Source organism: Eleginops maclovinus, chromosome 15 (genome assembly GCF_036324505.1).
Source record: "Eleginops maclovinus isolate JMC-PN-2008 ecotype Puerto Natales chromosome 15, JC_Emac_rtc_rv5, whole genome shotgun sequence".
Classification (NCBI taxonomy): domain Eukaryota; kingdom Metazoa; phylum Chordata; class Actinopteri; order Perciformes; family Eleginopidae; genus Eleginops; species Eleginops maclovinus.
Window position 1 is genome coordinate 2,148,708 of NC_086363.1, and position 71,028 is coordinate 2,219,735.

Genomic DNA, 71,028 nt, shown 5'->3' on the forward strand with positions numbered 1-71,028 from the left:
TCCTCCTCCACATGCTCGAGGCCAGCAGGCTGCACATGTTTTGTAAGAATCTTTTCTTTTTTATATATGAAAACATTTCTGTCGTGACGGATGGATCGTCTTTGCAAACCTGTGTGAGAAAAACCTGAAATAAAAAACACAGAGACTACATGTTTGACTCTTCTCTTATGTGTTGCAATGGTTCAATCATCAGTAGAAAATGATAAACCTCAGCTAAAATAAATTGTGTTAAACCCTCTGACACTGAAACACTCAACCTCTGAGGTTTTAGAGGCGGGGAACTACAGAAAACGTCTCTGAATGAGGCCATAAACTCTCAATTTACAGAATAAATCAACATTATTTCCCTTTAGCTTCAAAACCGGTGACTTAATTTCACTATTTTCTGGAAAAAGGTTGGAGGAATTGCATTCATTTGCTAAATAAACCCCTCAGTTGATCTAATATTTGATTTAAAGGCCATAAACTACCCTTAAACCTTGACTACGGAGGTGAAATTTGACAGCTTACATTCAAGTAATGCATGGATTAATTAAATGATAACATATCTGATCAATCACCTCTAGTGGTATCAAGCTTTTAGTTAAACCTGGAGGACTCCATGTCATCTTTTAATATATTTAAACAACTTTCTACCAAAATAATAGATGCTCAAAGGTATCTTTTTTAAAGCTGTGAGCACTAATTATATTATATTCCTCTTCGCTGTACAGGCGTCGAGACAGAGACAGATATCTAATTATCTGAGACTCAATTAACTGCATGGCTAAACACCCCCTCTAAAGGTCATTGTGGGAGAAGTGACCCGTTAAATCCCAAGATACATTTGAGGGGTCACATGATAATTACATGGACAGGAAACAAAACAAAAAAATGTATGTTGTTACAGAACATTTTATTTGTCGCGCTTATGGGATTTTTTTTCCTGTACGAATACCAGAACATTTTACATCTCTGTTCTCATTTAAAAGAGTATTTTAAATTAAAAGTGTATAACTCACGTCCACCACACTGAGCTGCATCCTGTGGTGAGGGGTCACACATGTACACCCAGGGGTCAGAGATCACCCATTAGGTAATATTCAGATTGTTAACTTGTGCAAAAGTTGTGATGACACACTCCATAAAGTAAAAGCCATGCATTGGAAAACATTGCACATGAGTTAAACATCAAATACCATGAGAAAAAAACATAGGCAGTAAAAATATGCTTAAAATATAAATATAAGCATGATTTTATTGGTGTAATTTGCAAAGTGGAGCCACTTTTAGCTCTTTAACGTCTGTTTGGGAGTATAATCATGCATCCTTGTTGGAAAATGACAATGTATGTTGCATGTAAAGTCAACTTAGTTAAGAAAACCCGCAGTAGTTGAGTAAAAGTACTTCGTTACTTCCCTTCACTGATCAGCAGCAGATCTCAGTTCCTCCCCCTGAGCTCCAAAACACAGAGTCACATGACCTCTGCACTTCCTGGTTATGTCAGAGGAGAATTAACTGCAGTGGTTTCATACTTTACTTTAAATGCAGGTTATATAACATATAAACAGTGCTTGTTTTAACAGGATAAACATGGGACTACTTTCTCGTGTCGTGCTGCTGCTGCTTTGTGGAGCGGCTCCTCTGGAAGCGGCGCCCGCCAGAAGCAGCTACCTGGCGGGCACAGGTGAGAGGAATCCCCGCTGATGAACTCTGGAGGTGGAGGTCTAGAAGTGTATTTGTGTAGGGTAAGAGTAAAATGAACCGAGTAAATGGGCATTCATGGTTTCTCTGCAAGAGCATGAACAATATGACACGTTTTATGTTGCCAGTTGTTGGGATTTAGCTGTAAAAGTCGTATTTTAAATGAAAATAAGTGATTTAGTTTAATGGCATGCACGCCGAATTCACCCTAAGATACTTTTCAGTTATAGTGCTTGTTAATTCATTCCATGAGAAATGCATATTCAATGTAAATGATCATAAACCAATGTATTGACTGTTTTTTAAATGGAGTTTGGCATGAAACTCTCTACACGTGTATATTTAATTGGACTTAATTACTTTAATTGTAAAACAGGTTTGGAGTTAGCTTTATAACCTAACAAGAACAAAATAAATAACATAATTGATATAAATCATAATAATATTTCTGAAAATAGGACCTTTAAACCCTCAATTCCATGTCTTTGGTCTAAAATAAACCAAGCAAATGTCCTAAAAACTGTTCATATTTTAGCGTTTTGCCTCTCTCCCTTTCATCATTTCTTCTTAAAATAACTGAATGCCAAAATACATGCATAAATTATGATTTATTTGCGACACATTTAATCCTTACATGCACGTCTTCTGTCAAAAATACCCCATGCACATCTCGGTCACCATCCATTGCATCTGTTGTCATATTTAAATTGTAGCTTGTATTTCATACTCTCCGTCTCTTTGTTCCCTTCTTCTCATCCACTGTCCAGGCAGGTTCTGGCACATCACTGACCTCCACCTGGACCCCACCTACCACCTGGCCCCGGACCCCACCAAGGTGTGCTTCTCCTCTAAAGGAGTCCCGGCCACCAACCCCGGCATGTTCGGAGACTTCCTGTGTGACTCGCCCTACAGCCTCATCCAGTCGGCCTTCGATCACATGGCGCCGCTCACAAAGCCAGACGACTTCATCATATGGACCGGGTCAGTGTGAGGATGAAGTCTAGATAGATGTTTCTAGGACAGGAGACATGAAAACTATTTCATGTCTCCTGTCCTTCTTCTTTGTTCTTCGAGGAATATGTCTCTTTCTTGCTGTCTTGATGGAAAACTGCTGCCAAACTCTTGATAACTTTAGCAATAGTGACTAACAGTTAGTAGAAACCCATGCTGTGGTTTTGCAGAAGTTTCACATGCTTTTTCTCACCGCTGTGAGTGTGATGTGTGGAACCACTTTGAGGTTTTTAAAGAATGAGGAAGTTTCTATAAAGTGAAGTCACTGTAGATGTTCTTGACTTCCTGTTTTTCGCTTTTTTGTGTGTGTGTGTGTGTGTGTGTGTGTGTGTGTGTGTGTGTGTGTGTGTGTGTGTGTGTGTGTGTGTGTGTGTGTGTGTGTGTGTGTGTGTGTGTGTGTGTGTGTGTGTGTGTGTGTGTGTGTGTGTGTGTGTGTGTGTGTGTGTGTGTGTGTGTGTGTGTGTGTGTGTGTGTGTGTGTGTGTGTGTGTGTGTGTGTGTGTGTGTGTGTGTGTGTGTGTGTGTGTGTGTGTGTGTGTGTGTGTGTGTGTGTGTGTACTGCTTTCTCACAGAGAGTAAATGCATGGTAGAGCAGTAACACATAATACTGTCCAATGGTAGTAAAATCCTCATTTATGGGTGATTTCTTTGACATTTCAAGACTAATATTATTACTTTTACCCTCAAAGCATTGTTTAATGACAACCATCAGTTTCACACGATGTTAAGGAAGCCCTTTTTTGTATTCAGTGTCTCTCCTGGGACATGTCTCCATGCTTTAATGTTCAGAAAGCTCTTTATGTTTCTCACACTGCCTGTGCTGCAGCACCTCTTTTCAACCTCTGTCTGAAACCAACAATAATAGTTTGAATTTCTACTGCATCTTTCTAGGTACCCAAGGCCGTTTTCCATTTTGTAAGGACAGAAAACAAATCAAAACAAAAAAGTAGAGCAAATAAAAGAATAGAAAAATAGAGTAAATAAAATAGAAAACAGAAATGGCAGCTGTGGTTGAAGATCGGGGGAGTGAGATGAGTTAGTGGTCAGAGGCTACGGTGAAGAGGTGAGTTTTTAAATGAGGATATGAAGATGTCCTGGAAGAGCGTTCCAGAGGGTAGGGGCCGCAGCACTGAACGCCCTGTCACCAACGGTTCGGAGTGCGGGGAATAGAGAGAAGGCCCGTGTCCGAGGACCGCAGACTCCGTGTAGGCGTGTAGGGATGGAGGAGGTCTGATAGGTACTGTGGAGCGAGGCCATGGAGAGACCTGTAGGCGAGGAGGAGGGTTTTTGAAAGTGATCCGGGACTTGATCGGCAGCTAGTGAAGGTGGATGAGGGTGGGATTGAGGTCCTGCCATGGTTTGGTGCGGTTGAGAACCCCATTGCAGTAGTCCAATCGGGACGTGATGAAGGCGTGTATGAGCGTCTCTGTCTGAAACCAGAGCCCAGTCTGCTCTGATTGGTTAGCTGGCCGGCTCTGCTTAGAGATGTCCTGCCCCCTTAGCCTGTCACGTACAACGTGTTGGAGCGCTAGCCAATAGACGTGCATGTGTTGAAAAGTGATGTCACTATGTGCAGGAAGTAAACAAAGGACAAGCAAGGCAAGTGTTTGACCAAAAGCTTGAGGAAAATGTGCAAAAAAATAATGAAGGTAGTCATGAAACGGCAAAGATAATCGGAATAAGCTAGTTAAAAAGCAGTCTAAGATAGTTATTAGAATGACTGTTATTTATTAAACGGCAGCAGGAAACAGGGAAGTCTTTAGATTTAAAAGAAGTGAGAGTTTGGTTAAAATGTGCAGACAAACGCTTCTTGTTTATCCATGTTTAGTTTCAGCTCTTGGGACGGAAGCTTAAAGAAACGCTCTGTATTCTCTGGAGGGAAATGCAAACTAATGTTCACTAATCTGTGATTTAAAAACTGTGAGTCCCGCAGCAGAACCTCCGCACAGCTCGCTGTTAATCAGCAGCTAATCCAGGAATTCATAGAGGCTTATGAACTTGCTTAAGAAAACACTTAATCCTTCACCCCGGGAGTCTTTGCAAGTTTAAAGTGACTGTGCAGGCAGACGTGCTTAATTCCTCTGGTGTTGAGCTCTGTGGGCTAAAGGTGTTGATAAATAAATAATAGTATCTGTTTTTCCTCCTCTCCACCAGAGACAGTCCCCCTCACGTCCCTGCAGACCAGCTCTCCACAGACCTGGTGATCCAGGTGATCAGGAACATGACGGAGACCATCACACAACACTTCCCCAACCTCACCGTCTACCCCGCGCTGGGAAACCACGACTACTGGCCGCAGGTTACTTGAGTCATTTCTCAGTTTCCCTTCCTCGACTCCTCGACTCCTCGCCTCCTCGACTCCTCGCCTCACGTCTTAGTCCCGCCCACAGGAGATGAGAGCGGAGGAGTCGAGGAGGGGAACCAAGAGTTTAGAGAAATGAGAAATCCTGTCCTCTGAGCGGACGTTTTTCCTAAAAATTCAGACTTTTTTTTGGTGAAAATGTCAGACTTTTCTTCTAAACTATCACTATTTTTTGTGAATGGTTGTTCTTAGGACCAGATGCCGACCTCCCCTAACGCCATCTACAAAGCCGCTGCAGAGCTGTGGAAGCCGTGGCTGCAGACTGACGCCCTGCTCACCCTCTCACAGGGTAACATGTCTCATTTAACCCTCCCACACACAGAGCATGAATCTTTCGAATCCTTCATTCTTTCTCTTCCTGCAGGCGGGTTTTACTCCCAGCTGGTGAAGCCTGGTCTGCGGGTCGTCAGTCTGAACACCATCCTCTACTACGGTCCGGACAAAGTGACTGAAAACATGACGGACCCTGCAGGACAGTTCGAGTGGCTCGAGAAAACTCTGCAGAAAGCCGGTCAGAGTCTGGAGAAGGTCGGACACTAACTGTCTTTGCATCTTGAAAAACTAAAAATACATGCATAAAAGAGTTGTGATTAAATGTGTGTGTCTTGTTGCCGCAGGTGTACATCATCGCTCACGTGCCGGTGGGTTACCTTCCCTACGCCAGGAACACCACGGCTGTGAGAGAGCGCCACAACGAGCGGCTGGTCTCCGTCTTCAGGAAGTACAGCGACGTCATCGCCGGGCATTTCTACGGACACACACACCGGGACAGCATCATGGTGCTGTTGGACCAACAAGGTGATTAAAATATGTGATTTAACACATTTCCTCTTATTGAAATGTGATTAACTTAAAGGGTATTGTGAGCTTGGCCTTGATTTGACTCTGAAGTCCTGAAAGTAGATATGTTTGATTAGTTTTTCGATTAATAAAGCAAATTTAGTTGTGTATATTTCCCAAAAATCGGACTGAAACTGCTCAAAACCTCTGCTTTTTGCAATACAAGTCTGGTAAACGTACATGTATTTACTTAAGGAAGTAAAAAGGGGATCCAGTTCACATGCATTCAGTATTTCAGCTGAATGATGTGGTGTCTGTGTTTTTTTGCTCTGCAGGTATGCCGGTGAATTCTCTGTTTGTGTCTCCGGCCATCACTCCAATCAAAAGTCTTCTGCAGCCGTACTCCAACAACCCGGCTTTCCGCATGTACCTGTACAACACCGAGGACTACTCCATGCAGGTGAGGAGCTCCAGGCTACACAGTATAACCAGCTAACTTTAGCAGTGAGAAGTCACCTAAAATATGGCGGAACGGCCAAGAAAGTGCACAAAACCACAAGGATGCATTACAGCAACAAAAGCACAACACAAAAGGCATGGGTAACTATTTAAAACACCTGCTTATAGCTGCTTCTTTTTGGAAAAGGGTCCCACTAATACAACAATACAGTAGAACCTTGGTAAAAGGCTTCAGTGTTATCCTTCATTTGTTAAAACACAATGAAACCTTTTAATTTGACCTTTATTTTGAAAAGCAGTTCTGAGGTGAAAGCATATTGACAAGATTTAATTCCAAATGAAAATGTCTGCACTGTTCTTCACTTTTCCTAAACCTGAACTACAGACAACTCAGGCATACCGTTTACTGGTAACACATCTTCCTGTTCAAATACCTGCATATACACAATATTGCATAGTTTTATAGCACAATGAAACCTTATGTTACCTTATTTTGAAAAGCAATTCTGAGTTTGAAAGCATATTGACAAGATTTCATTCCAAATAAAAATGTCCTGCGCTGCAATACCTCCTTAACTTGTGCTTAACCTGCACTACACTAACAAAGAAACGGCTCCAAAGATAAAGGTTACTATTTTTGCTGCTTTCCCCATGTTTAAAAACCTGCTTCCAGCTGCTTTTGTGGTTGGAAAAAGGTTATCAGTAATTAAACAACACAGTAAAACCTTTGTATACACACTGAAACCTTATTTGACCTTATTCTGAAAAGCAATTCTGAGTTTGCAAACAATATTCAGGTCCAATTTGAAATGTCCTGCTTTGCAATACCTACTTAACTTCAACCAAAGACAGAATAAGAAAGTCTCTTTGATGATTCATCACGCTGTCCATCAGATCACAATAACCGTTTCTTGGTATTCAAAATGTCTCTCTCTCCCTCCCTCTCCCTTCTCTCGGTGCTTTTCTCCCGGTGAAGGACATCTGGCAGTACTATCTGAATCTGACGGAAGCCAACGCGCAACAAAGCGCAGCCTGGAGGCGGGAGTACATCCTGACGGAGGCGTTTGGACTGGCTGACCTGCGGCCGCTCAGCCTGCTGCAGCTGGGCCTGAGCCTCCGGCTGCCGCAGAGCAAGGCCTTCGACGTGTACTTCAGCCACTTCAGGGTGGGCTACGACAGCAGCCTCGCCTGCGATGGGGAGTGTAAGCTCAGCCAGGTGTGTGCCATGCTCTTCCTGGACCAGCTGTCCTACTCCAGATGTGGAGGGTGGTAGCAGGGAGAGCGATCCAAGAGGAGGGGTTTATCTCAGGGACTGATTTTAGTCCATTTTTTACTCATAGATAGGGGTCTTAAACTGGCTCTGCTGCTCCCAGTTATATCTATATGTATTTTGCTTTCGTTCATTTGGCGTAGCAGTTCCTGGTTTCCAAAGTAATCCAGATGCAATCCCGATGACAAAACGCACAGTAAACCATCATGAAAGAAGCCTCGAACTGGCTCTTTCTGATCCCAAATGTCAATGAAACCATTTTAATGTTAAGAAGTCTTCTTTATCATGTATACTTCTTTCTGGAATCAATGCAATCCAGAGTAGAAGTCGCACAATTCCAGGATAAATAAGGTATTCAATGAGAGAAAACACACTGGCATAACTATTTTAAATACATTGATTTATAACCAGAAGCATTCCTTAATGACAGAAAGGTCATCTAACTCATTTTCATTTTGAGCTTTGCAAGAGAAAAAGAGAACAGTTTGGTATTCCATTATTTTTAATGAATTACTAAATGCTGGAATCATAAAAAGGGATATGCCGTGCGCTGCTTTACTGATTAATAGATTTTACAGTCATTTTTTTATAATTCATTTGATTGCAGACATTATCTTCAGTCATGTTCACTCTAGAATACAAGGTAAACCACTCCAAAGTGGAACATATTCAGAGATAATGTAGAAACCCCCGTATAGATATCCTAACAGTGGTTGCCACATTATACAATAATGTCCTTTAACTCTTCTGGTTATTAGTAATTATTCATTATTTTAGTAAATATGTGTGTACTTAATCATTCATCAATCATAAATGGGTAATAATGCACTGTTTGCATTACATAGAAATATAATAAACACCTGCTGAAACAGGAATGAAGAACATGTTACATATCGCAGAGAGGAAATTGATTTTAAATGTCCTTTATTTTTTCTACTTAATAAAGACTTTATTCCGACCCGTTGTTTCAGAGGCTTCACTTCAGGGCTGTTGCTAGGCAGAAGTCACAGCAAACAAACAGGACAGTTTCTCTCTCTTTTCTCAGCGACTAACCTCATCCGACCCTCTCCTTTCAGCTCCCCACCATCACACCCCCCCCATCCTATTCTCCTCCTGTTCAAACGTTCCAGAAACTCCTCTCGTTTCTCAGCCACCAACTAAAGCATCCACCCCTCTCCCCTCCTCCCTCCTCCCTCCAGCTCTTTTGTCCCCCTGGTTGTTGATTAGACCTCTCTTAAAGCTCCGCTGAAAAGCTTCTTTTTATTAAACTGCATCGACTAAAGTCACCAAAAGTTGGCCTGCAAAAGAAACGAGCCAAAAGATAACCTGACTCTAGTGTAACACGTAGGGGGAAAACACTTTTACACAAAGGAAAACAACCTATTGTTTTAGACTTCACTGCATTTATATCAAATCAGTGCATAACTGTACGTCTTATATACATGACCCTCCTTTCTGAGGGTCCTCGCAATGTAATAACTCAATCCCATTTTCTTTCCACACGTGTTGATCAAATAAAATCACATTGAGACATCATTTAAAACAACGTAGCTAAATAAAGAATCGCTCTTCACTATTATCCATCTCATATCAAGATGTCAAATGATCCACATTTTACTCACTGAGGTGTTGCACAAATTAACTGATTTATGATGAAGTTTTGAAACCACTTTTGGATTCTGTTCGGTGAGTTTCTTCTCTCTCCGTCAGCCCAACGTTTAAATGTCATTGCGTTTTGTTATTCGACATCGAGTGGGTTTCTTTATCTATCTATCAGGTGTTGTATTTCAGAAAGTCCAATGGAGAACAAGAGTGGGTTTAGAAAAAGTTCCTCGAGACATCTCTCCATTCTTTCGCCAGAATAAAAAACTAAACCCACTCTGCAGCCGTCCATCTCATATCACTCTAATTCTATTTAGCATTTGTCCGTTTGTGTAGAGAGAGAAGAGGAGGGGACCCAGGACAGACCCCTGTGGGACCCCGGTTTTTGCCGTGTAAATGATCTGAACCTTTGTTTGATAAAGTTGGTTGGTTTATATTTCTGGAAGTTGTTGTATTTCAAAACTTCAGATGGAGAAAACTGTTTAGAAAAAAGCTTCTCCAGTTTTGGATCCTTCTTTCCGCTTTCCAGGAACGTGAGGTAACCCTGCCTCTCTATACGTTGTTGTTTGTCTTTGAACGTCAGAGAGAAAGAAGAGGGAGACGGAGTTTAGAAAGTTCCTGCAGCAGTGAATCTCTCCCCTCCTCTGGGTGTTTTGTGAAGTCTCTCCCCTCATGTGCCCCCATGCTGTTATTATTCCACCCTGAAAGCCTGACAGCACGTAACCGCGGAGACGGAGTCGGTGGTGGGCATGGCGATGGAGAGGACTCCCAGGTCTCCACGGGAACGACAGTTGAGCTGTTTGAACGCATCGCTGAGGTCACCGTTCCACCAAACCCCGTTTAGACGACCAACACTTATATACGTGCTGCCGCCGTCTGGAAAACATGCATATTTAGAGACCTCGCCCTTTATAATGAGCTTTAGTAATGGGATGTTTACAGGGTAACAGCAAAGAGAGAGCAGGGGAACGTGAAACTGTTACATTAAATAAAGAGGAAAGGAAACCTCAATGGTATTAAATCAAATACAAAATCTGAGGAACGTTCCTGTTTATGAGAAGTGCTTTAAAAGGGAATATGCATCAATCTGGGAATGGGTGCGTGTGTTTACCGCCTCTCATGCATCTCAAGTCCTCCAGTCTTCTCTCTGCTGTGTGTGTGTGTGTGTGTGTGTGTGTGTGTGTGTGTGTGTGTGTGTGTGTGGGTGCGTGTGTTTACCGTCTCTCATGCATCTCAAGTCCTCCAGTCTTCTCTCCGCTGTTGGAGTCTTTGTAAACTGAAGGAATGCCAGAAAAGCAACGTGTGTGTGTGTGTGTGTGTGTGTGTGTGTGTGTGTGTGTGTGTGTGTGTGTGTGTGTGTGTGTGTGTGTGTGTGTGTGTGTGTGTGTGTGTGTGTGTGTGTGTGTGTGTGTGTGTGTGTGTGTGTGTGTGTGTGTGTGTGTGTGTGTGTGTGTGTGTGTGTGTGTGTGTGTGTGTGTGTGTGTGTGTGTGTGTGTGTGTGTGTGTGTGTGTGTGTGTGTGTGTGTGTGTGTGTCACAGTAAATTAATCTGGGGATTACTGTCAGGACATTATAGCCATCCAACTGCCCCTCCTGTGGAGCTGGAATCTGTGTGTGTGTGTGTGTGTGTGTGTGTGTGTGTGTGTCCTGGTTTCTTATTTTTACCTTTAACTTTTGGACTTGCCTAATCCCTTTTAACATCTTCAAGTTCCAAGCACCGTCCCTCTCTCCAGTCTCCCATCTTTTTGTTTGAACTCCTGCAGTTTTCAAGTTTCACTTCAGCTCTAACGGCAGCAAGTGACTTCACAACAAGAGGAGGAATAATGAATAACTAGTCTTGCTGTCTTTCCATGAATGAAATCACTAAAATAAGTCGACACCACCCAGAGAGAGGAGGCTTGATAAGTAAATGTAGAGATCTAAGTGGATTTCCTTAAATTACTTAGCTAATTAGGACCTCTCAGGAACTAATGCTCACTCGTTTGTTGCAACCTCCTCCACTTTGTCGTAAATTAGACGTTTATTTTTAACTCAGTGAGAATACATTAGGAGTGTCTAGATGAGAGGTCCAGGTTGACCCCAGTTAAACGTAGTTTCAAAGTATTTTATTGAAGTGTTTTTAATGTGTGGATTGTAATGAACTGTCTTTAATGACTGTGGTTTGATGCTAATGCCAGCACTACACACTCCCTTTTAACTGCTTATGTTTCCACAAGCATGTCTTTATTTGATTTGTGTTGTTTTGAGGTCATTTCCAGCTAAATATGCATGCATTTTTACACATGAAATGCCTTCTGCTTAATTGTGATGCATGGTATTTGGGTAGTTTTCTGTGCGTTACAAATTGCAACGTGCAAAAACATTCATAGACGATCACCTGAAACCTTTGCCCGTCTCTTCTGTCCTGAGGGTCGTTGCATTGACTGTCCATACATGCAAAGTCAGCTCTCCTGTGTCCGCAGTGACCCCCTCCTTCTGGACCCTCTGGATAATCCATTTTGTGTAAAACCCATCTCGTCTGGTCTGGATTTGACTAAACGTGATTAGTGTTGTTTTTTAGCTGAGTGATGCTTTGCTCAGCGCATTACCCAGAGTATACACCTGGCACAGTAATATGTGTGACAAAAGGGAGGTTTTATGGAAATGAACCTGCTGAGAAATGACTAAAAGGAAGCTATATAACATTTAGCATCTTCACATCCAGGTAGCTATATATCAAAAATAACTTGGCATTGATTTCAAGGATAAGAGATAATTAGTTTACACTATTCTCGCATCCTTAAAATGCCCCCTGCTGCTTTTAGCGTCTTCCTTTTTGCACAAAAGTGAACAATAAATACATTTAATCCTAATATATGTCCAGTTTTCTAAAGAAGTGCATGCATGATATGAAAGATACCATGCAACAGGTTCAATTACAACTTCAATTGGACATCAGGGGAAGTCATTGAGACTCATTCTGCTAATCTTCTCTAAATGGGACATTTAACTGTTTCCATTTTGCGTTTGAAGCACCCCCCCCTACACACACACACACACACACACACACACCATCCAGTCTGCATCATGTGTGAGCATTTCCTGCTAATCACTCTGCAGCTTATCTCTTTTAAATATCTGAATAAGGCAAATAAATCTGCTTTGTATTCTAAAAACAGACGAAAAATGTCAATTTAACTGAAAAATGATAAAATTCTTGAACTATTTTTAATACTTTGACTTATTTATATCGCTTTTTTGCGGAGACACAACATAAACAAGCATCTAAACACACTTCCTGGTATTACATTTCCCTCCAATCTGTATATGTTACCAGTTCTTAAAGCCCCTCGTCCCCCCTCTACTGTAACTGTTGCTCTCTGTTGTCTCTACAGCCGCTGCATCCTCCATGCATTTTACACTCAAATAAACCTGATCTGTAAAGTCCTGCGGTTAATCTGAGCAGATAAACACAAAACTCCTTTCATAACGTCGGACGTCCCGTGTGATATTCTCTCACACCCAAGTCTCACACAGTCTATAATGGAGAGAGAGACTTGGGGGGGGGGGTTGCTTTAGTCTCATGCTTCAGTAGTAATTTGTCAGTGGGCATGAATGGACTCCTTCATCAGTCAGTGGAGACAGCTGTGTGTGTGTGTGTGTGTGTGTGTGTGTGTGTGTGTGTGTGTGTGTGTGTGTGTGTGTGTGTGTGTGTGTGTGTGTGTGTGTGTGTGTGTGTGTGTGTGTGTGTGTGTGTGTGTGTGTGTGTGTACGTACTAGTGGGGGTCTGCTCTAAGCCTGTTGCAGCTCAGCCCATCATAGGCAGATCCCCAGCAGCCAATCAGATTCCACACAGACCATTACTTCACCTTTTCATGGTGCTGGGGCAATTGGGGAACAGTATCCCCCCCCCCAAAAAAAGGCAAATGTAGGGCGAGGAAATAAAGCAGGATGAAAGAAGAGGAAGACAAATGTGATTCTGTAGATACAGAGTGCCGAAATGTGAAATTCTGTGCTGTAATTTGATGAATTGCTGTAGTTTAAGAGTTGTAATTGAACCCTAATGGCTCCACTATAAGAGGATAATGGGTAGGTGTAATTTGTACCATTTGACATTTTAATTAATGTGTTTAATTATCTCTTAACGTATTTAATTTAGAGTGCAGAATCTCACTTTCAGTCTTTTTTACATGTGTGTAAATTAATATTTAGTGTTGCTTTTTTAATTTAGTTGCTAAATATATATATTCATGACATTCCTGCCTGTTTTCCAATGGATTTAGTCACTATAGAATAAATTAAAAAACACCCCAAAAGAAAGTCTTGATCCTGAGTAAAGATTTAAGTTGATTCCCCCTTTTTTTTTTACATGGCAACACTTCTCATTAGTAAATGCTGATTGATTTGAGAAGCAGGATTCTTAGAAGAGCTACACATGTGTGATTCTGTGGTTGAAAAGATGCAACCCTTGTTTTGCTCTAGTTTTTCACTATTCCAAATTACACACAAAGAGATTTTTCTGACACTTTTTTGTCACAGTTTGTGTTTTAGGAACTTCTACTCTTTGCCAGATAGTCCCTCCCCCGGACAGGTGTGGCAGATCCAGATGCTGATCACACAGCATGATTATTAAACAGCTGTTCCTTGGGATCAGTCACTTTAAAATGTGGAGCTATATCTCTCAACACAAAGCCACAGATGTCTCCAAATTGAGGAAACGTTTTTCCAGAAAATGAGCTTGTCCCGGCACCTCTTTTCACCCTCTGTCTGAAACCAGAGCCCAGTCTGCTCTGATTGGTCAGCTGGCCGGCTCTGTTGTGATCGGTCAACCTGCTTAGAGATGTCCCGCTCCCTTTAGCCTATCATGTACAATGTGTTGGAGCGCTAGCCAATAGACGAAGTGCGAGTGTTCCGTAGTGATGTCACTAGGTTCCGGAACTTTGGGATTTTAGCCTTTGCAGACCATTGACATGCACTAAAACCTGTACAACACACTACAGGAGAGGGAACCCCCCCCCAAAAAAAAGCATAATACGGCCTCTTTAAAATCTTTGAGAATAAAACGTAACAACTGTTTTTAGAGAGCTGCTGTCTAGGAATGTAAAAAGAACACATGGTAGTATGCCCCCACGTGTGTGTGTGTGTGTTAGTGTGTGTGTCTGCGTTAGTGTGTGTGTGTGTGTGTGTGTGTGGGTTAGTGTGTGTGTGTGCGTTTTCGTATGAACGAGTTGGACGGAGGCCAGCCATTGACGTCCCAGTGGCACGGTTCGGGTCTCCACTCCCAATTAAAATTTCCCCCAGAAGCGGGGAGTTGGTACACTTCCCACTGGAGCAGAGCTGTTGGAGGAAGAACACAAAGCGCCGATTGTTTATGGCGGTGATGAATTTATGAATGGGCACAAAAGATGGCCGCCAGTGGGAAAGCTGTCTCATTGTACTACAGTATGATGGGATGTGTCTGTGCGTGAGTAACGGTGTTAGGAACAATAATGGAGAAATGAAATATCTCTAATTGTCTGATAATAAAGCAGTGTAAGGACAGTTACTGCTGATAACAGTCGTGCATTTTACACCATCAGGAGGTGAGATCTCATAAAGGATCATATTTTTGATCCTGAAAATGATTTTAATGTCTGTTTTCTAGATTTTTCTGGAGCTTTTATCCACTTTTACAATCTTCACCTTTGAATAGGACTCTTCTCTGAATGTTTCCTATCCTGTTTTGATATAATGTCCAAACTCTTTAGCATGCAGCTCCTCCCGTTTCTTTATAATATTCACATTTTTTGGGACATTCTGTGTCGGGTTAGTTTGCTTCCTGCAATCTTTGTTGGTTTTTCAGACCCAGAATTGTAAGAAAACCTCCCATGAATTGTGTTTTTACACTTAATATTTTGAGCAAACTAACCAAACCTGAGGTCTTTCAATGAGGTTTAGGGATGCTTGATGCTAAAGATGTGTCCTGAATTTCGAAACTCAGGACGTTTGCTTGTATGGAGTGTTTAAGGACAATATTTGTTCTGTATTCAAGTAAAGGATCTGAGTCCATGTTCCAACACTGACCCTAGCTTTTTGTTAGATAGACCTGAGATTACATAGCATTTAGCTGACGCTTTTCTCCAAAATGCCTTAAAATAATTGCAATAAACCATGACGATTCAAACCAAGGTATAAGCGAAACAGGTGCGTCTTCAATTGGCAAAGGAAGATATGTAGACCCTCCGCTGTCCTGTTATCAGAGGGAATCTCGTTCCACTTTTTCGGGAGCCAGGATAGCAATAAGGAGTTTGTCGGGGGGTACCTGGCTCACTGCTGGAGGGTAGGGTTTGTCTATGTCTTGGAGGATGGAGCAGATCCCTTTACAGCCTGGTGGGCCAGTACCAGTGTCTTGATGACAGCGAGTGAAGGGAGTGAAGGAGAGGTGTGGTGTGGGAGAACTGGGGGGAGGTTGAAGACAAGTCGGCTAACTCTTGTTTTATTTAGCATCATGGAATTCAAACTAACTCTGCTCCTTCCTGCACAGACCGGCCATATTGCACCGAGGGGAAGCCACAAAGCTCTGAGGGGAATCCTGAAGTTAAACTCATTTTTAATCCCTCTCCTCTATCCTCTATCCTCCCTTCCTTCCCTCCCCTCACTCAGGATAACCCAGACATCCCCCCCTTTGGTTTGCAGGGTCAGTGGGTTTGCCCTCAGAGCAGGTCTGTACAGGAAGAGGGGGGAGGAGGGGCGTGGCATGTTGACCGCTGTCTTTGATCGCTGTGGGGATGCAGCCCCTTTTATTCCACCTGATCAGCACTGTACTGACCCCGTGCCCCCCCTCCCCAGCAGAGGTGCACAGGGGGGAAAGCTCTGCAGAAACTCTTCAGAACTTTTCCTCACTCTCTAAATTCCTATCCTGTGTTTCACTCGTATTCCTGTTGCGGTTTTAATACCTATACAGAAATCCAAAAGAAGTTGGTCTTATCTTGAATCTGAACCAGATGTTGGATTTAACCCTTATTTACTTTGTTTTCCCCCCAGAACCCCACCAGTAACCGGGTGTTATGAACCCATGAATCAGCATTTAAAGGCTCCCTGTATAAACATCCAATACCTCTGTTTTCAGTCACATTTTTACATGAAAACATTACAAAAAGATTAGAAAAAATGTGTCAAATGCAACCTTGGCTCTTTGTAGTATTGAGTTGACATAGTTTGATGCATTGATTTGATTTTCCACCACGTTGGGTGAAATCAGAGGGGAGGTTTTACTGCTCTGTTGTTTATTGAGTGCATCAATGCTGCCATCTGCTGTTCCTCCGCAAGCGTCGCCTTGTTCTGTAGAGGATTTGAGTGACAGACATGCAAATGATTGAAAGCATCCAAGATAAAGACACTGTTGTTTGTTTCCAATGCATGTCGACTTTCTGCTTCTCTTCAACTCGTATTGTCTTTTCTAAACTTGTGTGCCGAGAATCTAAAGTGATCAACCCAAATCCTCCACGCTGCTGTGTCTTTATACTGTAGTACTGCAGTAACACCACGTTGACCAGCAGAGGGCGCCACAGCCTTTCAGCGCTGAAGAACTGAAGAAGGTCAGGTTCATTTTTGTTGTTGTAAAAAAGTGTCTCTATAGTAAAATCAAAAGGAGTAAGTAATATCTAAAAAACGGAAAATCTTTGGCCAATAATTATGTTCTTGCATGAGTAAAATATATGTTGATGTGAGGAACCAAACTGTTAAAAAATAATAATAAAAATACACTTCTATGAATAAAAACGTTTGTTTAAAATATCTGAAGCACTAAAGTATTATTATTATTATTATTATTATTATTATTATTATTATTATTATTATTATTATTATTATTATTATTATTGTAGTTATTATTATTATTATTATTATTGTAGTTATTATTATTATTATTATTATTATATTATATTATTATTGTAGTTATTATTATTATTATTATTATATTATATTATTATTGTAGTTATTATTATTATTATTATTATCATTATTATTATTATTATTATTGTAGTTATTATATTATATTATTATCATATTTATTATTATTATTATTATTATTATTTTTATTATTGTTATTATTATTATTATTATTATTATTATTTATTTTGATTATAATACACATATTATTGGTGTAGCAGTGCATTGTTGCTCATGCCTTGTCACTGTTTAACAATGAGCTGCTGACGACCAACTAACTAAATCAAGAATCTATGCCACGTTTTATTTTGTGGTTTTTTAATCAGTCGTTCAGCCCTCAGAGAATAAATCAGAGACGCTCTGCAGAAGGTGACAGCTGCAGGTCCACCATTTATTTATTCCCTGAACACCAACCTATCAGAGCTGAGGGCAATTAATGTGACCCCCCCACACACACACACACACACACCAAATCTCCCCTGGGACCCCCTTTTATTCAGGTTTCGCCCCTTACCCCACCCCCTCTGACAAAGCAACAGACACAAAGTGCATGGGCAGCATTATTTATTATATTGAACATGTTTTAAACATCATGACCGGATTAGATGTGTTTAGAGAGGAAGAATTATTCTTAAAACTTTGACTTTTTTCTCAAAACCTAAAATAATGTACCTTTTGCTGAAAATGCTGACAATTAAAATCTCAACATTTGAACTTTTTCTCAAATTCAGACTTTTTCCTGAAATCTGGACCTTTTTCTCAAAATCTCAAAATGTTAACTTGTTCCTCAAAATTATTGTTTTTCTTAAAATGTTTGAGGATTTCTGAGAATGGAACATCGTCTGCTCAAAATAAAAGCGGATGTATCTTTGAAAAACTGAGGGAGCTGTATGAGAGAAACAGAAAGTGAGCGTCATAGTGACATCACATGCTGCGATGTGGTCATTAGTTTGATAGGGGATTGGTTCATGTGATTCTGCGTTTTATTTCCTGCACTGAAACCAATTCTGTCATCTGAATGAGAAACTGCTTTTTAATTACTAATTTAATTTTCAACTTGATTTAGATTGTACCTTTTGCAGCTCTGGCTACCAACACACCTGTCATGCATATTTCTGGCACTTTCTTTATGCCTTTTAATTTAACTTGTTGATTTTCCTTCCTCTCTTTTAAAGCACTTTCAGCTGCAATTTATATTCTTATTATTTATATTTATTATATTATATGTAAGGTCTTATATAAATTCCTTTTCATGTTTTAAATTCGTATTCAACAATTGTTCGCCAAGCAAATTTATATGTTATTATTTATTTGTCCCTTTACTTTAATTATACTGGTGATTTTATCAAAAGATAAATACACAACATCATTTATTTTCAAATTAATAATTAAAGTACACGTAAGAAATAGTCCTGATAAAGGTAAGACACTCACTCTGCAGGTAATGCTTCTCTGTTTTGCATACTTTTATGAAATCCCTGAGTTTAGTCTGCATTGATTTATTAAACTGCAGTGAACGCATGCATCAGACCCGCTGAACTGCAGGCAGATAAGAGGAGGCGTGGACAAAGGAAATTAATTCAGCATGTTTAAGTGCAGCTGTCTGGCCTCCACTGAGCAGGTGCCACCCCCACCCACCTCCACCCATTCATCCATGTAGCTGCACTTTATCTGACTGCCTGTAATAAATCCTCACAGTAAGTGTTTCCCCATTTTACTGTAAGAATTATGATCTCACTCGGTTAATTCAGGGTGATGGCGAGGGTTCGTCCCTGCAGATATACACTCCTCTTTCACCACATCATCTCGTCTGTTACTTTACTCCCCCCCCCCCCCCACCCACCCACCCACCCATCTCCAAACAGAGCAGAAGATTTTAGCCAAGCAAAATCAAAGACATGGACACTAAGATAATGGAAGATAGAGAAGCCAAATCTGATCCTGCAAGACACAAATTAAGATGTGAATTATCTGGTAAAGAACAAAAAGGGACATAAATGATAAATACAAAGGAACCATGTTTTTCTAAAGAGGCCCTTTAATGCTTTTTTGGGGGGGGTTTCCCTCTCCTGTTGTGCATTTTATAGGTTTTAGTGCATGTAAATGTTCAGCAAATGCTAAAATCCCTCTCCCACACACCTACCTCCATGCCTGAAACGCCTCCATTGGTCTCTTTTGTTTACTTCTGGAAGATAGTGACATCACTATTAAACACTCATGCTTCTATTGGCTATCGTTGTATAAGGGGCGGGACTTCTCTAAGCGGTTGACCAATCACAACAGAGCCTGACACACATCCAAATGTCTTTTGACCTTCAAATGTGCTGAAATGTTTCCAGAGATCATAAGCTATGTTCCCAGCTTCATTGTGTCCATGTTCCCTTAACGTACAGATGAAATATCAGACGTGAGGAACACAACAATAGAAGGACTACTCCACAAGCCTCAAGAGAGCGTGACCAGGGCCCTTACCTGTCTGACTGTCAGCTGGAAAAGGTCACTTTTAGAGGGACGCGTACCAACACGGAAGAGACTCAAAACGACCTCAAATAAAGAGAAACGGAAAGGAAAAGACCACAAAGAGATTCAAGACAACAGCGACAAATAAAACCACTCACTCTGTCTTGCACTTACAGTATGTAGTATAGAGGTGAGGGGGGGGGGGGATCCAGAAATGCATGCAGTTTAAAAAGGTCCCCAAAAAAGTGTGCATGATTTAAAAGCTTAGAAACCTGCGAACATATGGTCCCTTTAAGGTTCGATGGATGAAGGAGAAGGGTGAAATTGAGGCCCCTTATTAAGCCTCAGGCATCCAGTCCTCCTCCATCTCCATCCCTCCACCCTTCTCTTCACCTCTGTCCATCTTTCGGCTTCTTTTTTTAGCTCCATCTTTCCACCACCTCACCCTTCCTTCATATCTGTTGCCTTTTCATCTCTTTACACTCCTCCCCTCCTCCCCTCCCTCCCTCCCTCCTCCCCTCCCTTGTTGTCAGTCACTTTCCCTGCGAGCAGACGGCGGAGTGGAGACGGTAATCCCCCCTCCCCTCCCTCCTCCTCCTCCTCCACCCATCTGACTCCACCCCACCTCTCTTCTTTTTTTTTTGAACAAACCCAGAAACCGGTGGATAAACCTCGCGGGACACCTGTGCTGCTGGATGCAACCCAAAAAAAGCATCAGTGATTTTAAATGTGAAATCCCACCTCCATTGTGCACGGTGCTGCGGAGGTACACGCGGAGAGAAGCGGATCATTTTTGACGGTTTTCGGAGCATCAGCATCAGTCGGCGGATGGAGATGGAGATGAAGGCGGAGGCATGGTGGTGTCGCTGATCACAGACTGCATGGTGGTGATATAGCAGGTGCTGCAGGCTGGTGCCGCATTGCCTGGCTTGCTGCGAGCGACGCCGGTGGAGACGGTGTTGCTGTCGTCGTCATTGTGCCACAGAGAGACATAGAGAGACATGATGGAGGAGGAGGGCGGTGTGAGCTCAGGCCGCCCGGATCAGCAGGTTGGATGCTCCGCCTGAAGCTGCAGGAGTCATGATATGCACGCTGGATAAAAACAATACAGATCTTGGAAACGGTGGAATAAAAACAAATACCCTGTGCGTAAAAGTGAGAATGCATCCTAGGAGTTCAGGGTGGATTACAGAGCAGCAGGCCTCCGTCTGAAGCCAGAAGGAAGAAGAAAACTGTTGCTGCTGTTTATTCTGGTGTTTCACCCAGCTGTTGCAACAAAGATGACTCACTTACAGGCTGGCCTCTCTCCGGAGACCCTGGAGAAGGCGAAGGTGGAGCTGAAGGAGAACCCGGAGACTCTACACCAGGACATCCAGGAGGTGCGGGACATGATCATCACCCGGCCGGACATCGGGTTCCTCAGGACAGACGACGCGTTCATCCTCAGGTTCCTCCGCGCGAGGAAATTCAACCACTTCGAGGCGTTTCGGCTGCTGGCTCAGTACTTCGAGTACCGCCAGCAGAACCTGGACATGTTCAAGAACCTGAAGGCGACAGACCCGGGTATCAAGCAGGCCCTCAAGGACGGGTTCCCCGGGGTGCTGTCCAACCTGGACCGATACGGGAGGAAGATCCTGGTGCTGTTCGCTGCCAACTGGGACCAGAGCAGGTAATGAAGTACATTTACTCAAGCACTGTTTTGATGTACTTTCCATGAGTATTTACATGTAATTCTACCTTTTACTTTTACTGCAAATACTTTAAAGCAGTGGTTACTTTTCAGGTTCATATTTTGCATTAAGGAAATATGATTAACTTACTTTGACTTTTTATCATTTATATGCTGCTGATAGTTTGGTACTTTTACTCAGGATATTTATACTTCTTCCACCACTGATAGAGAGACTGAGTGCAGGTGATCTGATCAGAGATATACAGAGGAACACAGAGGGGGGAGGCAGTGTTTATAAATCTAATACAAAGAAGTGGAGGCTGGTTTATGGAGCTGTCCGTTCAGCACCACGGCATCAATCAGAAAACAGACTCAGTTTTCTTCTTTAATAACTTGTCGAAAAATACCCACACAAACACAACGAACAGGGAAATAAATGAGATTTAATAAGGTAAAAAACTAAGTTATCTGCTGCTGTAACCAAGTGAACTTCACCAGGTTCAGTCTGTATATCCGGTAGCAGGAGCATCATGTTGGGTCGCATGGTGTTCCCGTTTATCCCAAAGGTGTTGCGGAGAAGTCAGGGCTCTCTGCCAAGTTCTTGCACAACAAAATGGGAAAATGCAGATTGGTTTTATACGTACAACCCCCAAATCCAATGCACAATCCTTGATAAAAACAATGAAAAACAACCTAAATGTACTGTTTCAGGGAGAAAAATGGGGTAAGAAGGATCATAAATCCTTCTCCCTCGCACAATTGTCTTAATATATAGACTGGGAAAATGCTGAAAGAGTCTCAGACCAGTGTGTCTTCATACGATAGGCCTTGAAGTAAACATTTCATTTCAATATTAGAACCAATATGTGCTTTAATGTGACTAATTCGTGTAGTTTTGAGTAGTTTCAACCATCGTTTTCCATCCAAATCCTCTAATCTTATTCACTAGGCCTGGGGGGAGGAAATAAATACAGTACATATCAGTAAGGCAATGCCATAGTAGAGGTGACTATTACTGACTCTACTACACTACAAACAAAGCATTATGCACAGCGGTCGTTTTAAGACGTTGTAATTTGTTGAAAATGTTCTTCTAAATAGCTCGCACCAGGAAATGTCAACTAAAAAAACTGAAATAATGTCTTAATATAATCTGAGTCCTCCTGTCCCCACAGCTGTTCAAAACAAGGTGCAGAATGACTTGTCAGTGCTTCAGAGACTTAATATTGTCTTTGTAAACAGACCCTGTTGCTCCTCTCCCTCAGGTACACCTTTGTGGACATCCTGAGGGCCATCCTGCTGTCGCTGGAGTCGATGATCGAGGACCCGGAGCTGCAGGTGAACGGCTTCATCCTCATCATCGACTGGAGCAACTTCACCTTCAAGCAGGCGTCCAAGCTGACGCCCAGCATGCTGCGGCTCGCCATCGAGGGCCTGCAGGTAGGAACGCTGTCATGGTGGTTTTTCTGTCTTTGGTTAGCGGTGTGGTGAGCAATGCTTCAGGCTGTCTGTCAGTGCAAATTTGCAGTTCGCGGCCTTGACCTCACCAACGCTATTTCACATGTTTCCTGTCAGAGAAGTGGAAAAGCTAAACCTTGGGTCTTTCCTGACCTTAATCCTGACTTCTGCAGAACAAACATGAACCATAATTTTATTCTACACCCAAAATATTCCTCTTACAAACAAGTGAAGCGCTGTGTGAAGTCGTAAGAATGGTTGAGGGAATAAGGACATTTCCATTTTGGTCACACGCAGCTTGGTGGGTTCTTTGTTCAAGGCTCGTTTGGCACTTGATGATGCAGAGAAAGTGTGTTCTGTAGTCGATGTTTCTTCAGGTTTCCTCTTTTCAATGAGTCCTGGGATCCTGCCTGGGGCATATAGAGAAGAGAGAAAGGAGAAGTGACGGTGCTCATTGGGTTTGTGTCTGCAAAATGAGATATTTAATGGCATTAGTCCTGTCAGTGGAAAGGACACCTTTAACGTCAGCACTGAAATGAGTTACAGGAGGTCCTGATTATCAGTGTGTGTGTGTGTGTGTGTGTGTGTGTGTGTGTGTGTGTGTGTGTGTGTGTGTGTGTGTGTGTGTGTGTGTGTGTGTGTGTGTGTGTGTGTGTGTGTGTGTGTGTGTGTGTGTGTGTGTGTGTGTGTGTTATTGCTTTCTCAACATCCTTGTGAATCATCTGGCAATTTGTGCCGTGCTCCATTGGTCAGAACGAGCTCTCACTTTTTTCCCAAAAATTCTGACGTTTTTTCAAATTTCAGATTATTTTTCTAAATTTTGAACTATTTCTTCAAATGTATCATTTTTTTATTAACAGATCTTACTTTTTTTGTCTGAATTTTTTCTAGATTTCGACTTTTAAAAATGTTCCACTATTTTCTCACTGTGTGAAAGTACACAGTGTGTATACTTGATGATGCAGAGTACACAGTGTGTATACTTGATGATGCAGAGTACACAGTGTGTATACTTGATGATGCAGAGTACACAGTGTGTATACTTGATGATGCAGAGTACACAGTGTGTATACTTGATGATGCAGAGTACACAGTGTGTATACTTGATGATGCAGAGTACACAGTGTGTATACTTGATGATGCAGAGTACACAGTGTGTATACTGATGATGCAGAGTACACAGTGTGTATACTTGATGATGCAGAGTACACAGTGTGTATACTTGATGATGCAGAGTACACAGTGTGTATACTTGATGATGCAGAGTACACAGTGTGTATACTTGATGATGCAGAGTACACAGTGTGTATACTTGATGATGCAGAGTACACAGTGTGTATACTTGATGATGCAGAGTACACAGTGTGTATACTTGATGATGCAGAGTACACAGTGTGTATACTTGATGATGCAGAGTACACAGTGTGTATACTTGATGATGCAGAGTACACAGTGTGTATACTTGATGATGCACAGTACACAGTGTGTATACTTGATGATGCAGAGTACACAGTGTGTATACTTGATGATGCAGAGTACACAGTGTGTATACTTGATGATGCAGAGTACACAGTGTGTATACTTGATGATGCAGAGTACACAGTGTGTATACTTGATGATGCAGAGTACACAGTGTGTATACTTGATGATGCAGAGTACACAGTGTGTATACTTGATGATGCAGAGTACACAGTGTGTATACTTGATGATGCAGAGTACACAGTGTATACACTTGATGATGCAGAGTACACAGTGTGTATACTTGATGATGCAGAGTACACAGTGTGTATACTTGATGATGCACAGTACACAGTGTGTATACTTGATGATGCAGAGTACACAGTGTGTTTACTTGATGATGCAGAGTACACAGTGTGTATACTTGATGATGCAGAGTACACAGTGTGTATACTTGATGATGCAGAGTACACAGTGTGTATACCTGATGATGCAGAGTCCACAGTGTGTATACTTGATGATGCAGAGTACACAGTGTGTATACTTGATGATGCAGAGTCCACAGTGTGTATACTTGATGATGCAGAGTACACAGTGTGTATACTTGATGATGCAGAGTACACAGTGTGTATACTTGATGATGCAGAGTACACAGTGTGTATACTTGATGATGCAGAGTACACAGTGTGTATACTTGATGATGCAGAGTACACAGTGTGTATACTTGATGATGCAGAGTACACAGTGTGTATACTTTCTTCATGTTGGTCTACTTATGTCCAAGTATCACTTGAGTAAATGTATTCTTTATAATCGGGATCCTCTCATACTTCAGTCATCCACCTTCTATAAACTTCATTTTTCTGCCGCCTCGCCTCAGAGCAGGTTTGTTGGTGAAAATATTTTTCTCACGCTGAGGGAACAAACTGTATACAGAAACCGGTGCATTCTGTGAGCGTTGAGTCGGTATATAAGGCGTCTGACGGCTCTCCAGACGCAGATTAGAGTCTGAATTATTGATGTCATCTGTTAGCTGAGTCATCCCCACCGTGCACACTCACACAAGGCCCTGCTCTTCATCCTGCAGGAAGCACAAGGGAGAAGAGTGAGACAAATAAAATGCACCAAACACTTTAATGGATGAAGATATTTATGTTTTAAACTACAGATGGTAAAGCCATAGGGTGGGTAATGTATTATTTGAATCAGTATTTTATTTATTGACATAATTAAGTCATACAGTATATGAATTTGTTTCCGTAAGAGTCTAGTTTTTAGATAAAGAATAAATAAAAAGCCAAATAAAGATGATTTATTTTATGCCTAAAATTCAAAAGCAATTGTTTTTTGTCCTTAAATAAAAAATGTAAATAATAGTAATAATATTTTAAAAATAACATAAGTAACAATTATAATAAATATATAAATACAAATAATTAAATAAACACATTTTTGTTATATTTGTACAAATCAAATAATGAAAAAAATAAATAATAATAATAAAATATTTCAGATCCAGATACTGAACCCCCAAGTAGTGTGTGTGTGTGTGTGTGTGTGTGTGTGAGTGCGTGTGTGTGTGTGTGTGTGTGTGTGTGTGTGTGTGTGTGTGTGTGTGTGTGTGTGTGTGTGTGTGTGTGTGTGTGTGTGTGTGTGTGTGTGTGTGTGTGTGTGTGTGTGTGTGTATATAAAAGTACAGTCCATTGATCTCTACCATAGATCTGTTAACACAATTATGGGATGGAGCTTTCTATGTAATACACTCAACCTGTTGCCTGATTTCTCCCTGAGTAAAATCTTTATCTGTATCATCCCTTATGTTTCACCCTGTGTACAGTATGTGAGGATAGTAGAAAGGAGTCTGAGTCATTCCCCCACACACACACACACACACACACACACACACACACACACACACACACTCACATTCAGATCTAAATATTGTTAAACAGCCGCTGTGAGTCACGGAGCAGGTTTTGTGTTCAAAAGCTGCAGGTCTGTCCGACGTTCTCCTGCATGAGAGTTTGATGCAGTCTGAAGATGTCTGATGGCCCATTTCCCCTGAACACATCACTCAGTTGCATCTGTGCATCAGCAGCTTTCTATCTGCCGCTGCTGTCCTCGTTTCCCTTTGTTTCAGAGCTTCTTCCTCGTGCTCGGTGCAGACTCTCTGATCCTATGTGAACTGACGGCAATGTGACAAATGACAGAGGTCTATCGAGCTGCAAAACACACACTTTTTAAATCCAATCTAAGACTCTGCATGGGGTTTCTGTCCTGCATGATGGTGCTTAGTTTCTTGAGATAAGCCAATGCATCTTTCTCTCTCATATATATTTGGGATTTTTGCAAAATTACACTATAAATATTGTTGTTGTTGTTGTTGTTGTTTACCATCGCATACTAAAAACAAATTTGTCAAAAATGTTCTGTAGTACGAAATTACAACTCTTTGAGAAGTTTATTTGCACAAAAAGAACCAATGTGCATCTACAGCTTTTGAAATGATCCACAAAGATGTGTCTGCAGGGATAAAAAAAAGAGCTTCCTAAGATAAAGAATACAAGAAGTGGTGGGGGAAGTTATTCACATAAAAAAAAGCACTTTTTCATAAAGCGACCCGCACCAGTACATACATACAGTACATACATACAGTACATACATACAGTACATACATACAGTACATACATACAGTACATACATACAGTACATACAGTACATACAGTACATACATACAGTACATACAGTACATACATACAGTACATACAGTACATACATACAGTACATACATACAGTACATACATACAGTACATACAGTACATACATACAGTACATACATACAGTACATACATACAGTACATACAGTACATACATACAGTACATACAGTACATACATACAGTACATACATACAGTACATACATACAGTACATACAGTACATACATACAGTACATACAGTACATACATACAGTACATACATACAGTACATACAGTACATACAGTACATACATACAGCACATACATACAGTACATACAGTACATACAGTACATACATACAGCACATACATACAGTACATACAGTACATACAGTACATACAGTACATACATACAGTACATACAGTACATACATACAGTACATACAGTACATACAGTACATACAGTACATACATACAGTACATACAGTACATACAGTACATACAGTACATACAGTACATACATACAGTACATACAGTACATACATACAGTACATACAGTACATACAGTACATATGCTCCATTTGATTATCACTAATATTAAACGTGTCGCAGATTGAAAGAAATACCCTCAAAGTGTGAACAGTCTCGAGATCGTACAGGACATGTTCTCTTCTGCAAATAGATCTTTCTTAAAGCACAATTTTTCCTGCACGCCATGTTCAGAACCCTTTTGACAAATGACCGTAATGCAAAGTGGTGGGGACATGTCACCAATGTTCCCAGGATGAATCCCACGTTAGAGAGGACACATTACGCTCATTTTAATAGCCAATAATTCTCTTTAAGATCCTAAAATAAGATAATACTGTGGGACATTATTGAGTTGTCCTTTTAGCAATGTAAGAAGGTGAAATCTCTTTTACTTTCCATCTTCTCTGTGCATGTATTGAGTCATCAGCTTGCCTCTCTTTTGTCTCGTCCTCCGTGTTCACGCTGCCTCAATTGTGACTTTCTGTTTGTCATGGCAACCCTGACAGTGTTGATTTAAAAAAAATACAAATAGCATGTAGGCCACATGCCAGGGGATACAGCTGAGTGGCACAGTATGCTGCACACGTCTCACAGAAGAAGAAGAAAGGCTAATACTCCTGCTGGCAGACCCTTAAGGGCTACTCCCCTTATTGTGCAACTTATTGCATGTTTTTTCTGAGGGTTATTTTTGGTGCACTTTAGCCATTAAGAGTACACTGAGGAGGCGTAATGAATATGTTACAGTACAGCATCTTGCTCTGGGCTTGGAGAAACTTATTGTCTTGCACTGACATCTATTTCCTCCGAAGCTAGGAGTAAAAGCAAGCCTCCTGTTTCCTGTATGTGTTGCTTTACGCAGTGATTTATATCTGAACACAGGGAGTCAGGGTAATGGTCAGTAAGGGACAGACTCAGCGGAGCGCTGTGTCCTCACAGTGACCCTCTCTAGTCCGTCCTCAATATGCTCCTTACAGTTTATTGTCTGGGCTCTTTGTGCAGTACATGAAGTGCACTGCATGCTCCATTTTCCCAGTAAAAAGCATATTACATGTCTCCATCCTGGCATACAAGCGATTACATGAAAGAGTGTGTGGAAACACAGGAGGTGAGACAGTGTGTGCAGCGGGATTCAAACGCATAATCCTGCAGGATTACAATATCACTGAGGGATTAAAGTCTGCACAACTTTTCTTTGGGCTTGTTCCTCTTCATCACAGTGATGTGTAAGAATACTGTTTCATTCATAAAATAAGTAGCTTGCAGGCCGTCGTATAGCTCAGTTGGTAGAGCTGGTGGTGGATGTACTGGGGCTTTGTTCCCATGCGGAGGACCCAGGTTTGAACCCGGACTGAGACCATTTGCCTCTGTCTCCCCCACTGTTATCACTTGATTTAAGGCACTGGTTGCCCCAAAAGTTTAGCTTGCATTGGCTAAATATTTCTTCTCAAGGCAGAGAATAGAAATAACCTCATGTAAATATGAAATATATGTTAAATAGAATAAGAGGAAACATGTCTTTTCTTTTAAATGAATACATTTATATCATTGCCTTTTTTAAATCTGATTCTTGGTTTCCTTTTTTGGTTTGCCTTATATAAACCACTTGATGCAATTGAGCTGGATCTCCCAGTTGACCCTCGATTCGTTGAAACACCATTAATTGACCTATTAAAGGTTAAACACAAAGCAGTGCACATTTTAGTACATATAACATTTTATTTGCAAAGGCAGAATGTGCTTTATATTAAAAAACAATCTAAGAAACGTCCAAATGCAAATAAAGAAAATGTGAAACACTGGTAGGTTGTGTTTCAGTGGTTTATGACTGTAGAAGCTGTTTGATCACGCTGGAGCTGAACGAGCTCTTGTGTCTCTGGGGTCAGAGATGAATCCCCTCGTTAAAGTGATCAGTCACAGCGTCTCGCCCTCTGACCTCAGATCAGTTTCCTGTCACTCGGTAATGAACGAGCTGCCCCGAATCTCTCACAGTTAACCGACTGCAGCTGCTGGCAGACTGACAGTGAACACAACACTGCACTGTGGCATGTGTGTAACCTGCATTCAAACCATTTAAAGAAGCCCCTATTATGCTTTTTGGGGTCATCCCTTTCCTGTAGCGCGTTGTATAGGTTTCTGTGCATGTAAATGGTCTGCAAAGGCCAAAAATCCGAAAGTTCCGGAACACGGTGACCTCACTATGAAACACTCGCGCTTCTATCGCCCAGCGCTCCAACACATTGTACGTGATAGGTATAAGGGGGCGGGAGATCTCTTAAGCAGGTTGACCGATCACAACAGAGCCAACCAGCTGACCAATCAGAGCAGACTGGGCTCTGGTTTCAGACAGAGGGTGAAAAGAGGTGCTGCAGCACAGACAGTATGAGAAACATAAAGAGCTTTCTGAACATTAGAGCATGGAGACATGTCCCAGGAGAGACAATAATTGTGAAATGTGAAAGTGAGGAGAGCATTTGTCCATCTGACGGCAGGATTTAATGACTCAGGATTCAGTAGATTAGACTGATGATCTGCGTCTGGGATTTTGTCCATTAGGCAGCCTTTTTGTAATGGACAAACCTCTTAATGTTGCATTCAAGTACTCGTGGGAAAGTCTGATGTAAGGGAGTCCTACCCGGCTGATACTGGTGGTTATATTTCTGTGGTTATGCAAACAGGTTAAACCATAATGAGAAATCTTGAAAGTATGGAGTAAAAGTATTTAGTATTTATATCATAGTCAAATAGAGATTCCTCTTCATCACCTGTGGTTCGGTCTGTAGGGATTTGGTCTTTGGAAATTCACCTCCTGATCACTGCTGAGATGCCCTTGAGCAAGGCAGCGAACCCCCCACCACCGCTCCTCAGCGTTCCTAGTACTAGGGGTTAAATGCAGAGGTCAAATATCGCTAAACTGAATGTATGTTCGCATGTGTGACAAAAAAAGGGGGTTTCATCCTCCAATTCTTCTTCTTCTTCTTCTTCTGCTTCTTCTTCTTCTTCTTCTTCTTCTTCTTCTTCTTCTTCTTCTTCTTCTTCTTCTTCTTCTTCTTCTTCTTCTTCATCCTTTAGCCTCTACATCCCTTTTACTTGTGTTGTCTTTACCCTCCCCCATTTTATTTTGACAACATCATCAACCCCTTCCCCCTTTTCTCTCACCCCTCTCTACCTCAATTCAGTCCCTCCATCATTGTTCTGCAGAAACAGAATTTGTAGGTCAGTTTTACAAAACGGTTCAAAACCACGAAGAATATGAACAGAAATCCTCCATAAATCTTCTTCCAGCTTTTATTTTTCACCCTTTTCTCTCTTTGAAGCTAAAGAAGCTTCATCTTCTTCATAGCCAGATGCATGATACCCTTCCATCTTCCTCCTCTTCCTCCTCTTCCTCTTTCTTCTCCCCGACACCCACCATCTCCGCGTTGCCACGGCAACATTTTTCGCTGCCACGCTCTGCCCTCTCCTCCAGACGGACTCCCTTTGTCGAGCGGAGACACACAAACACACATTTCTCCATCTTCTCACATTTCTCTGTTCTCTGTGTGTGTGTGTGTGTGTGTGTGTGTGTGTGTGTGTGTGTGTGTGTGTGTGTGTGTGTGTGTGTGTGTGTGTGTGTGTGTGTGTGTGTGTGTGTGTGTGTGTGTGTGTGTTTTTATCCATTTTTTATTTAAAAATCTGAATCTTTGTGTGTTTTTGTAGCATCCAGTTATCATCATTGATATGTTTTACGTTTTGATTTAATTGAACTGACGCATCTCTAAACCTGAATTATTTTAGTGAACTCTTTCATGTATTTATCCATTTGTTGCTAATTCAGATTTTAAATTAATGAATGGATTTCATTTATTAGTAAAACAAATATATTTAAAAATGTCCTCATGTCTCAGGTTTCTTCATTTCTATACTCTAAATAAAGAAACAGTTTAATCCTAACACTAATCAGCAAAACATCTCCAATAACACACGTCATAAGTTGTAGCTGTAGTGAAATCAGTAATTTCTTACTATTAATGTTGTTTTTCTGTAGTTTCCCGACTGATTTCAGACAAAATGTCAAACTGTGGCGTTCCTAATTAACTTGCATTTATTCATGATTCATTTGCCGTACAATAGGAGTGCATTTTGACCCTTCGGGGAGCTGAATGTCTGCAGGTTTTTAAATGCACATTAACATACAGAGCAGCACAGCGGCAGTCAGCGAGCTCTCTGTGGATTTCCTCTTCATTAGCATCGTTACGTAACACTCTGAATAACTGGGACTCCTGAGAAAACTGTGGCAACAACGTCTGCGAGAAAACCCATGAAGCCGACTCTGACCTACTGTAAGTGTGTGTGGAAACACTCTACACCACTGCACTGATGTCTGGGAGCATTCATTTAAATCCTATCCTCCTCCGCCCTCTCATCATCATGTATAATATATGATAAATGCTTTGTAGGAACCCTGTAATTTTCAACTCAGGCAGGATAATTGGGACAGAGGATTTAATATATGCTTTAAAATGAGGAAAATGGGTCAAAGTAACTCAATAGTGTGAAATACGTCCGATTTCCTCTATTTCTTCTCAATTTAGTCACTCCATCACTGTTAGCTAAACACTTTATTTGCAGGGCAGTTTATATAATGTCTTTGAACCCTGAGTTGCTCCCAGTGGCCAACAGTGTGTGAGTGTGTGTGAGTGTTAACTTCCATAGAGCAAGTGGTGCTGCTCTGCATGTATGAGGTGTGAATGGATGAATGACTCGTAGTATTTGAAGCGCTTTGAGGGGTCCAGAAGACCTGATAAAAAGATATAGAAGTACATGTGACCGTGCTGTAGTTCCTTTATAGCCCAACATTAGCTGCCTTTAGCTTAGCAGTGGTGACGTGAAGTCATGTGACCGTGCTGTAGTTCCTTTATAGCCCAACATTAGCCTCCTTTAGCTTAGCGGTGGTGATGTGAAGTCATGTGACCGTGCTGTAGATCCTTTATAGCCCAACATTAGCCTCCTTTAGCTTAGCGGTGGTGACGTGAAGTCATGTGACCGTGCTGTAGATCCTTTATAGCCCAACATTAGCCTCCTTTAGCTTAGCGGTGGTGATGTGAAGTCATGTGACCGTGCTGTAGATCCTTTATAGCCCAACATTAGCCTCCTTTAGCTTAGCGGTGGTGATGTGAAGTCATGTGACCGTGCTGTAGATCCTTTATAGCCCAACATTAGCCGCCTTTAGCTTAGCGATGGTGACCTGGAGTCATGTGACCGTGCTGTAGTTTCTTTATAGCCCAATATTAAATTTTGACCATAAAATGTTGATGATGTGTAGAGGTTATCCAGCTGAACAAAACAGGACTTTGCCACAGAGTTTATTTTCTGCATTATTCCCAAATCCAATGGAAATATCTCATTGCTTCTTGAACCGGGAAGATGCTAACTCCTAGGTCAGTGTTTTCAGCAGTGTATAAACAGGAAGTGGGGCAGTGAATAAACAGGCTGTTGCTCAGGTTTGTCTCCTCTGCAGTATTGATTTGCTCTCCGTCTTTTATCTTCCAGCCGCAGCTGCAGGAAAACAGCAGCTGTCCGTCCCCCTGTTCTCCCGCTTCAATAAAAAACACAGGTTTGTTGGAAGGAAGCTTCCAACAGATGATATTCTCTGCCAAACATCTCCTTCTTTAAGATTATATGTTTGTTAATTGAACGTGTCTTTGCCAGAAAACAAACAATGGAAGTTAGATGCTTTCCAAAGCTGCTAAATATATCCATATTTCACTCATAGTTGTATATGTAGAGCAGTAAGTAGTACTTGGGATTTATTGTTTTTTATTGCTTGTGATTTTTACTGTGGTACCAAATTGAGTATAGAGCAATCAGAATCTAATTCAACTTCTGGAAAAAAGCACCTTGTAAATCGTCTTATTGTTTCAAAATAAACTCATTAATCAGATGTTATTAAAAACAGCCAAAAAAGCACGAAAAAATAATCCTCCATAAATCTCCTTCCAGCTTTTATTTTTCACCCTTTTCTCTCGTTGAACTTAAAAAAGCCTCGTCTTCTTCATAACCAAATGCATGATACGCTTCCATCTTCCTCCTCCTCCTCTTCTTTTTGTTTTAGTGTTTAATGATACAAACATTATACACAGTAAGAGGAATACAGTTGTAAAATAGAAGTCAATTAAGACAAATTCTATCACATTTACAAATAGGAAAACATGTTTAGAAGAAATAGGTTTCATTGTGATGTGGAAATCTGTTCCAAGAGAGTGCTGACCCATCACATGCGTCCAATCATAACCCGATCACAGTCACAAAAAGATCAGCTGACGCATTTACAGACACAGCGTCTTCAGAGTAGCTTTGAGTCTGTTTTAAAGAAACCAGCTCTCAGCCACAGGAGCAGCGTAACTAAAGGCCCTCTTCCCCAGGTCGGTACGGACTTTTGAGACAGTAAGAGAGACAAGATAAGATCCTCTGCATTTGCATTTATCTGAGGATCATGTAGATCCGTAGATAAGGAGGACGAGCACCAAGAATAGCCTTGTGTTGCAGACCGAAAAGGGACAACAAATACAGAGTTTAAAAGCCCAAAGGGTCAAACTATTCTGTCACCTTTTGTGGACTTTGTGAGCAGCTTTGTAAATATTGCAGCCCTCAAAGAAGTGCTTTTCTCTGCTTCTCTGTGCCTCATACGGTACGACTCACTCCTCATTCACCTCTTTCTTTGACTCTTACCTCATCTCCACTCATGCGTCTTCTCATTAAGGTGTTTGTTTTTGTAAAGAACAAGCCAGCAGCCGAACCAAGTCGTCACTCCGGGCTACACTTCCCCCTCCTGAAAAGCAAAAGCACTCTGTTGGATTCACTTTGTCCTCCTGTTTCTCACTGGAGGACACATTTACTCATCCCTGTGCGGATCAGAAGTGACAGCTTAGCGGAGAGAGTTCATCAGCCCGATGTGGGGAAACAGAGAGGAGATGTATGACCACAACCCGACACACACACACACACACACATACACACACAGCGTGCATGACTCATGTCAGATTTCTTAACATCAGCAGAGTAATGATGGACTCGCTCTCTTGAGAAAAAAGTGGATGTTAAAGTATCAGTTCTTGAAAAACTGGGTTCAGTTGGCCGAGTTTTAGGTCTTATTTTTGCAGAAATCGCACTTGGGTCTTGTCATTGTTAAGGGTAAGGTTATTTAGAAAGCACATGTCAGACACAAAGGCAAGTCAAGGTACTTTACATACAAACAATTAAAAACTCAATAAATTGGAACAAAAAGCCACTTCAAATCACAGATAGAAATGAGTTAAAAATAGACATTGTAAATACACATAATGCTGCAATAAGCGCTGCTAAAAACTAATGACAAAGCTGCATTAAAGAGCAAGGTTTTCCAGCCTTGATGTACAAGAACCCGGGCTCGGGGCGGAGCTCAGACTCTCAGGAAGTTTGCTCCAGATCTGCGGAAACTAAAAGCTGACTGAATTTGGTTCTGACCCCGGGGACGGAGAGGAGTGAATTGAGATGTTTTTCTGTCTTTATTTTGAACAGATTTTGTTTTATCTAGTTAGCAAGGGGGGCTAATTTTAGTAGCATTGTGAAATAGTTACATTTATTTATTTATTACTAACCCATCACCAAACTGATTGCTATTCTCTTGAGGGCACAATGAAAAACACTTGTTAGAACCACCTAACACCACCACAAGAGGCATCTGTTTTTCCAAAAGCCTTGATTCTAATTAGGTTATACAATATTATATATTTTACATAAAGTTGAAAAACACATTTATATCATGCAGCAAATCCTTTTGAATTTAAGGATCAAGCCACAGCAGTTTTTTCTGTAGTAAACTTTCAATATTTGTGTCTTTACTGAAGCTTGCTTTGTTCTTCTGACCCAAAAAATATATAATTTAATGCAACTTTAACTCATTTTGTACATGGAAAATAAGAAAATACAGTACTATGAGTCATGTTTGAGGTGCACTTTAATTCCTTCTGACTTTCTGGAATAATTTAAAGCACATTACTTCCTTGAAAAGTGAAATTCACTTAGTATTTCTTGATTTCTCCTGTCGTTCTCGCTCTCTGGCTGCATGTGTTTAAAAGATAAAGGCTTGTTGACGGTGTAGATCCGGGGAAACATCCGGCCTGCCGCTGCCACCTCAGCTCTGATTTGATGAAGTAAATAATAGATGAGCAGCTCGAGACTCACAGGTTGTCTCTCTGCACGACCTGATGTTACTGCTGCAGCCATTAGAAACACTTTACACACTCCGTCTTCATCATGTCATAGCATGAACTTGTTTTTCTCTCTCTTCCTCCTCCCGTTGTTCCTGCTGCAGTTTTACTTGAGATGCATTTTAGCATCAGGGTTTTCTTTGTGCAGGAAGGGGTGTTGCTTTTATTCTGTTGGGTATTTGTCTAAAGCCTGACTCACCTCTCTCTATTGAGCTGTTGTGACTGAATGTCCATCAGCAGATTCAGCTCATATGCATCGTATGCAGTGGTGAAATGTCACTATTCAGGCTGCTCTCTCACACTAGTCGTGCTATACCTGCAATAAAGTGATGCACTGTAGGATCATTTTGCTTATTTGCATGTAGGATATTATACGTAACTGTACACCAGGAAGTATTAAGAGAAAAAAGGCTGCTGTTTGGGTTACGTAACTGCACTTCTGTATCTATTTTATCCCAAATCAGTATCTGGGTTTTGCTGCCTTAACATAAACACGTTTTTTTTTTAATCGACTGGCCGGTTCTGTTGTGATTGGTCAACCGCTTACAGATGTCCCGCCCCTTTAGCCTATGACGTAGAAAGTGTTGGAGCGCTAGCCAATAGAAGTGGGAGTGTTCCATAGTGATGTCATTTGGTTCCGGGAGTAAACGATGGAGGCGTTTCAGGCATGATTTTTGCCTTTGCAGACCGTTTACATGCACCGAAATCTATATTACACACTACGGGAGAGGGAGAAAGCCTCATAAGGCCTCTTTAAAACCGTCAAACTGTACCTCACTTCATGTGTTGTCCTCTGCAGCTCCTTCTGATCTTGAAACTAAAAGTCAGTGCTGGAATTTAAAAAAAAGTCAAAACTGCTCGTGGCTGAGCTTGTCATGTGAATCTGTTAAAGGACACATGGAGTACCCTTAAAGTGCCCCCCCGCCCGAGGAGTGCAGCTATAATCCAGACATCTGTGCAAAGAAGCAGCTGTGTGTGTGTGTGTGTGGGGGGGGGGGGGGGGACACGTCACATGATGTTCCCGCTGAGTGTGTGAGTGTTTAACCTGCAGTGTTGGTGGCAGTCTGTCTGTGTGAGCCCACAGCAGCAACACTGGTGCTGCGTTCAGGTCACGTGGGACAGAAAGCATGGAAAGATTGTCGTGATTAGAAAGCTGTTCACACGTCAGAAGGCCCAACACGGCAGCTGTCAGCGCTACTCCTGACGAGCTTAATTAACACAATGCAGGATTAACGAGACGCGGTGGAGACAGTTTGACATGTTGGAGTGAAAGGATTTTTTTCCACTGTCATTTAAACTAACATCTATTGTTATTTTTACCCAGAGTTAATGTCATCATGCTGCAGTCCAAGACACCACTCACAGCAGTTTGTGGTAACCATGTTTTGTTGACAAAAAGCAGAAAGGGAAGAGAAAATGCTGATCAAATGTAAAATTCCTTCGGATTTTTAGGTTATTTATTCACTTTACTCAACCCGGAAGTTCTTTGGATTCACGTTTTTTTAAGGACGTAGACCCTGGCCAAGTCTGAATTCAGAATATATATACAATGAGTAAATAAAAATAGATTTAAAAGGATACCAGATACATATTTTACAAGCTATAACTGCAGTTACATGTGCAGAAATTATATTAGAAATGAGTTAGAAATCCTGATGTAACATCCAATATGTGTGGTTTGAATCCCAGAACAATATAAAGTCATATGAAGAGAGCAGAACATCAAAAGTGCAATGTTATATGAATCCTAAAGTAAGGTTTACCACCTGGTCTTGTCAGTGTTTGGAGGCACCACACTCCCAAACACACTCTTCTTTTAGACGTAACTTTTTCATCCTTAATTGATTTCCCTTCTCAGAAACGCTTGAGAAGAAGAGACACTATTAGTACCCGCTTGTCCTTATCTCCTCCCACTTCACTTTAATATATCCTCTTTGTAAAACACTAAGAAGAGGATTCATTAGTGAAATGACTGTAAGAGGAAGAAGAAGAGAGCTTCACCAGCACGATTGGCAGCGTCTCCCTGCTGTGGCTGCAGGGCAGACTCAGAGAGAATCTGCAGATTCACAAAGCAGGAAGTAGGGTGCAGCTTTTCCAAAGACCTTTCCTAACATGCTTATCCTGCTCTGTGCAGCAGCCACCGAGATAATGCTAAATGTATATGAAATGATTCTTAGAAACGACTCCTCAGCTCCTCACGTCGTCCTCTCGGTGTTGATTGACTCTCCTCCCGTCTCCTTTAATTCTCTTCAACCTTTCCTGTGAAGTGACCTGCAGCAGGAGGACAGAAATACATCTGTTCAGGATCGACGTTAGCCTGCAGACAGACATCAGAGAAAGTGCCTCTGAATTTTTTTATTGACTTAGTCCTTCCTTACATGTACTTTTTACTTACAGTTTAATAGTAAAAAAAGACAAAGAAATATTCCTTTTACAGGAATACGTTTTTAATCATTTAAATGTATAAATAATAATCATAATGCAAATAAAAAACTAAAAATTAAATATGAAACTGCCTAAAGATAAAATGAATAACAATAATCTTATTAAAGTGGGTTATTTCTGTCAATGCATTTACTTTGTTTACAATACAAACACACTTTTTAAATACAGTAAATACAAACAAAAATAAATATAAAAACAAACGTACCCTTAATATTTATAAAACTAACACATTTCAAATCAAATCCACTTTCTATATGTTAGAAATACAAACAAACATATTTTATATTAAAACAGGAAAAGGATGGAAAACCATATGTGGATATATATCAATTAAATAAATATAAATAAAAGAAAACCACCCTGTTATTAAAAAAACTAATGCATGTTTTAAATAAAATAATCATTTAAATAATAATCTGATTCAGGGGGTATTTTTAAAAATTGCTGTTTATATTTACTGAATGTTTCAGGTACAAATGATTGGCCTAACATTAAATATTTTAACCTAAATAACAATATTTTTCAAACCATATATAGCAGGTTCTTTTGCTGGTTTTCAAGGAAACCTGGCTGCTTAATCTGACCTGAACCAGGACAAAAATAAAGGTGTTGAAGGACATTTAATATTTGATCTGCTGCTCTTCTCACGTCTCAGCTCTCTTGTAATATTCTCTCTACACAGTCCTTCACCTTTCTCTGAACACTTCCTCTTTACACCTTTTCCATCTTCCTTCACCTGGGGGAGAGCATATCTACCCTTCAGCTGCTCTTCTTCCCCCTCCTTCAGTCCCTGATCCAGGCCTTCATATCAGGTCCAGTTTTCAGTGTTTCATTTATAATGCAGCGGTCCCTTCATCAAAGTGAGACCGTCTGTCTGAGTCAGAGGGCAGTCGTGCGAGTCAGAGGGATCACACACTGCCAAATATGTCTCTTTTTTTTTACCAGTACTGAACCTTTGGACATATTTTGCACCAATATTCAGAATTTATGACTCGATGAACGAGTTATATAAACAGTTTTGCTTCAAATATGGAGGAAAAATTGTATTTGCATGCTTTTTTTCAGGTAGACTAAAGACAGAAATGTGTTTTTGAAAGCAGTCTTTAACATTTTTACTACATATTCCTTAGTAAAAATCGTTTAAACAAGCCAATTATACGCGTTAGATTTCTGACTTACAATAGAAACAAAAGATGTTATAAGGTCATCTGATCACTAGGGTACAAATCCTCTGGGAACCATGAACATTTAATACAACTAATGAGTTAAACAATCAATATCACACAAATATTAGTGACATTTTGATCTAAATAATTACATTTGAGACTCAAATCATTGATTTACTCTTCAAGGAGTATACCTGTAAGACAACCTTGTCTTGACAGCTTCTTTTACCCTGCATGGTCTTCATTTTATTGCAGAATAGAAACGCTTTGTCTGTAACATGCACAGGAAGCCATCGTGCAGCTGTGCATTCAGAGACCTTTGTTGACAGCCGCACATTGCACAGTCGTTCTGTTAAGATGCATGCTTAAATTGGATGAACATAGACTTGTAAGTATGCATTAAACCTTAGTTACTCAAATGAAATATGACCTTTGGATGAGTGTTAATTCTCGTGTGTGGAAATACTGTCGGAGCTGGAAGTGGAACACATCAAATGTCATGCATATATGACCATAGACGTCCAGATACAGTCTCTCTCTCTGCAGCAAAGTGTTGGACAGTCCTGTTCCCCGCTTCCCGGCTGTGTTTCTGCTCGATGACTCAACCCGGTGAAATCCTAATGTATATATGAGCGCGTGCTGCCCTCAGATACTCTCACTGTCTCTCCCACACTCTGCCAACCGCTTTTACATAAACGTCGGCCTCCAGCCCGGTTTTTTTTTTCATCTGCTTGCTTTGTTACGTCAGGATATAATTTCAGCCTTCTGCTGGACCACGTCCAAACCATGACTCACACACACACTCACACACAGTTACAGTGGAGGGTAATCATCATAATTGTTGGAGGAAACACACACACTAAAACTGTACGAACAAAGAGTCATTTCCCCCCCGGGGTTTTTATCTGCGGTGACTCTAAAATAGCTCGGACCATTTCCTATAGTCGATGAGATTAGAACCAATTCTGTCAAAACTAATCTAAAGCAAAGGGACAGGAAACTCACAGAGGTCATTTTTAAGAGATAATGAATCTCAGTTTCCATGTGACGTAGTGAATGCACCTGTCATTAAACCTGTGAATCGTCAGGATGTAATTTTCTTGCTTTGTTTCTTCTCCCAACAGGACAGCTATCCTGCCAGATTTGGAGGAATCCACTTTGTGAATCAGCCATGGTACATCCACGCTCTCTACACCGTGATACGACCCTTCCTCAAAGACAAGACCAGGAAGAGGGTGAGCAGATATTAAAGCAACCTCAAAAAGAGCCCCAATCTCAGCACAGGGCAGCATAAAAAGAAAACATAATTACGGACAATCTGGAGGAAATAGCGGAGCATTTAGCAGATAAATAAACAGATGTGTCTGTCAGGAGATGGTGGAGACCAAAATGTGAGCTAAAAATGGTAAATATTGGACTCAAATGCGTCATTGGATGCACAACAAGCAACTGTTTTTCAGATTTAATTAGATTAGAATGTACTTCATTGATGAAAACACCCCAAAAGCATCATAAGGCCTCTTTAAGACCTTATATTTTAGCTGTTTATATTTTGTCCTCAGAGATCTTTAAGGTGAAATATTAACTGACTTTTTACCGTCTGTATCCCACCCCCCTGCAGATCTTCATGCACGGGAACAACCTGAACAGCCTCCACCTGCTCATCCATCCGGAGATCCTGCCCTCGGAGCTGGGTGGCATGATGCCGCCCTACGATATGGGCACGTGGGCGCGGGCGCTGCTGGACCACGCCTACGACGAGGAGACCGACTACTGCCCCGAGTCCTACACTCTGTCAGTGCAGGACCTGGAGAGGGACCTGGAGAAGAACCTGTCCCCCAAAACCATGAAGAGGTCAGAGCAGAGATCCTGTTTTGTGGGGTGGTTTCCCTTTCCTGTAGTCTGTAATTGTGCATGTAAATGGTCAACAAAGGCCTGAGCCCCCCTGTGTTGTGTTTGACTGCAGGTCTCAGTCCGTGGTGGAGCCGGGCGTCCTGAAACGACCGGACAAAGTGAAGAGCGAGGAGGACAACATGCAGCCGCTGCTTTCGCTGGACTAATCCACACACGCAGCTCCGAAGCATAATCGATATCTACACACACAAACAAACACACTGACTTACCTGTGCACCCGCTGTCAGCAAACACCGTCCTGCAGAGAAAACGCTGCTGCTTCTGGACTCTTGTTTCTCTCCTGAACCGGAGGAACAGTCGACGAGAGGAAGCAGAATGGAGGGACGTTTCCTCACACTGGAGGAGGAGCTACTGCTGTGCTCTATATATTTATTTATTAAGTTATCTGTCAAGTGCCAATTCCCCAAAAAAAACTGTACATGTGAACAATCCAGCCCCTCGGTGTGGAGAGGAAACACAAAGAGGGAGTTGTGAAGCTGTCACAAATGGGAAAAACTGGAGACTATACTTCACACAGTTCCCGAGCTGCAGTTTCTTTCTTTTTTGTACAGTAATTTGAAGGAGCACGGCTCAGGATTGGTGACGGTAATGAGCTTGTTCAACCTCCTGGACACAAAACTGGCAGACAGGCAGGCACTGGGAGTTAACTGGGAGTGTATGGGCGACTTTCCTGTGAAAATAGTAATCTGAAATGCCGTTTTCTCGTAGAAAAGCAAACCCCCCTTTACGGTAAGAGCGGTCTCTATTCATTGTGTGTTTTTTTTGCTCTTTTTCTGACCCTCATGTCACAGAATTCAGTATTTATTTTGCCATACGTAAATCAAAACAGGACTTGAGGCTGAGGAGGACCATAAGATATATTTTGAGAATGTTAAGGATAGGCAATTAAAAAAGCCTAAATTGAATCTTGTAAAAGCAGAGAGAGGTCAAACATACCCCCTCTCCTCAGACACTCTTTCTGCCAACATAACCACAGTATCTGTTTTTGAACACGTTAGTATTATAAGATTTAAAGGCGCATTTTTTGCATGTTTTACTTAAAAATTGCACTTATTTATTTGCATTGTTTCAGTACATTGTTGGTGTTTTATAATGCAGCTTTTTAAATCAGTATGAGTATCAGTTTAGACTCCTTAATTACCTCCAGTTAATGTGCTATCACGTGAAAACAAACTTCAGTAATGTGTTTGCCCCAACAAAAGCAAGGAGAAAGACTGATAGCTATCAAAGGATGACATTAAAACAGTGTAGAATAAAATATATGACATATAAATACCACTCTAGGATACACACATTCATACACATGTTTTGTCAAAAGACACTAAAAATACCTCTGTTTTTGTGTTTATACAAAAAGAAAACTGGCACCAGGCCTCAATTGTCCAACAGCACTTGAACGCACCTGACCTGCAGACTTAATGAACTTTTACAAGCTGATAAAACACAGGGTTATTTAACGTGTGCCTGAAATACTTTGCAGTAAATAGGCTTTGAAGGTCAAGTTTTACCTCAGAAAAGTATTATTTTACATATTTAAATCACAGTATTTTAATGTCGTTGCATATTTTCTTTTAAAATCTGCAATGAGATAAGCTTCTACTGCAGTGAAGATATTAAGAAATGCCACCAAATGTATTTCTGTTTGCTCCACATATGAAACAGGCACCAGCTGAAGCTTTATGACACACTGTAATTTAGGCTCTTTCAATTCAACAACTCCAGTCACATTGCAAAAGGTACGAGTGTGACACTGCGACTGAGGAAAAGCCAGTCGGGCTGCGAGCAGGCGGCAGACAGTGGATCAGAGAGAGGCCGGCAGTCAGGAAGTGTGAGGCGACCGACTGCAACGAGAGCAGACAGCTGGAATGTAAAACTATCACACAGTGAACATGACATGTCACCCTCACTCACAACAGCTCAGAGGCTTTACTGTGCAGAGAGAGACTGCAGCAGCCTCGGTGTGATCCCAGCGCCCAGATAACAATCTGGCACATGTAATAGGGATGTTTTATTTAACATGTGGTCGGTCAGCCCTCTGAGAGCAGACCATACCTGCACTGGAAGCTGTACTGCTCAATTCTCACACAGGAGAAGTGCTATTTAAGGTCAAATTCCCTTCTTACAAGAGCGGTGCAGTGGTGACTGATTTCTGTAGCAATGCAAAGACTCCGTCGACTAAAAGAAATGGGATGTTTACAGTTGATTTTGCAGAAAATGATCTCTGTGGCCAAGCTCACATTTAATACTTCACATATTAACACAGTTTTATAATTAGTAAAGTAAAGTGTGTATGCAATCGCCAGAAGAAAACTGCTAATGTTGGGCTATAAAGGAACTACAGCACGGTCACATGACTTCACGTCGCCACCGCTAAGCTAAAGGCCGCTAATGTTGGGCTATAAAGGAACTACAGCATGGTCACATGACTTCACGCCACCATCGCTAAGCTAAAGGCGGCTAATGTTGGGCTATAAAGGAACTACAGCGCGGTCACATGACTTCACGTCACCATCGCTAAGCTAAAGGCGGCTAATGTTGGGCTATAAAGGAACTACAGCAAGGTCACATGACTTCACGTCACCACCACTAAGATAAAGGAGGCTAATGTTAGGCTATAAAGGAACTACAGCACGGTCACAGGACTTCACGTCACCATCGCTAAGCTAAAGGCGGCTAATGTTGGGCTATAAAGGAACTACAGCAAGGTCACATGACTTCACGTCACCACCACTAAGATAAAGGAGGCTAATGTTGGGCTATAAAGGAACTACAGCGCGGTCACATGACTTCACGTCTCCACCGCTAAGCTAAAGGCGGCTAATGTTGGGCGTGATGACATTTAGTCGGTCATTTACACACTTGTTAGCAACTGCCATTTTTAAAGTCACCAGTGGGGTAATTACTGATGTATTTTATGTTATAGAATAAAAATCTGTTCAGCTTGTGTTAACCACAGACTTTATGTCAGGCATGTAACATTGTTGAAAACCTACTGAGTTCCAGACAAGGTAACCCTGAAGACCTAAAATACTTTCTAATTTCCAGTTTTAGGACTCATTCCTGCACCACTCTCATTTATAGCGCGCTTTTGCTTAAACAGCTGTAGTTAGCAAGTGTTAGCTTTAAACTTTATTTCTACTGATTCGTTTGACAGTCTTTTTAACCGGTATTGCTTCCTAAAACATCACTAGGATTAACATCAAGACCATTTTTGTCAAATCTTATTCATGTTTGATAATAAAGGAACAAACGCTAGGTTTCTTCAGACGTTTTAGCTGTCAGTTATTGTTGAATTAGTGACGTTTCCGTTTAGACACTTAGGGGAAATCGTACAGCTGCCAGTTTTGTGCACATTAGAGAGACTGTAACAAACTGTGGGTCAAACGTGAAACCAGAAACCGTGTTTATCAAGTGTTTAAAATGATATCCATGCATCGGTAGAAACCTGAGGTTTATTTCCACCATTATAACACACACACACACACACACACACACACACACACACACACACACACACACACACACACACACACACACACACACACACACACACACACACACACACACACAGGGCAAGGCAGAACAATCAGGAATCAGTGGAGCTTTCATGATGTCAGTCAAGGAAAAGGGAGGGAAAACACACACACACACACACACACACACACACACACACACACACACACACACACACACACAGCCACTGTAGATGCTTCCAGTTGTTAGGATACAAAGTTTACATTGAATAAACATCTGTATACTGCGTGAATATAGCGAACAGGTTCACTGGTTATTTTCAGAGTTATGGTATTAGAGGTTACAGACAGCTGTTGTAAATCGTAGAGTATGTAGAGAAACACAGAAACACACACAAGATTTACATTTTATTACAAATATACTTTATGGAGGTGATGCTTTTATGCTTCACCACACATTTAAGACTTTTTCTTGTCAGTATTTTATTAAAGTCTCAAGCTATCTACCTTGTTTGTTCCACAGGTGACAGATTGGTATATGTTGTATGAATTGTGAACAGAATAATGAAGGACTTCAGCAGTTTGAATATTCTTTCTGTGTTGTTGTTTCGTCTTTCCTGCTGACCTTGCATCAAATATTTTGCTGAAAACATTTCACCCACCTGTTGAAACTAATCAATAGTGACATGTTCATGGCTCTACATCTTAAATGGAAGTCATCCTGAAGGTTTTTAGAGGTTTTCTCCAAAAACTTTATGTAACGTTTGCCCTCGTAAACATGGAATTAATCGAACTGTGCTAAAAAACATCACATTCCTTTCATTTAATCAGTGTTTTCTTCACAAAATGCATCATAATTGGATCAAATGCAAGCTTTGTGAATGTACACTCACTTGTTATGTATTTTCTTGGACTAATAAGAGTAATTTCTCACTGACTAATGTTTGATTTATCTCAGCCAAAGCCACCTTGGTATTTCTTCTCATCATTGTGCTCTGAGAATTTGGACACTGAACGACTTCTAATGATTGATAATGTCCTGAAAATGATGAATGCATATCTATCAGTTATATTGATTTTCTTATCACTGTTCTTTGATTGTATCGTGACAGTAGGAGCTGTAGGGGAGACCAAACTCAAAGCTGACGTTATAACAGAAAGCCGGTTTTTATTATAGGAGCAAAAAACTGTTCAGTTAGCAGGTGTTAAATGTATAAATGTCATCAAAGACAATTCGCTGAAATGCATCATGTAAAACGAGCTAAATAAATATGGACACATACACAATTTCTCACATTTGGTTTGGTTTTGTGGCTCGTCTCTTTAATTATTGCTCAGTATTTGGCAGCCTGCAAGAAATCAGTGATCAAGACGACTTCCTGTTTCCTGTTTGAGCCAGAAGAGAAGGAACAGAAATGACTCAAACTTCAATATACTGTGCAGTAAGTGAAACACTTGATTTAATTCTGGGACAGCTTTTGCTAGTAAGGCCTTAAAAAGCCTCTATTTTTTACCTATTAATTATTAAAAGCATGTCTCAGGCTTCAGCTCAGTGCTACTTTAACTTATAGGGAAATCAAATAGCAAATGTTAGAGGAACAAATCATCATTGTGTTTATATAGAAATGTATTTCAGATAGAAATGATGTGTCCTGAACCTATTTGCTAATAAATAAGTGAGTATTTTGGGGTTTTAAATGTCCCCAAATATATTCTACCTTGTAATAAATATGACACCGTACATTTCTGCAAAGATTTATTGAAATTCTGACTCACAAAATGCACTTTTGCGATTATATTCTACATCACAGCAGACAGCCTCAGTCTCTTAAGTGCCTGAAATGTGATTTATGACATTTATTTGGCTCCTAAAATGTTTTAAAACAGTGATATAGGCATCCCATCATACACATCTGCTTTATCATACATGCAACAGGTAGTTTATGTCGTCTGGTTAGGATACTAGATAAAGTTATTGCCAACATCACAGTCAAAACACTGGAGACAAATCACATATTTTCAAAATAAAACCAGTGAAGGAAATGATTTGTATATCTTAGAGTTAATGAGGTGAGAACAATAAATAAGATCCCTTTTATCTACAGTCTTTATACAGCTCCTGACTGACTGTTGGGTATTTTACACTGGACAATGTGTTGCTGTACTTCCTTTGAATTACACCATCATGCAAAAATAAATAAGAAAAATTGACAATAAGTGATCCTTCTAAACAACCTCAAGTTATGATTGCAAGTGGAGGTCATTTCTCCCCCCCCCCCCCCCAAAAAAAAAAAATCTCAATTCCTGCCAAAAAGAAATCATCACGTTTCCCATTGACTTCAACTCTTGAAATGAACACTGTAGATTTCATTCACAAAACAACCCCATCACATTCAAGTCTTCTGAAATCTTTACAAAGTCTTTTTAGAAGTAGTTTAAAACATTTACTCTGGAACTGCAGCTACTGCGGCACGCTCCTCTTTTCCTCCAGGCTTTACACTTTGCAGAAACCTGGTTTAAAACAGCAAATCACTGCCATAATATACTACAGCCACATGGAGCTGGCTTCTGTCTGTGACTCTGCTTTCTACTGTACAAAGGCACTTAATGAAGGAACACAGGGAGTTGAAAACATTACATTAACTGAACTGCACGTGTTCTCCTGCAAGCACTTTATTTATTAGGCACTTTTTCATTGTTACCTTCTGTATAACACTAAGTAAATTGACCCTCATGTTCCAAAGAGCAATAACAAATACTGTGTACCTGTTGTTTCAGTAGATTAAACATTGGTTTTTAGTTGTATGTTTAAGGCACTTAATGTAGTTTTAATATAGAATATGAATGTTAAATACATTCATAGTTAAACAATTCTCACTGAAACATGGTTAAGGCAAAGAAAAACACTTAGTTAAGTCTAGTAAACGATTGTTAATCGCAATACGTACAACATCGTGTTTTTCTTCACTTAATAGCTCCACAATGACCTCTCTTTCAAGTGTTTTTTACCCCTCAAACATCCTCTCTGTGAGGGTTTCGCCTGTAATACTACATCACTTGTCTTCAGGAGTACTTGCTCCAGATGTCTTTTACTGACCGAGAAATATAACGTGATCTCTGTGAAACTGGTCAGCCAAACTTTAACAACTAAAAACTGAAGTTAAAGTTGTTTGTTTTTTGCTTCAAGTGCACATACAGTACTTTTTCAAACTGCCAAGTGCATTGACAGCAGACAGTGAAAGAAAATACTCACTTAACCACATACAGTCTTGTGAGATCAGATTAGATTTAAAACAGCTGCATCTGTTCGCTGTCAATTATGATGTCTCTGGGGCAGCCACCTCCCGCTGCGTCTCCTCCTGGAATAATTCCTCTATAAACAAACGCACCTGAAGTACACACAATCTCCAGGTGTCTTCTAAATGCCTCTCCAAAAACACACACTCAGTAGGCTGCTAATGTTACCGGATGTCAGATGTTATTTGTCCATGAGCACCCTCCCTGTAACATTTCTCAGGCCTGGTGACAGGATGTGCTGAGAGCTTTGACCTCATTTCACACAGTCATTAACCCAGAGTTTACTTAGAGCCTCACGTCCAGCATTCACACTTATGCTAACCGCTAACAGCTAACTGCTAACCGCTAACAGCTAACCGCTAACTGCTAACCGCTGTTAGGCTTTGGTTCTAACCCACATTCCCACCACAGATCTTAAAGATGCATTCTGAGTGAACACAAAGTATTTGTATCACTTTTTGTGCTATAAGAGGAGCCTCAAATAGCAAATCACAAACTTAACAGGGTACAAATATAGCTGTTAGCTTGGTAGCACTAAAGCTATCTATAAATACGTTTTTCACTACACAATCTTTTTAATTCTCACAGGTATATCTTGACACCCATAGTAGTACCATAATAGGTATTGTAACTGTAGCAATAACTCAAATAATTGCTGCAGGATTAGTGTATTTATTTAGCTTGAATGTAAGTGTTTTGGATGTTTGCACTACTCATTGAATCTGCATGCTCCTATGCACTCATATTTGGTTTGACTCTGCGGATTTGCATCGCCTCTTAATTTTGGGTTCAGTCTGAACACACCTTAAGACTTTTTGAGAAATAACCTTGAACAGGTTAAGGATAGTCCTGCAATACAAGCATGAGTAAACTGTGGGTTAAACTACAGTGCCTTACACTGCAAAACATGGAGGAAATAATGTTACACCTTCAGTCTGTGAGTGTGACAAACGTGTTAGCTTGAACTCTTAAAAAAAACCTAGACTAACGTGTGTGTGTTATCCCGGGATCAGCAGTGTGAAAACACCCTTTTGGTTCTCTGGTTTTCTCAGTAAGACAACAGCAAATTGTCGGTAAAAGCTCAGCTACAGTTTTGCAGCCTTGTGGTTGAAGGTACAAAACCAGAGCGAGTGAGGTAACAGGAAATATGAAAACATGTATCAAGCTTTGTAAATAAGCTGATTAGTAACATGACATTTATCCACTGTAGACATCACAGCGTCTCATTAGTTGGTCATCAAAGTCGTCCTGTGCAGACTCCCTGTCTCTGAATATGTTATTTATGTCTGTTTGATATCCTAGGTGATAAAATATGCAGCAATATGAGAAACCCATACCCAAAACTGCACTCATTTTTAGGAAAACAGCATGTTTCTTAAGTTTAATGAATGAGAAGAAGGCCAATTATATATAATAAAGGGACATTATTCAAGTTAACATTATAAGTAGTATTAGATGAGGGTACCTTATGCTGTATACCTTCACTTCAAGCCCTTATTTGAACTTATTTGAAGTTAAATCAGCAACTTTTTCTTTGAACAGACATAAATGCATTGCACTCGTCAAAATATCTTTTTGAACTAATTTAATTTAAATAAAGAGTGTTATGGTTGCATGTCCTGCAGGTTTATACACTGGCTCTTTACTCCTGCATATAATTAGGTCATTTAAGAAGGAAATGCATCATCATTATTCATTTAACGATCATGTTGATGAGACTCGGGATCAGAGACAGGGAGGTTGCTGGGATCAGGTGTGGGAGCTCCTGGGATTTGACCCTCTGAACATTTACATGCTAATCTGTTGCATTTGAAGCACAACATGCTCTCGTGGTATGCAGGGTGAGGGTAATTAGAATCTATGATTAGAAAGACTAGCTAAAGATAAAAGCTCTTTTAGTAAAATAAAAAATGTGACATGTCCATTCAGTTAATAGGTGACCCCATTCATGTCCTTGACTTGTGATTTGTTTCTAATTTCTTCATATTTGTTTCTATTGTTTTTGCAAAATAATATCCACATTTTTAATTGTTATGACTAAATGAATTAATTTTGTGTTATGTTTTTTAATTTCTTATGCAACAAATGTCAGTGCAAATGACTTAATGTATATTAAATTAAATCAAACATGTACATTAAATATTAAACTTGACTACAAAAGTAAACAGAAAACAACATTATGTCAGGATGTGTTCATTTGTTTTATCCTAAATTACAAATATTAGGGAACTTTTTACATTTATTCTAATTGACATCATTTCTTCCTTGTTTAGATTTTTTGTAAAAATACAAAGTTAGTTTTGTTTAATTTAATTTGCTGCATGCAAAGAAATGAGCAAAGTTCATGTATGGGCCAACCAAGTAAATAAATACAAGTAAAATACATCAAATCTAAGGCATGGCAGTGATGGGAAACATCAACAGGAACCCCAGGAGCTCGACCACATGGAGAGAAAAACACATAAATAAATTAAAGACAAAATATTTCTGTCCTCTCTCATCTGTCTGTGGTTCTCCTCAGAGTTTGAGGATCCACAGATTAAAAAAAGATCTCCCCCTGCTGGACGGGGAGGTGCAGAGCTGCAGAGTTTTTGGACGTGACGAGAGACTTTCTCTTATTGTCCCGACGCTCGAGCCGCCCTCTGCTGCTGCTCCAACATGGACCTGATGGCGGGGGACATCATGGAGGGGGACATCATGGCGGGGGACATGGCCGGGGTCAAGGGTCGTAACGGGTACTGAGCGTTTCTACCAGGGACATAAACGCACTGGAAGAATCTCTGACCTGTGGAGACATCGAGAGAAGAGATGGGACTATTTCAAACTAAAACGACTGGAATGGTGTTAATCTGCAGCAATGCATCACAGATAAGATCAGTATGTTTGCGGCTTTGTTGCAGTAGTGTGACAATCAAATACACATATTTATGTACAAAAGACAGGAAAAAGTGGATTTTGCATAATAGGGGACTTTTAAATAAACCTTATATGATCATAATAGTGAAATAAACTTCCAAGAATTCAGATTTCCCAAAAGAAAAGTGAAAACATGTCAGAAATTCTTACTTGGCTTCTTCTTTTCTGTGCTACTCTCATCAGTCGGGGTCTCCTCTGCAAGAAATGGGAATTCAAACATTGTTATATAATGTCAGCTTTCAACGTGTGAAAGTGTGAAAGAAGACAAAGGATGACATGCATTTAAGTGATAGGAGGAAAACAGTCTGGAAAGAGAAAGAAAAACAGTGATTTTAACACACATTTACAGAGGAAATCAAGACCTTTAAGGGTAATTCCTCCTCCAAAAAGTCAAATATAGGGTGGTTTATCAGACATTAAACAGCCAATTTGGATTATTGTTTGGTATAGAGTCTATAAAGAAATACAAATATAACACATTACAGATATTTCAGTAAGTTAAACCTGCAGGTGTACTGTAACTTTGGAGCAGAGAAATCCAACCATTTTTGCTCTGAGAAACAGGAAACAGTGCGTCAGCAAGGAAAGTGTGGAGTCACTCGGGGCAGTGTGTGTGTGTGTGTGTGTGTGTGTGTGTGTGTGAGGGTTTATAGTCCACTGGATGACTCAATAAGAACAGAGCACTAATACTTTAATGGGTTCTGCTTCATGGATTCAATCAATTAGTCTAAAGTGTTGTTGTTGCTGCATTCATCAAAGGACATAATCTCTGCTGATGACTGCGGGCCGGTAATCTCGTCCTGATCAGCTCTTCTCATTAAATAAATATAATAATAAAGGATGATGTCGTTAAAGAAGATTCATATTGAGTCAACCCGAGGAAAGAAGGGGGGAAATTAATTGAATACCTCACGCTTTACAGGAAGCCCTTTTTCCATTCTCTATGAACAACAAGCAAAACATTTAAAAACAATACTTAAAATCTTTCTTAATTTATCCTTAAACTTTTTATACTTTATGTTTTATATGTTGTATTGACTAGTGGGCATCCAGCAGTGAAGGAAACTACATTTGCTCACCAGCATTATTTGCTTTGTACTACTTCTACATATGAGAGATGAATGTTGTACTTCTAACTCTGTTGCATTTCTCACACAAATGGGTCATTTTCTAACTTTTAAGAACCAAATATATGATAAATCTATACAAAATGATGATAAAGCATCTGGTTTTCTGGGCTTATCATAAGAAATACTAAACTAATTAACTGCATGTAACAGTAAAACACAAAAAACGCATCACATTTTTGAATTTTTCCACTATTTTGGGTATTTTGGATACTTTAAGTACATTTGCCTGATATCACTTTCACTTAAGTAAGTTTTTTAATGCAGAGTTTTACCTAATACCTATTATTACTTTGGGTTAAGGATTAAAATACTTCTTTGCCCCCTGTAATACTGCCAGCATGCTCCTCCCCCCTGCAGGAAACACACCTTCCCTCCTCTCCTGTCACATGACTTTCCCCGCTCACCTGCTTCACCTTTCCCTAATCAGCCTCCAGTATAAATACCGGCCCATTTTCACTCATTCTCTTCCAGATGTTCTACTTTGCTTTTGCACTGGATTATGGTCTGTCTACCTGCTCCAGTTTCAGGTGAGTCTGCCTGGGTTTGACTAAGTCTTGCCTCTGGGTCATTTTCCAAACTAAAATGACATTCCCGTTCCACCAGAACTCTCATAAAGGTCTCGGTGGAAATGGATTCTCTCCCAGATTACGCTGTCAATCTTAAACAGCTCTGGTTAGATTTGCTATTTGAAACAAAACCTTTTGGTTATGTTTAGGCAACACATCTACCAGGTGAGGTTTGGAAGAAATCCCGGTAGTACATCATTGAAGTTACAGATAAAAAAGTGATTGATGGGTTTAATGTTACAGAAGTTAATAATTGGATATTGTTTGCAGTGGAGACGACTGAATGTCACACTTACTGGTTTTTGCTGGTTTGTTCTCTTTATCTAAAATGTAAGGGGACGAAAAACAGAAATGGATTAATGCAAAATATTACACACACACACACACACACACACACACACACACACACACACACACACACACACACACACACACACACTCTTTATCCATACCTTCAGACTCTTTCACAGATTTCTTTTCAGCCTTCTCAGATTTGCCTGAAAGAGAACAGACAGTCCTGTTACATCCTGCCAAATAACGCTCTAATGTGGTGTAAATGACATATTCTCAGTGTAATGCAGCTTGGCATGTTGCTAATTGGACCTTTTATAATGCATTAAAAATCCCAATTACTCTTAAAATGTGTCCATGTTAACGAATAATTGTTAGTAGAGATGTATTCATCTTCCCTGCTACTGCACTGTTCCACTTGTGTCTAAATGACATAAATAACTCCAGTCAGTGTCTTTTTAATTTCTTAAGGAGTCCTAAACATGTTCAACATGACCATCATTTTGATCTTTTCATTTGGAGGGATGTTATTAAAAAATACCCGCTTCTTTCAAGAGTAAAACAACAAGTAAAAGTGAAAAATAAGTCAAAATCTTGGACTTACTTTTTGAGTCTGCTGATGATTTTGACCTCGTCTTGGCTGAACAATAAAAAGACATTCAAATCAAGAGCCCAGCTCTTCCCTACATGGCTTATAAAAGACTACACGGTATATGATTTCCATCCCACATACTGAAGTTAAATGAAGCTCCGACCCGTTACCTGTCTCAGGAGATCTGGCAGTCTTCGCCGGAGACGTGACGTTTGACTTCCTCACTTCTTCTAGTCTCGCTCTCAGTCGGCTGATCGGCTCTGGATCTGAAAAAAAGCTCTGGTTTAACATCTGCATGAACTGAAAATATAAAGAAACACGCACTGATTCCCACACTAGATATTATTACTGCACTGGGAGAATAAGACATGCTCTTTTATTATTTAATAGTCCATTTTATGTCAATATTGATAAATCAGCAGTTTTTGAGGGTTTTCCCCCCATACTCAAATCAACTCAGAATTATTTACTTTCATTTTTTAAATGGCTTCCATGTTTTTGCTGGATTGTACAGCTTGTATTTTATACGAATTGTAAATAAAACTTATCTCTTTTTTTGTCTGACTGGCTCTGAAATAAATACCTCCATTTTAAATCAAATTCAGGTTAAACGTCTGCATGAACAGAAAATATGATGCAAGATAAACACTGGATGAAGAAACCAAATATTAAAATGTCATTTATTAGATTACCTTTCTTTGCTGTCGAAGTCTTGTCTTTGCTCCTGACAGGCGACGTTTCTGAGGGGAGCAAAACTAATAACTTTCCAATCATTTTTCATGATTGATTTTCATGCTAATTGACGTCGGTGTGTGTGTCTGTGTATATACGAGTGTGTTTGTGTGTGTGTCTATTCGTGTGTGTGTGTGTGTGTGTGGTTACCTGTCTTCTCAGAGGCTGCTTTCCTCTTCTGCCTTGCAGCTGCAGGCTCTGATTTAATGAGGAAAGAGTTGTGATTATTAGCTTACGATGTCCTAGTGAAACATCAGCGGCTCGCTCTCATTAGGGACGCGGAGGATTCCGTTTCATATGATTTTAATAATGTCAGCCTTTTTTTTTTGGGACACCCTTTGAGGTTTTACCTTTCTTAGCCGCTGGTTTGGCTTTCTCTTTTACAGCTGGCTCTGTGGAAACAAAAATACAAAAGGTCAAAATACTACATATATATTAATCAGAATCTATTTATTGGTTAACACATGAATGGAATTTGCTTGGATTAAAGAGTTTTGGGGCGGTTTCCCTTTCCTGTAGTGTGATCTGTGGGTTTTAGTGCATGTAAATGATCTGCAAGGGCTAAAATCCCAAAATTCAATCCAGAGCGACTTTCTCTCCAACACACTCCATAGTGACATCATATGTAACACTTGGCTCCTATTGGCTAGCGCTCCAACACATTGTAAGTGATTTTCTAAGGGGCGGGACATCTCTACGCAGGTTGACCAATCACAGCAGAGCCGGCCAGCTAACCAATCAGAGCAGACTGGGCTCTGGTTTCAGACAGAGGGTGAGAAGAGGTGCTGCAGCACAGACAGTATGAGAAACATAAAGAGCTTTTTGAAGCATGGTTAATAATATGACAAATGTTTGTACCTTTCTTACCCGCTGCAGGACTTTTAGTTTTCTCTTTCACAGCTGGCTCTGCAACAAAACGTACAATCTTAAATAAATGTTCAAACTCTAATATTGTCACTGTTCTACCTAAACGATCAATACCTTTCTTTGCAGCTGCAGCAGTCTTGCTTTTCTCTGCAGCTGGCTCTGTAGAAACAAATGCATCTGATTTCAAATGTGAAATAACTCAATATTAAGGACATTATTCAATTAAAGACTTGTTTTTCCACCAAAATATTCATTACCTTTCTTGGCCGCTGCAGGGCTTTTTGTCTTCTCCTTTGTTGCTAGTGTCTCTGCAGCAGAAAGAATAGTTCAATGCAGTGTATGTTAACTTTAAAATGAATATCCCTAAAGAGAACCTCACTTAGTTCATGTTTATTCACCTTTCTTTGCAGCAGCTTTGGTTTTCTCTTTGGAAGCAGCCGGGACTAGAATTGGAGAATGTGTGTTTATTCATCACATCTAAATGAAGTGTGTAATTATGTTTGTATATTTGCAGAGAGCTGCAGCTTGTATAGTGTGTGTGTGTAATTTGTAGCGACAGTGAAGTGCCCGTTGTTGAATTAGTGATTTGCAAACACGAATTACCTTTCTTTGTTGTCTCCGCGGCGGCTGCTGCCTCTGAGGGGATAATTGGAAGGAAACGTTGAGTTAATTCTCCGTAATGAAAGCACCGTGCATCGCTGTCTCGCGCTGCAGCTGCAGGTATTTACTGTGAGTCCTCCGCTGACAAATGAGGCGCTCGCGTAGCAGCGTACGTACCTTTCTCTGAATCTGCAGCCTTTGTTTTCTTCGGTGCAGCTGCAAAATATCACAGAGTAATTATTGTTCACAGCAGACAAGTTTAACTACAAATGAAACAGCTTGTACCTTTCTTGGTGGAAGCGGCCTTCACTTCCTCCTCAACAGCCTCTGGTTCTTTAAGAGAGAAGAGTTTAGATAAGTCATGGAATTAATGGTCTATATAACGTTATGCATTGAGTTCAGTAAATCTTATCTCAGACAAAACGCTCAGACAAAGGCAGCAGTGAAAAACTTAAAAGAAAAGTTGGCCTGGATCTAAAATGAGTCTTACGTTCTTAAGATGGAACCATCCGTGCAATAAGTCTGTTTTTTCAGTGTTGTGTTTCAGCCTCACCAGGAATATTCAGATTTTAAAGGAGTTTGCAGTGTGCACCTTTAGTGACTTATTAGATCAAGACGCAGGCAAATGTGATGTTCTTATTTCCTGCAATGTTGAATATTTTAAGAGAATTTGGCTTTCGTGACATGTCTCTCTCAGTTATTATGAGTTGAGTTACACCTTATTTGCATACATAAACATAACCTTTAAGAATTCAAAAAATAACTGTCATGATGTAAGACATAAACCGGGAATTTTGTAAAGTGATGAAGCTTTTTAAAGACATTTCTAAATGAGGAATAAAAGCTTTTGAGTCTCACAGTATATAAGACTAACTTTCTGTCATAGTGACTGCATGTTTGAGTCTACTGTGTAAGATTTAGTGCTGCCAAATGAATCTGATTTTATTGAAACCCTATCGACTAGTCTACATATGTGTAAATATTAGGTATTGTGGAGCTGCATAGAAGTCCCAGCCTAAAACTTGGCTTCTACAGACTTGGAAAAATACGTTTTGTTGGGTAAAGATCCTCTAGAAAGAAAGAAGAGGTCTGAGTCTGATCAAATGGTCTCTACTCACCTTGTACTGGAGCCAGCGGAGCTCCAGCAGCTGGAGTCTGGGTCTCCGGCTGAGCTGCAGCTGCTGGGCCCGCCTGCTCCGGTTCCGGTTGTACTGGTGGCACTGGTTGCTCTGGGGGAGGCTGCATGGGGGGTTGCAGGTACGGCTGGTATTGAGCAAACATCGGATGCATCTGCTGCTGATAGAGAGGGTGCATGGGGGGGGCTCCGGGGTGGACGGGGTGAGCCGTCAGAACAGGAGCCGAGGGAGCTGGAAAATAATGTGTTGTTACTATAATATATAAACATATTAAAGAGTCCTCTCCTGCTGATGTTCAGTGTATATCAGTATGTAGAGTCTCTACTTTAAAGAGTCCTCTCCTGCTGATGTTCAGGTGTATATCAGTATGTAGTCTCTCTACTTTAAAGAGTCCTCTCCTGCTGATGTTCAGGTGTATATCAGTATGTAGTGTCTCTACTTTAAAGAGTCCTCTCCTGCTGATGTTCAGGTGTATATCAGTATGTAGTGTCTCTACTTTAAAGAGTCCTCTCCTGCTGATGTTCAGGTGTATATCAGTATGTAGTCTCTCTACTTTAAAGAGTCCTCTCCTGCTGATGTTCAGGTGTATATCAGTATGTAGTGTCTCTACTTTAAAGAGTCCTCTCCTGCTGATGTTCAGGTGTATATCAGTATGTAGAGTCTCTACTTTAAAGAGTCCTCTCCTGCTGATGTTCAGGTGTATATCAGTATGTAGTCTCTCTACTTTAAAGAGTCCTCTCCTGCTGATGTTCAGGTGTATATCAGTATGTAGTGTCTCTACTTTAAAGAGTCCTCTCCTGCTGATGTTCAGGTGTATATCAGTATGTAGTGTCTCTACTTTAAAGAGTCCTCTCCTGCTGATGTTCAGGTGTATATCAGTATGTAGTGTCTCTACTTTAAAGAGTCCTCTCCTGCTGATGTTCAGGTGTATATCAGTATGTAGAGTCTCTACTTTAAAGAGTCCTCTCCTGCTGATGTTCAGGTGTATATCAGTATGTAGTCTCTACTTTAAAGAGTCCTCTCCTGCTGATGTTCAGGTGTATATCAGTATGTAGTCTCTACTTTAAAGAGTCCTCTCCTGCTGATGTTCAGGTGTATATCAGTATGTAGAGTCTCTACTTTAAAGAGTCCTCTCCTGCTGATGTTCAGGTGTATATCAGTATGTAGTGTCTCTACTTTAAAGAGTCCTCTCCTGCTGATGTTCAGGTGTATATCAGTATGTAGTGTCTCTACTTTAAAGAGTCCTCTCCTGCTGATGTTCAGGTGTATATCAGTATGTAGTCTCTACTTTAAAGAGTCCTCTCCTGCTGATGTTCAGGTGTATATCAGTATGTAGAGTCTCTACTTTAAAGAGTCCTCTCCTGCTGATGTTCAGGTGTATATCAGTATGTAGTGTCTCTACTTTAAAGAGTCCTCTCCTGCTGATGTTCAGGTGTATATCAGTATGTAGAGTCTCTACTTTAAAGAGTCCTCTCCTCCTGATGTTCAGGTGTACATCAGTATGCAGTGTCTCTTTATGTTTCTCATACTGCCTGTGCTGCAGCTCCTCTTTTCACCCTCTGTCTGAAACCAGAGCCCAGTCTGCTCTGATTGGTTAGCTGGCCGGCTCTGTTGTGATTGGTCAACCGCTTAGATATGTCCCGCCCCCTTAACCTATCACGTACAATGTGTTGGAGTGCTTACCAATCGAAGTGTGAGTGTTACATTGTGATGTCACTATGTTCCAGTAGTTTTAAAAATGTAGATGAGAAAATAAACACAGAAAGGAATCTTATAAAATGTTTACACAAAAGATCACAGATGTACAAAATAGTAAACAACTTGTTTACGATGATTCCCTTTCTACATTTTGTGTTTCTGATGTATTTATCATATTAAAGTCTAAGTACCTGGTATGGTGGGAGGAGGGTACGGGTTGTCTGAGACCACGTGATGAACTGGAAGATAAATGTGTTTTTTAAGCAGGTTGTTTATAAATGATGAGATTTATTCCCCTAAATAATATTAAGAGTTACTTACCGTACCAGCCGGGAGGGGACGGGCAGTAAACAGGAGCAGGTCTGCAGGGCCCGACTGCAACAGACCAACAAATGTGTATTTATCCAGGGTTATTCACGTGTTTACAGGAAAACCTTGATGGAAATGATAGTGATATACCTTCTTGTCCAGCGTCCATGACCTTTTCCTGTTTCTTGGTCTCTGGCTCTGTCTCTGCTTCTGTCTCTGCTTCTGTCTCTGTCGGAAAAACTGATTAAAAGAAGTGTCCAAACTCCATGTCTTCATCTGAATTGAGGGTTTAATGTCTTTACAGATTTCTTCCATGATGGGCCATAAATAATAAACATTCACTTGACAACAGAAGTCTTTTCAGGGTTCATATTTACAGCAACATCTGTCTTTTTGCACCGAATGAGTGTTAATGCGACTTATTATTGCAGAGGATTCTTCCACTTACCTTTTTTGGGAGTCTTGGCGGCAGACCTTGCTGCTCTCTTGGCTTTATATTGCAAAAGGAAAGAAAAAAACATCCCATTAATTAAAGTTGAGACAACATTTTGACAGATATTGTGCAAAAAAAGCAAAGTTGTAAAGGTTAATACTCTAATGTTTTACAACCAGCTTGTTTAAAGTGATACGTGATATTTTTCGTGTGAAGTTTATTTTAAACCAGAGTTACGGTGATGCAGCGTCACAGACGGTTAGCTTAGCATAGCATACAGTATACAACAATAACAACAACAACAACAACAACAACAATATCACATTCCTTTAAGTTCTGTCAGTTCTGCACAACCCTCCAAACATTTTGCACATTTGTACACAAAGCTACCTCTTGGAATATCTGCACAGCTTTCCGTTTCTTATCATATTATACTGCACGTAGTTTTTGGAATATCTACATTATGTCAATATTTCTGTTTCGGTTCCTGATTTAAAACAGCAAACAGAGGGAAACGGATAGCTTTGAGTCCGAACTGGCGTATATTTACTGCTCAGTGATCAACAAGTCTGTGGTAAACGAGATCACCTCTGAGAAGAGCAGGGAGTTTCGATACCCGTCTGGCCGAGGCTCTGGGCTCGAGGAACGCCACTCTGGGTAGACCTGGATAAAACACATGCACATGTTTTAATCCACAATCATTCAAGACCAAGGTGGTTGAGAGACGCTGTGTTTCAGTGTGAGTGTTACCTTGTCTCAATGGCTTTTCACCCGTCTTCAAAGCGTCGCGCTCTTAAAATAAGAAGTGAAACAGGAACAAATATTAAAAATAGGAAACTTTATTTGGCTTTTCTCCTTTAAGCACAATCAGTTAGAACACGCTCTGTTATAGCCATACTTATGGATATTTGAAGCACATTTTAAAGGCTTGGACGCTCAACTCGGCCTCAAATTTAGCATTTCCTCAAGCCTCTTTTATTGCTTGAGTTCTATTTGCACTTTGTGGTTTTAGGGAGAAAAGACACATGTTTCCGTACCTTTTCTGCTTCTCAAAGCCCGAACTCTCTTTGGCGCATCTGAGAAAAATAAATAGGAGATTACAAGATGACAGATATCATAAATAATGAACAATTATAGACATGCAAACACAAAAGCAACAGTACATTACATACTGGTGCTGCAGTAAAGTTATATTCACTTTAAATGTTATACTTTTTATGGAATAGGAAACTGAATTTGAGTTCACAAACTCACACAAATCCTCTTAAGAGTCGACAGTTTCCCACCTTTGTGTATTTAAATGCAGGTTTTTCATATAAATAATAATAAGGCTTTATTTATACAGCACTTTTCATAGTAAGGGCACAAATGCAGGATAACAACATAACATAGTGTAGAGACACAAGGAGATAAAAAGTATGACAATAAAACAGATAATGATTCCTCCCAAATGAATCGATTCAATAAAATATATGTATACACAATCAAATAATAACAATGTAAACTGAATGATAATTATAATACAGGATAAACTATTAAAAGCTAATAGAACTGATAAAACAGACACAGACAGTAAATGCAGAAGCATCTCAAACCTTTTTTCTCCACAGTCTTGGTGTCAGGCTCTTTGGCTTTCCCAGAGTGCATACAGGGACACACTGAAACATAAAGCAGGTACATGTGATTTAGGAGCTGTCAGTGTGCTCATTTCATTTAATCACAAACCGTTATTAATACGTATGAGATGTAATGGAGACATGTGAAATTAAACACCCCAATAATCTATCTTGAGAGGAAGTATTTAAGATACATTGGAGAGTGCATGTATAAATAGAGCACCTAAAACAAATCCAACACTTCCTATAAATGGTCCCAGAAAGGATATTTCCACAGTCAAAACATTGGTTTAAAAATAACTAGCATATGAAGAACAAATGTATATGAAAAGGGAAAATAATGGCAGAACTTAAAAGCATTTCAGAGAATAACTATTATCGTCCCTCCCTCTGACCTGTGGCTTCAGCTGCCTGCTCCTCAGCTTCAGCGACGGGCTTGATCACATCCACCGACGCCTTCTCCTCCTCATCGTCGTCTTCATCGTACTCTTCCTCTTTCTTATCTTCAGGCTCGTCCACAGATTTCTTCAGTTCAGGTGTCGGCTCTTCGTCCTCCCCTTCCTCCTCATCATCGTCATCCAGAGCAGCAGGTTGAGAGAGGACTGAGGGGAGCAGATTTTATTTAAACTGTGTGTGTGTGTGTGTGTGTGTGTGTGTGTGTGTGTGTGTGTGTGTGTGTGTGTGTGTGTGTGTGTGTGTGTGTGTGTGTGTGTGTGTGTGTGTGTGTGTGTGTGTGTGTGTGTGTGTGTGTGTGTGTGTGTGTGTGTGTGTGTGTGTGTGTGTGTGTGTGTGTGTGTGTGTGTGTGTGTCCCACCCACCAATGCGTTCTGCCTCATCCTCCTCTGAGTCGTCTTCCTCTGAAGCCGGAGTGATGTCCTCCTCTTCCTCGCTCTTCACTGCCTCCTCCTGGACGGTAAGTGCAGCTGCAGAGGAAGCTGGAAGTACAAAGTGCAGTATAAGTACACAGACGGTGTACAAATATGAGCTTTTATATGTATTGTCATATAGTGACAACATGTCGGTGTAGGATCGTTGCATGGATGAAGAGATTCAAACAAACACAGGAGTCATTTTTATATATCACATAACACATCTTCAGGTTCATGACGGACGCAATTAATTTACATCATTTATTTTTCTCCATTTTTAAATTTGAGATATTTTTTTCTAATATTTTATGAATTATTTTATTATTTATTCATATTTATTTATTTGACAGAAAGCGCAGTATAAATAAAAGTCATTCATAATTCTGCGAAATACCTGCTAGCAAGAGGTCAACATCATCTTCCTTATCTTCATCATCATCATCATCATCATCATCGTCTTCATCATCTTCAGTAGCCCAAGACCCTGATGTGGCTTCATCATCTTCATCACCATCGCTGTCTTTTTCAGCGTCAACAATTGTTTCTATTTCTCCCTCTTGATCCAAAGTGAACTCAAACGAGTCGATAACTTCATCATCATCATCATCATCATCATCTTCATCATCGTCGGTCGTCTCAAAGGAGATGTCCTCACTGAGGATGGTCTCTTCGTCCGTTGAAAGGGCGAAGTCGTCATCATCCTCTTCATCGCCTAAGACTCCGCTGTCTGTGCTCTCCATCGGAGGCAGGTCCTCCTCTTCCTCTTTATCCTCCTCTTCGTCAGGGAGGTCTTCATCAATGACATCATCAGGTATGTCAAGGTCAATTTGGAATTCTTTGTCTAGGTCAAAGTCGAGATCTTCGTCCTTGAGATCAACGTCTTCATCATCGTCTTCGTCATCTGCAAAGAGGTCGGAGGAGGCGACGGAGACGTCTTCGTCCAATTGGTCCTCATCATCTTCATCATCTTCATCATCAGTGTCTTCAGCAAGTTTGACGTCTTCTTCATCATCGTCATCCTCGAGCACGGGAGGAAGATCTTCCTCTCCAGGGAGTTTAAGATCATCATCATCATCGTCGTCTTCCTCACTGGCAGCAGCAATAGGAGGAAGCTCCAGGTCTTCGTCACTGTCTTCTACGATGAAGTCGTCACTGTCGGACGTCACGACACCCTCCGCTAATCTGTCATCTTCATCATCCTCTTCATCGCTGGAGAGTAGGGCAGACTCGCTGACGTCTGAGGAGTCCACGAATGCATCATCGTCTGTGTCCTCTTCGTCAGGCAGAGCCACGTCTTCGTCGCTGTCCTCTTCTTGTTTGTCTTTGTCGTCGTCTTCATCAAGCAGGACGACATCTTCATCACTGTCGCCGACGGCAACAGGTGCGTCAGTCTCAGACTCAGGAGACACCGCCGACTCTTCATCCTCAGAAGTGGAGATGGGTTCTGGAGAAACTTCATCATCATCATCGTCAGCGGCTGCAGGTTCAGACTCTTCTTCGGCATCTTCATCAGCAGCATCTGCCTTCTCCTCTTCCTCATCATCACCATCACCTTTGTCAGCCTCTTCCTCTGCTGCTGCCTCTTTCACGTCATCATCATCATCTTCATCGATCTCAGCTGCAGATGCTTCAGATTCCGACTCGTCTTCATCCTCATCTTGCTCCACCTCAGCAGCAACCTCCACCTCCTCTTCTTCCTCTTCTGCCTTCACTTCATCCTCATCATCATCATCAGCTGCTTCAACTGCCTCCTCTTCCTCCTCATCTTCAGCTCCTGCTGCAGCTTCCTTCTCTCCATCCTCCTCTTTGTCCAGAACTTCTGCCGCTTCTGTTTCTTCATCCTCTTCTTTCTCCTCCTCCCCAACCGCAGCTGCCGCTTCTTCCTGTTCCTCCTCGTCTTCCTCTTCTTCGTCCACAGCTTCTGCTGCTTCCTTATCTTCATCATCTCCTTCCTCCTCTTCCTCAGCAGCTTCTGCTCCTTCCTCCTCTTTTTCCTCCTCCTCTTCCTCATCCTCAGCAGCATCTGCTCCTTTCTCTTCTTCTTCCTCCTCCTCTTCCTCATCCTCAGCAGCTTCTGCTCCTTCATCCTCTTCTTCCTCCTCCTCTTCCTCATCCTCAGCAGCTTCTGCTCCTTCATCCTCTTCTTCCTCCTCCTCTTCCTCATCCTCAGCAGCTTCTGCTCTTTCTTCTTCTTCCTCCTCCTCCTCTTCCTCATCCGCAGCAGCTTCTGCTCCTTCCTCCTCTTCTTCTTCCTCCTCTTCCTCACCCTCAGCAGCTTCTGCTCCTTCCTCCTCTTCTTCTTCTTCCTCCTCCTCATCGTCCACAGCTTCGGCATCCTCCTCTTCTTCCTCCTCCTCCTCCTCCTCTTCCTCCCCCTCCACTCCTTCCTCCTCCTCCACCTCATCCTCATAGTATTTTTCATATTCCTCATCATACTCCTCCTCCTCATCATCATCATAGTAGTCGTCATCGTCCTCATACTCCTCATCCTCCTCTACTCCTTCCTCCTCCTCTTCCGCAGCATCAGCCTCCAATTCCTCCGCAGCAGCAGCAGCAGCAGCAGCCTCCACTTCCTCCGCAGCAGCAGCAGCCTCCACTTCCTCCTCCACTCCTTCTTCCTCCTGTTCCAGGTCTTCATCTTCATCCTCCACGACCTCTATCACTGGTTGGTTGGCCTGTGCTTTCATCCCTATAACTAAAACCAACATATTTCAGTTATTCTACAAAAACACTTTTCTTAACGGCCTTTTCTTAATTGCAAACATCAATTAAGGAAATGAATTAAGCTGCTGCAGCTGCTCACAGAACACCTTACCTCTGGTGAAGCAGTAAATACATTTCAATCAAATAAAAAATGTACCTCTTCTGTAAACAACAAATCCAGGTGCTCACCTTTACTTCGGGATGGTAGAAACTCTCCTAAAACCACGAAGAGAAATCGAATTCAGCAACGAAACGTAACAAAACTACAGACTAAACTGGATCAGGTGTGTTAGTCTCTGGTTTTTAAATCACATGAAACACACGTCAGCTTTAGTAGCAGTTGAATCGCTCAGTGGAAGCAGTTATTAGGTGGAGAAACAGCCCAGCTTCTTAGGGTTAATGATAAGCAACACACTTTGATTATTATTATTAAGAGGGATAGGATTGATTAAATCCACTTGGGTCATGGAAATAAAATAATCATAAAATACCTTTTGTTTTCTTAATCTTCACCTCCACTGCCTCCTCCTCCTCCTCCTCCTCCAACCACCTTGAATCTTTGAGATTATTCATACATAAATGAGATTGAAACTCCGTAATTACAATCCCTCAGCAACACATTTATGTATTTCTAGGTCTATGAAGGAGGAAAATTCCTCAAAACGCATCATTTCGTATCATCAAAATCCATTGCTTTCAGTCAAGCGAGCACACATTGCAGTGCATGTACAGTTCAAGGATTTTGTGAGATGTTTTTCTATGATCATGCGTTCTCTAAGAGTACAATATAAAGACGAGTACATGCATATACAGCAGCTAGCGAGCCTGCAGCAGAGCAACGATTGCAACATCAAAAATGTGCATCAAAACAAACCTTTTTTCCTCACTGCGTAAAGATTTCCTATTAAAGAAGAGGAGAAACTTTGTGAAAAACACCTTAAAGTTTAGGTTTCTGCAGCTTTACTCTTTGTTTCCCCTTGTGTTTAGTGACTGTACCTTCTTCTTCTTCAGGAGCGACCAGGTTGGCTGCAAACTTCAGGATCCCGCTGATTATATTCGTCGATTCCTCCACGGCGTCGTTCACCGCCTTTATTGGGTCGGAGCCGATCTTACTGAGGCCTCCTGGTGGAGCACAGACACAATCATTCATCCAGGTTTGATTTAGAGTGGATTTACTGGCTGTTTCTGAACCAAATCGTCCAATTTTAAAGAGTTTCTGAAGTCTTGCTCAGACATTTTCTCAAGGCAAGAACGGAAACTCTAGAGCGAAGGGTTAAACTGTGGTGGGGCTGCAGGATTGTATGACCTGCATCACCCACCTACCAGTTTAACCTCAGCAAACAGCCTTTTGCGTCACAAACTGCTGTGCAAAAAGCATTTAAAGAACATTCACATTGACTCTCTTTCATGAAGGTGTTCCTCATGCTGTAATCTGCTGTTTAACAAATTCAAATGTGGATTTTTCTTTTCAAATTCAAGCTTTAAGAGTCAACACATTACTAGACAGCTGGAATTGGTCTTATAATTAAACAGATTAGGATGCTACAAGTGCTTAAATACAACGTGCATTTAACTGAAAACATATTTTATCATTTCCAAGATGGATTGATGAAAGAAGGCCGCTGGTCGTTTTGAATTTATGGCGCTTAAGTCTGAAAAATTGGAGAAGGATTAAGAACAAATATTGACATCTCCTTATTAAGACCAATTGAATGCATATGATCTTAGTGGTCAATTCATTGTTCATTAAGGAACTTGAACTTCACTTACAAGGAATAATGTTGCATATTTCTGAGCCTTTAAAGCAACACGATTTACAGAAAAACCAACAGGCATATAGACATTAAAAAAAAAGGGAATAAAAATGCGTTTAAACCACAGAGATTTCAGATGAGGTTGATCTTTTTTCAGGACTGCTTTAATAAATCAAACTCACCTGAAGGGAATACTCCACAGAAAAACATGCTAAAGAAAAACATAACCAACAGAAATACTTCTTCAGCCGAAGCTAAAGAAGTATCAGACAGAGATGCAGATAAAAAGCAGCTTGTTTTGAGGTCTGTCTAACATTGATAGCTTATATTAGCAGTCAATGTTAGAAAGTTAGATAGTTAGTAAAAAAGCTTCTGGTCTGAGGGGTTAGTAGCAGATAAGTTGCCTTGCCTCTACGGCCTGAATCCTTTAAAACCTTCCTGACGACAGGAGGTGGGCGACCTGCAATAAGCAAAGACATTTAGCAGAGTGGAGAGGGAAAGATAAGAGAAGGGAGGAAGGAGTTTTTGTGATGGCGTGATGAGGCTAAAGATGAAGTTTAATGAATCCTACGTCAGAAAGAAGTCGATATTTCTATAAATATCACTTGATTGTGCGTCTTTGTTCTTCTATGGTTTGTTTACGACGTTATTCCAGTTTCTTGCATGAGTTGTTATGGTTTTAAGTGATTACAACGTATAAATATTTCTAAAAAAGAATGAGTTTTAACTAAGAGGTTGATGTTAGGGTTAGAAAATTCAGTTGAACACAAACGGGAAATGAATCGATCAAGTTTTGGAACCTTTGTTTGATTTTAATGTGGTGAGGAGGAGAAGTGGAACCAATGCTTGCTACTTAGTACAGAAATGCATGAAAATTAGTGCATTTTATACCAGGGTAGTATATGAAAAACAAGTGAAGAATAAGTGAAGAATCATACTTAAATGAGGGAAAGAGAAAAGGTACAAGAAGTACAAAACAATATACAGAATAAAGTCATCATTTCAGCTTCAGAGGTGCAAAATAGGTCTTAAGATCACTAAAAACATCATGTATATAATGCATTGCAACCCTTGTTTACATTGCTTACACATCAGTACAAGTGCAAGACCACATAACATTTTGCTTACAAGAGGTTCATCCAAACCCTTAAAGAAAGAAGGGATCATTTGTAAAACGCCTGAACGGAAAGCATAAGGTGTCACTTGAAGAGCTGACTGCTATGTGTATCTGTATTTATATTTGTCAATTTCCATTGCTTTATCGTCTCCATGCACTTCTAAACTAAACCTACATCCTTGGAAACTTGTAAACCCTTAATGACCAAACTTAAGTTGCGTCCAAAGCCCTTAAAACTTGGTCCTTCACTCTGAATAAATTCCAACTGGTCACAGAAAACAGATTCACTTATCTGTACTCAAATGCTGACCTATAGCTCTATACATTTGCACCATAGCCTGGATGCAAAGCTTGACACTAGTATGAAGTAGTTTCTTGCACCAAAACTCCTCAAAATCTGATTTAAATAACTGGTTTTGTTTTAATTCGAGTCAACCTGGAGGCCTGTTTGAGCCAGAGCTGGTCCAAAAACAGAGCCAAATGTGCCAAAAATGAACCACAAGCTGCCTGACCTCACTGTGTCAGTCAAAGCTGGTTTATACCTTCCACATGCCTATATCTCTCCGTGCACACTTACCTGAGACCGTCTTGTAGTCCGCCAGATCAAACATGATGACAAACACACAAGTCCATGTTATGATCAGAGCCAGGACCAGGATCCAGGCTAGCGGGGAGCTGAAGGTGGAGTGGAGGTCTTCCGTGAAAGATTTCTTGGGTTTTAGGGCAGGCGGCGGCCCGGCGTCCACCATCTTACTGTCGATGACCATCGTGGTGGTGGTGGTGGACGACCGCGCTGAGGAGCAGAGGAACTGTGGTCAGAGCAGGAAGTGTATTTAACTCTAACTCCTTAATAATCTACATGACTAACACACCAATCTTAATACGTTTCCAAAAGATCAAACATTGCCAGCTGCCCTGGGAAAGTCATGTGTAGAAAGCAGTGTAGTGTTACGTAAAATAAAGATAATGACAAAGTGAAAGCTAACCAGACTCTTGTATTATATCACGTTATGAAATAATATTAAAGAGGTTTTGGAATTGGTAAGACCGCAAAAAAGAGCTGAAATATGTATTTTATTGGCAGTTAATTTCTGTTACTGGCAGTGACGTTTTGTTTAATCCAAACTGTGACCAACACATATATCTGTATCTACTCTTTAAACACCCCTCTTTCAGTATTATATGTGGGCATTATTTTATCACAGCTGTTTTATGATTCTTTATTCAGTGTTTCCGTTAACAAGTTTACTGCTAACTAAGCTAGCTGCTAAATCAACCTGTTAGCTTTCCTAGCTAGCTAGCGTTAGCTTAGGCTCTTTAGCATTCAGGCTACTTAGACTGTTGTGGACTCCATTGTATGCTCCCTGTAATAAGTGCACTGTTGTTGTACACTGTCCAGACTATTATTTTGGGCTTTTTGCGACTAAATGTCGGTCGTTACTCTCTATTAAAACCTCGGACACCAACTCTAAATGTATGAAAAGCTCTAATTATTGCAGATTAAAGTTATGTATTTGAAGTTGGACTACCAATTGTGTGACTTATTGTTATTATTATTAGTAATATTAATAATAATAATATTTTATATTATTATTATTATAATAATAATATAATTGTTATTATTATAATATTAATAATTATATAATTATATTATTATTAATAATAACTATACTAATGTTATTATTATTAATAATTATATTGTTATTAATAGTAATAACTATAATATTATTAATACTAATAATAATAACATTATTATATTATTATTAGTATTGTGGTGTTATTATTACTCTTATTAATAATAATAATAATAATATATTTATATCATTATATTATTATGATGATATTATTATATTTTATTATTATTATGATGTTATTATAAATAAAGTTTATTATGCAGATAAATTAGCTCACGTAGATTTCTCATCGCATTAGCACTTCTAAGTACCCCCTCATTGATTTGTATAAACCCATACCCGTTAAATCAAAATGACACATTTGTCCTCTTGCCTGTAGCGCAATTTCCTCAAACCAGAACAATATAGATGGAGAAATAGTACCACAACCTTAGGAATCACTCAAATAAAATGAACCTTTGTAGGACGTGTGTCAAGTACCATTTATGATCACTAGGTGTCTGAGATGTTTCGGCAACACTCTCCCAGTACCTTGTACAGTTTTGTTATTAAAACTACATTATTATACAGTAAGCCGTGCAACCAGGCATGTGTTCACCTTCTCTAAAATAAGAATAACACAGACTGTGTGTGTGTGTGTGTGTGTGTGTGTGTGTGTGTGTGTGTGTGTGTGTGTGTGTGTGTGTGTGTGTGTGTGTGTGTGAAGCTCAGGCCACCTGTTGACTTCCTTCAGCTGGCTGTTGGCAGCTACAGAGGGCTACTCCATTACTGCTGACTCAAAGAGCTTTGCAGCACTCTCAACATACACGCACACACACACCTCTGTCTAACACCGTTGCTCTGACTCCCTCAGGTCGCTTCAAAATATGAATGGCGGCATAAGAAAGCTCCCAGTGGCTCCTGCAGGATGATGGTCATGGCTTTGACGGCCTCTACTGGTTAGGTTAGTGTTGAGCTGTGCTTTATATCAAGGAGGGAGTTGGAAAGAATACCAAACATCCGACTCAAAGGCATAGGAAAGAATAAATAAATGGCTTATAAGAAGTATAAATAAGTCTATTCTAACACTAGACAAAAGTGTGTGACTTGAACTGATTGAAAGCTTCCTGATACAATGGTATTCACAGAGGTTACAGTGGGAGCTGGCCAGTACAACCACAGTCTAATGATGTCAATTTTCACTGGGACACTGCAGTAAACAGGTAATATCTCACATATGACATTTCAGTCTTTGTTGGTAAATAAAAATGGGATTTGTTTCCTCTTCCAGGTCTTCATGGATCAACGTTTCCACATACTGTTGACCTTTACAGTATCTGAATCTTCATGCTTGTTTAATTCACAAAACCCGTCTCCAAACCAGTCATATTTGCCAAAGAATAATGACTGGTTAGGATACTGCACAAACCAGTACGACCTAAATTACATGGTTTAGTTATTCCTCTGACTCTTGACCATCGAGCCAAACAAATCCACTCCAGATGTGTTGGTTGGCATGAAACGTCCTCCTTTTCCTGTTGGTCTGGTAAGCTATAGTGAGCCCATTATAACCAGTACATAATGCGTATATTTCCACTTCCCCCTCCTTCGCTTTCCTGCCTCTCTTGACCACTTTTTTGCACCCAGCTCTAAATGGTTTGACCAGCCATCCGTGTACGATTCCTCCTTTTATGGCCGACCTGTGTGGAGGACCTTTCTGTTGTGACTCTCACTGGGTATCCATGACAGCCTGTTCAGTCAGAATACAGCGAGTTGTAGTCATACTTTATCCTAAATAAGAGCATATATCTTTAGGATGTCGCTGTTTGAGCATGATGCTAAGAACTACCATGAACGTTGTGCATCTGCTGAACACAAAGACCATTTAAAATGCAATAAAAAGTATAAAGAAGATGCACTACAGGAATGGCTTGCATTATAATCCTGCAATACAGAAAACAAGCCACTAATCAAAATCCTGTTTCTCCGATTGTTTGTATTTTTGTCACAAACGTACATTTTTTTCACAGGATTTTTCCACACTTTTACACTTGATCTCCTCTCTTCCTCACAGACGTCAACTCTCTTCACCAAGTATGGACAGTTTCCACAGCGAAAGCCTTTTAAACACTCCTGACTGACCTGTCATAACTCCATTAATAACCTTTGAAACGCACTTGCTGCCAAAAACTACAAGAGAAACTAAATATTGAATA

At 40.5% G+C, this 71,028-nt stretch overlaps 5 protein-coding genes across 6 annotated transcripts in view; 3 read left to right on the plus strand and 2 right to left on the minus strand.

Moving 5' to 3' along the window:
- The window catches only part of LOC134876452 (fatty acid-binding protein, brain), a 2,103-nt gene extending 1,953 nt beyond the window's left edge, over positions 1–150 (plus strand). Inside the window, exon 4 of the mRNA XM_063901383.1 lies at positions 1–150. This exon is cut by the window's left edge and continues 136 nt beyond it. The gene's annotated coding sequence lies outside the window, so the exon portion shown is untranslated.
- Positions 151–1,427: 1,277 nt separating this feature from the next.
- On the plus strand, positions 1,428–8,522 carry smpdl3a (sphingomyelin phosphodiesterase acid like 3A). Of its 2 annotated transcripts, none has more exons than XM_063902882.1 (8): positions 1,428–1,666; positions 2,451–2,664; positions 4,848–4,992; positions 5,248–5,344; positions 5,420–5,583; positions 5,673–5,853; positions 6,171–6,295; positions 7,271–8,522. In XM_063902882.1, exons 1-8 carry the CDS (start codon positions 1,573–1,575, stop codon positions 7,565–7,567), a joined length of 1,317 nt encoding a protein of 438 aa, XP_063758952.1. In that variant the 5' UTR covers positions 1,428–1,572; the 3' UTR covers positions 7,568–8,522. The 2 variants fall into 2 exon arrangements, with proteins under 2 accessions (XP_063758952.1, XP_063758953.1); XM_063902883.1 differs by having other exon boundaries at positions 1,451–1,727.
- Positions 8,523–20,221: 11,699 nt separating this feature from the next.
- On the plus strand, positions 20,222–45,851 carry clvs2 (clavesin 2). The gene is made up of 5 exons (XM_063902503.1): positions 20,222–21,202; positions 22,471–22,645; positions 40,311–40,421; positions 40,808–41,040; positions 41,153–45,851. The coding sequence occupies exons 1-5, from the start codon at positions 20,814–20,816 to the stop codon at positions 41,244–41,246; spliced, it is 1,002 nt and encodes a 333-aa protein (XP_063758573.1). The 5' UTR covers positions 20,222–20,813; the 3' UTR covers positions 41,247–45,851.
- A 465-nt stretch (positions 45,852–46,316) lies between these two features.
- On the minus strand, positions 46,317–56,923 carry LOC134877115 (transcriptional regulatory protein AlgP-like). Its single transcript, XM_063902502.1, has 17 exons — positions 56,683–56,923; positions 55,850–55,897; positions 55,742–55,780; positions 55,568–55,600; positions 55,363–55,407; positions 55,222–55,272; positions 55,079–55,123; positions 54,965–55,003; positions 54,448–54,489; positions 54,248–54,295; positions 54,058–54,105; positions 53,536–53,631; positions 53,378–53,413; positions 52,935–52,979; positions 52,779–52,805; positions 50,937–50,981; positions 46,317–50,655 (listed from the first exon to the last, which is right to left on the minus strand). The coding sequence occupies exons 1-17, from the start codon at positions 56,876–56,878 to the stop codon at positions 50,486–50,488; spliced, it is 1,053 nt and encodes a 350-aa protein (XP_063758572.1). The 5' UTR covers positions 56,879–56,923; the 3' UTR covers positions 46,317–50,485.
- A 1,658-nt stretch (positions 56,924–58,581) lies between these two features.
- The window catches only part of LOC134877207 (serine-aspartate repeat-containing protein I-like), a 14,665-nt gene continuing 2,218 nt past the window's right edge, over positions 58,582–71,028 (minus strand). The window contains exons 2-16 of the mRNA XM_063902628.1: positions 67,777–67,992; positions 65,325–65,450; positions 65,203–65,229; positions 64,518–64,544; positions 62,020–64,320; positions 61,575–61,691; positions 61,152–61,358; positions 60,736–60,798; positions 60,178–60,216; positions 59,891–59,932; positions 59,729–59,803; positions 59,156–59,197; positions 58,858–58,935; positions 58,720–58,773; positions 58,582–58,637 (exon numbers count right to left, since the gene is read on the minus strand). Coding sequence (XP_063758698.1) covers positions 58,582–58,637; positions 58,720–58,773; positions 58,858–58,935; positions 59,156–59,197; positions 59,729–59,803; positions 59,891–59,932; positions 60,178–60,216; positions 60,736–60,798; positions 61,152–61,358; positions 61,575–61,691; positions 62,020–64,320; positions 64,518–64,544; positions 65,203–65,229; positions 65,325–65,450; positions 67,777–67,992 — 3,470 coding nt within the window. The remainder of the gene's footprint in view (positions 58,638–58,719; positions 58,774–58,857; positions 58,936–59,155; positions 59,198–59,728; positions 59,804–59,890; positions 59,933–60,177; positions 60,217–60,735; positions 60,799–61,151; positions 61,359–61,574; positions 61,692–62,019; positions 64,321–64,517; positions 64,545–65,202; positions 65,230–65,324; positions 65,451–67,776; positions 67,993–71,028) is intronic.

Coding starts and splice junctions, on each gene's coding strand:
- smpdl3a (XM_063902882.1), top strand. CDS start 1,573: ATGGGACTACTTTCTCGTGTCGTGCTGCTGCTGCTTTGTGGAGCGGCT. Junction 1,667..2,450: donor CAGCTACCTGGCGGGCACAG/GTGAGAGGAATC, acceptor TCCACTGTCCAG/GCAGGTTCTGGCACATCACT. Junction 4,993..5,247: donor ACCACGACTACTGGCCGCAG/GTTACTTGAGTC, acceptor GGTTGTTCTTAG/GACCAGATGCCGACCTCCCC.
- clvs2 (XM_063902503.1), top strand. CDS start 20,814: ATGACTCACTTACAGGCTGGCCTCTCTCCGGAGACCCTGGAGAAGGCG. Junction 21,203..22,470: donor GCCAACTGGGACCAGAGCAG/GTAATGAAGTAC, acceptor CCTCTCCCTCAG/GTACACCTTTGTGGACATCC. Junction 22,646..40,310: donor TCGCCATCGAGGGCCTGCAG/GTAGGAACGCTG, acceptor TTCTCCCAACAG/GACAGCTATCCTGCCAGATT.
- LOC134877115 (XM_063902502.1), bottom strand. CDS start 56,878: ATGCACCCTCTCTATCAGCAGCAGATGCATCCGATGTTTGCTCAATAC. Junction 53,632..54,057: donor GACTTCGACAGCAAAGAAAG/GTAATCTAATAA, acceptor GCTTTTTTTCAG/ATCCAGAGCCGATCAGCCGA. Junction 52,806..52,934: donor ATCTGTGAAAGAGTCTGAAG/GTATGGATAAAG, acceptor CTTACATTTTAG/ATAAAGAGAACAAACCAGCA.